Raw genomic sequence first — 72,089 nt, 5'->3', positions numbered from 1 at the left:
TTTCATGCTCAATGTCTAAAGAAAGCTAGATTATTAGCACTTTCAAGTGCCATGAGAATCCATGTATTTTCTCCATGTGTGAGCATCAAAAGCCTTCTCTTACATAATGTTTTAGGCTCACTGAATGATTTTTCATAATTAATGTTGGATTGGATCAAGGATTATGGCTCTTTGAAAATGTTTAGGTGTGGATGAAGGTAATATATTATTTTTTGTATGCAAACAAATTTGTCTTTTTCCTATGTTTTTTTTGCAGATGTCGCACCCTGGTTCATCTAGCAATGACCCGGATTTGGATCGCATGAATGATACATTAGCCTTGTTCGGTAGGGGGGTCAATGCATTTTTTGGAGGTTTTCCTAGTAGGGAAGACTTCATGGGAGAGATGACTAGACACCTTGGCCACTCTCCCATTGTAGACGAGGTGTTCAGCGTCATGTCTGGAACTCCTTTAACGTCTTTGCCTAGCACTACTTCCCAGACTCCAATTGCAGGTACTCCACGTGCAGCACCTGTACATGCATCGACTGAAGCACAAGCGTCAGCCGATGCACGTGCATCTACAGAAGCACGTGCATCCAGCAAGGCAGAGGGTAGTCGACAGAGAGGGAGGAGGGAGAGTCAAAGGGGAGAACGAGGCTTGTGTGGGGGTTGCCTAGGAGGTGGCGAGCAATCACCCTCACCAGTAGATCATGTGGAGGAGCATGTACGCCAGTACTATAGAGTTATAGATATTGGTGGCATCTTCCATGATGATGAAGGAAGGGATGTAATGGCGTACATGAGGAGTGTCGTGCATGCGACGTATAAAGATTTTTTCGTCTACTTCAAAAATCAAAAAAGCGGCTTGTGGCAGGAGGTGTTGAGGGCAGTCCATAGGAGGTACCCAAATCCTGAGGGTTAGCAATTCTCGGATGATTGGGGACGCACAAAAGTGAGGGATTTTCTTCAGAACAAAAGATCCCACCTCATGACACGCGCCAGGGACTCACTGTGGAGGCAGGAGGAGGGGGAGCCAACCACCTATGTGCCACCACATAGAGTGGAAGAAAGCCAAGAAGAAAGCAGCAGAGAAAGTGAAGAGTCACCAGCATGCAGAGGCGCGACGGATCCAAATGGAAACCATGGGATCGTCGCATTACGGATCGACGGGCGGCAGAGAGTCGTGGGAGGCGGAGTTTGTAAGTATATTTGATTTTTAGTTTTTTAAAATTTGTATTTCTTTCAATTCTTTATATAATTTGTTCTAATACATTGTGTCTCATAATTGTTTGTATATATCATGATTGTTTTGCATACTACTATCATTGGTAGGATACCTACTCCTAGAGAGGTAGGTTACCATCGAGGCCATAACCGCACAGCCACATGGCTTCACTTCTATGAGGAGGGTCTCATCACTGAGGACCAATACAACCGGGCTATGAGGATTCGACATCCAGAGGAGGTATGTTTTTCTTACTTTCCTATTAAAAGTATAGCTAATTATAACTTTTTCTCCACCATGTTTACATAAGTAACCTTGTTCTTTTGTGTGTGTAGGTGAACCCGGATGTGGAGCATAGCGAGGAGGGGGATAGCGATGCTAGTAGCCATGGTGGTGCTAGCGAAGATGTTTCTTCTTCAGATTCGTAGAGGAGCACCATACCTCCTCTATGGTCTTGTTTTCTTGTATATGTGTTATCCATCTTTGAGCCTACTGCTTGCGGCCACGCTTTAGGTCGCAAACACTTAAACTCCCCATGTAAATGCTTTTGATCTATAATGAATACATGGACTTTTATTTTCAATTCTCGTGCTTTTAGATCTATTGTCTTTTTCCCAAATGCACAATCTGATGTATGGGAGGGGGAAAAAAAACCATGCTCTCTGGTTTTTTTTTTCCAATTCTGTTTTGCGTGTCTATCCGCGTATCTAAATTGCAGACAATGCGCGTTTATAAGTGCGTCTAAAATGCAGAGTACACACACTCATACATGCGCTAGATAATTCAAATTTAAAAACAAAATTAAATATCTTTTTTTTTAAATGATATTTTTTGTTTTTCGTTCGCATCTATGAGTGCTTGTAAAAGCACGTCTACGGGCATGTCTATATGACCGTCTAATTTGCCACATAGACGTGCTGATAAACACACAGAATAAATTAAATAAATAGCAATTTTGATTTTTTATGTGCTTGTATTCACGCGTGTATATGTGCATCTGTTGCGCGTCTATTTGTGCGTGTAAATTTCTTTATACATGCGATAATAGACGCGACGCTATAAACGCACAAATAGACGGGCGGATAGATGCGCCTATAAGATTTTCTCTATATTCAAAAATCGCATCTAAAAGTGCGTCTAAGAGGCCTTTCTGTTGTAGTGAGGACCCTCTTTTACTAATAATATGGAAGAATACAAGGCCTTGATCGTGAGACTGAATGTAGCACGATGTGGTTGTATCTGCCGATTATTAGTTAAAGGTGACTCACATCTAGTAATAAATTAGCTAAATGGGACCTATAGTGTGCGGGATCCCATCTTACGAGTGTACCATCATGCAAATTTGAATATGTTGGATATCTTTGAGATGGTGACTTGTCAGTTTGTTCCTTGACAGTGGAATCGCTTTGCAAATTCCTTGGCCAATTATGCTTTTGTTAAGAATGTCTTTTTCAATTGTGTTCCAAGGAAGCCTTTGCAATTACCTCCGAATATTAGCCTTGGACTACTTTGGGGTCTTTTGAGTGGCACGTCCCATTTTGGCCACCAATGGTTAGTTTGGGTTATGAGTTAGGTAGCAAGTGAGCACCTTCCTACTTTATCATGAATGCATAGGATTGTGCATCATCATATTCATCAAACACCCCTTGATATTTATGCAAGTGGTTAGCTAATAACCTAGTGTACTTAGTGTAGGGCTTGCAGAGACCCTTATCCTTGGTCGATTTTATGCTTTAGTAGAATTATGATTAGGACCAAGGATTTGTTTTAGCAGTATGCTACTGAGTGGTAGTGAAGTGTATTATTTCTTTAGGCCGAGAGTGTCGTCTTTGTTCTGTTCTAGTGTTTTATTTGTTAAGGCCAAGAGGGCGTGTTTATTGGTTGTGAACTGTTATATTGCTTTAGGCCAAGAGAGTTGTCTTTGTTTTTTTCTAGTGTTTTATTTCTTAAGGCCAAGAGGGCCAGTTTGTTGGTTGTGAATTGTTATATTGCTTTAGGCCAAGAGAGCCATCTTTGTTATGTTCTAGTGTTTTATTTCTTAAGGCCAAGAGGGCCAGTTTGTTGGTTATGAGCTTGTTATAATCCTTTAGGACAAGAGGGTTGTCTTTGTTCTATTCTAGTGTTTATTTCTTAAGGCCAAGAGAGCCAGTTTGTTGGTTATGAACTATTATATTCCTTTAGGCCAAGAGGGCCATATGTTTGTTTGGTGCGAGTGCATTTAGTAGTTTTCTATTTCAGTGATTGCATCAAAGAGGTTGGACGAAGTGCTAGGAGGGATTCTTTGTTGCAGGGATCTTATTGTGGCCATTCGAGGTAGTATCATCACCTTGTCGAGTTTTTTCCCTAAACTAATAATGATATGTGTATGTGGGGGTTATTTTCTTCTTGTTTGTTGGGGACTCACAATCAAGGCATGAAGTCCTAGGGTTTTGTTAAGTATATCTAGGGAAGATTTTAGTAGTTCTCTACCTCTTGTTAAGAAATTATCAGGCATTAAAGATATGTATAAGAAGGTAGTCCTAGTGACTCTGTCCTTCGTGCTTCCTAGGTAGTTGTGCTAGGAGTCCTTGCAAGTGGGCAGTTAGAGAAGCCTGCCAAAATTGAAAAGAAGAGATAGTTTTGAGTATATCTAAATATTAAATTACAAAGGTATATAAAAACGGGTTATAACCCCTTAAAAAGAAAAGAAAAGAAAGAAAAATCTCAAAAGCAGTTGATTATTGCCTTGCAGAGGCTTGTTAGTTTCCTAGGGACAAGTCCCATATGGTACCACGTGAGTGTAAGGGAGGGGGTTACTTAAGGGAATGAATGTACATTTTATAAGGTAAGGTCCCATAAATAGGGGGTAGATTAGGAATATTTTCATATATTTCTTGCACGCAGGTGACGTCTCCTTATTACTACTAGTGAATCCCCCGTGGTAGGTTCTTGGGTATCGAGTCAAGACCTAAGGCCAATGCCTTATTCTCCTTGGATCTCTACGCTCAGGTCCCTCCTTTTTACATCCTCGAGTATGGAGCCTTGAAAGAAAAGTGTGTTAAAAGACAATATCTAATTATCAAGCTATAGGAGTCCTAGTCTAATAGGAGTTCTTGGTCCAATTGTCCTTAGTTAGGTAGGTAGTTTAGGCCACCACTAGGATGACCTCTTTGATGGTTCTTTTAGCTAGTTCGTGTTGGAGTAGTTGGTTAGCAACTTGCTTTAGCTTTCTGTCAGATTATGTCAGGCCTATCCCTTGTGGATCTTCATGCCTTGGTTTTGTCATGGGATAGGGTGAGAGCTGTTATTATGCTTTGTTGAGTATATTTTTTGTGGTAACTTGATACTTGCTATGGTTGTTATTTGTACATATTAGTTTGTGGGATTCGATGGGCTGAGTCACCCTATCCCATGGTCACCAATGAGAGTAGATTTTACGACCATTTTTTATGTAGAAAAGGGCTCGAGAGGTTGTAAAAGATCAAATTTTCATGCAAAATGAAACACTTGTGGATCGATGAGCTGGATTTTTCCTAGATGGAGTTCAATGCCAAAAATCCAACACAAGTCTTGGTTCATCGATTGATGAGTTGGAGTTTTCTTAGATGGAGTTTGATGCTAAGAAGCCAACGCAAGTCTCGGTTCGTCAATCGGAGTCCATTTGAACCACCCCATTTAATCCTCAGAAGGTTTCACATTATAAATTAGCTACAGGATTTGGAAGCCAAAAAGTGTGTGGTGATGCTAGGGTTATAGATTTCGACATCACGAAGCCAGCTGTCTAAACGGATCTCAATTTTAAGCACGTTTGCCCCTGCGAAAGTGAAAAATCCACTTGGCAGGAGGTGTGAACATGCAAAAGTGATCTAGTTTCTTTAAAACCTTGAGTTTAAGCTTGTGGAATGAAGGGGCATGAAGAAAAAAATGTTTTTTTAAAAGGCATTTGTTCAACGCCCTCTCCAATCATTTAAAAAATCCATTTTTCTGATCAACAACCTCATGAGGAGTGCTCTTACTTGTGAGATCTGCATTAAACAAAGAGATCTATTTTTAGTCTTTCTCTCTCCTCCCTCATCTTTCCTCTTGGGGATTGTTCTTATGGATCAATGTAAAAAAGAGGGGGATGGGCTGACATAGACTTTTTTGTCAAACAATGAAGCAGGAGTGGAGAGACATGTGAATCAGAGTTGGATGGATCGTCAGCGGCAGTGGGAGAGTGTCAGTGGGCCTCCAACATCGAAATGCATACATCATAATGAGCGATTTTATGAGAAAAATGTAGATGTTACCATTTATGATGGATTCTTATTTAAAATAGTTACTAATGCTTGTATTTGATTGCCAATCCTCTATTTAATCAGTCATGTTGAAAGAAACATTAAAAAATGATTCATATAATAAATGTATGCAAAACATGCAAAATCCAAGACTATACCATTTTAGGAAAAATATATAATTTTTGGGTTTTTGGTGTGCATTTCTCGTTCCGATGGAATGAAATATGCTAAGAAAATCATTATCTATAAGATTAATGAGTCTCCATCTGAAAATGACAAGTATCCGTAATTTTCTATAAATAGATAGAGAAACGTAAATAAATGATGCCAGGAGGCATATTTCACAGTGGATTCCGTGCCACCGTGGATTCCGTGAGGTTTTACGGTGGATTCTGTAAACTTTGATGACCGGGGCTCATACACAAAGTGGATTCTTTGTGCGAGAAGTTGATGGGGACGCCTGTCCTTTTCGGGCATTTCATTAATTTAGTGTGTACATGGGTGATTCCATAGCGGGTGATTCCGCAAAATGCATATTAAATTAATAAACTTTTATGAGTTTAGAGTGCGCACTCGTAATAAATTAAGGTTAGGATTTATTTCTAACCAGTTGATTTATTTATATAGCTGAAGACTGCTAGGTATTCACTTTTGTCGGTTTAATTGTATTATTTTACTAACGATTGTGAATGCTTCTAATGATATGTAGAGATAGCAGCAGTGGCGAAGGAAAGCATTGGAGGATAGCGAGTATTCGATTTATTGATTATATTTTGATGGGCGCATACCTTAGGCATGGCGCCTATATTTTGTCGCGCCTATTTATTGAAGCGTTGGATATTTATTATTATTTTGTATGCGCATAGGCGCACGATTATGTTATTTATACTTGGACATTGTATTGGGCATGCCAGACTCTTTGGGCACCGTCCATTAGCTTTATTCCTATTTTTGTAAAAGCAAACTCAAAAGCTAAAAGCTTGTTATATTTTTGTAAATTGGGCTATTATTGAGTATGAAGATGAAATATACATAAAATACATGCTTTGTGAAGCGCTCACACAAGGCATGGGGGGGGATTACACCCAATTGGTCTCTTGCTTTTGTCGTTCATGCTTTTTACCTTGTAATTTGTGCAAAAAGTAGAGTTCATTGTTCTTGGGGACCTTCCGGCATTCACTACGCGAGCATACAGCGTCCGATCTGCGCACCAGTGGTATCAGAGCGGAGCTGAGATCAAGAGCTTCCAATCGCTACCCATCTCGTGCGAAGGCGGAGCTCCTGGAACGATCGGGCTCTACGGTCAATCTCGTCGTGAACCGTCGATACAGGCAGACTTCTGGCGATCAAGAACCCCTGTTTTTGTCATTAGATCGCGAAGGACCGGGCTACAGCGACGGAGGACCACTCCAGCTTTAAGCTTCCAATTGTCAGCACGAGGTATCGAAAGACCTCCGAAATTTGCGCGATGGTGCAAAAAACGGCCCCCCCCCACGATCTGCGCCGTTTACTCTACATTAAGCTTAAGCTTAATCAATCAAGCTTAGCCACTTAAGTTTTCAACCCTGCAAGTCACAAACTTCAGGTCACACCCAACAAAATCAAGTTCAGCAAGTATTTTCTGATCAAGTTCTGCAAGTTCCATAAATCGACTGAGTTCTGCAAGTCTGCAACTCTGCAAGTCACATAAGTCTGCAACTCTGCAAGTCAGACTAGTCAACTGGAGTTAGAACTGACTTGTGCTCAAAACTCCTAGAAGGACTGTTCCTGCGCAGAAACTCCGAACTGCAAAGTTGTTCATTGGAAGGTACTCTACCCATACGCAGGTTTGCTGAAGCATTTTCAGCATATGAAGAAGGCTAAATCGCAGATTTTCTGAAGATTGAGAAAGCTATACCCAAAAACACATAAGCCTTGTATTTCCGAACTTGAGCTACGCTCATCCGGCTAACCTGATTTTAAGTGAGAAATGTCTTTTTAGTTTTGCAGGATGACGGAACCACATATGGATGATCTTATGGGCTGAAGGCGACTTACCTGAGCCTACGATGGAGCAAAAGCTGGACTTAATCATGATGCAATTGGAAGAAGAACGAAGGGCTAGGCAAGCATTGCAAGTTCAACTGGCAAATTTACAAAGAGCGTCTACCGACAAAGAAGAACCTCAAGCTAAAGATCTTATTCGACGTACCATTGACGCAACTCTTGAAGCACAAACCATCTGCAAGGAATCAAAGATAAGTAAAAGAAGTTTCAAATTTCGTACTTTCAATGGCATACGAGAAGGAAAAACTGTTCTAGCATTCATTAGTCAGTTTGATGACTATTTCCATGAGGAAACCTATGCAGAAAAAGATAAAATCAAGTGTGTCACTAATCATTTAGTGGACAGAGCATCTCTTTGGTGGACTGTAGTACGCAAGAGCATAGAATGTCCTGATACTTAGGAGAATTTCAAGAAGAAGTTCATGCAGAATTTCCTTCCACCACAATTTCATGAGAAAGCTATTAAGCAATGGGATCTTCCCCAGCAACGGGATCGTGAGCCTATACCTCAGTATACAGAGTGTTTTTGGAATGCATTACTCCAGTTACGCATGCTTGAAGACGTACCAGAAGCGACACATAAGCGCAAGTATATGTCTGGACTCCTTGGGCATTACTACGCTCAAGTTAACATGTTCAAGCCTGCTACTCTTGAAAACGCCATTTCACTAGCTCACGACACTGAAGATAAGCTACGAGGTAGAGACAGACGACCACAGCAATTCCAAGCCAATGGTAACTATGGATCTAAACAATTCAATTTCAATTTTAGAATATTTAATCCAGGTCGTTTCTCTTCATCACCTTTCCGCAAAAATTGGACAAAACCACCTGCATTACCATCCAATCTCAATCAAAACCCTAAGCCTATTCCACATCCAAATCCTAATGTACCTAGACTTCCGGCCATTGCAAATAATGTAACCAAAGCCAAGCCAATAGTATGCTTTAAATGCCACCAGCTTGGACATGTAGCAGCAAATTGTCATTCAAAGAAGCCACCTGCTCATATCAACTACCTTGGAGCAATGGACGAAGACGAACATGAAGATATGCCTGATTTCACTGAAGATGAGGACGATATTACTACTACTTCCGATACTTTACCAGGTATGCCTACTCCACATTCATTATTGACTATGAAATGTTTGGTGCATGGAAAGGAAAATACTATTTTGCATGATGACGGTAGTACTCATGATTTTATTTCAGCAAAATTGGTAAAAGAATTGAAATTACAGACTGTACCTACGCATTATCGCATAAAAGCTGCATTCTTAGGCACTGGGTATAATGGTACACAGGAAGTGCAAGACTTAGAGATTCAAATTGGTCCATACATTGAAAGAAGAAATTTTCTAGTTGTTCCATTAAAGTCGAGTGACATTATTTTAGGTATGCCTTGGCGTCACCAGCATAACCCAGATATAGACTATTCCACACACTCAATGAATATTAATTTTCAAGGAAAATCTATTACATTATATGGTATGCATGCATCTAATGTTTTTCCACTGCTTTCGCATACTCAAGCTAAACGTGCATTACGCAAGAGTAGTAAATCCTATCTCATTTGGGTGAATGAATTGCAAGTAAAAGAAAATCATATGCACCCTAGGCATAAAGAATTTCTTGCATATTTTAAGGACTGTTTTGCCGAAGACCTACCACCTGGTTTATCTCCTTCATGTCCAGAAGACTATAAAATAGATTTGATTCCTGGTACATAACCACCTTGTAAAGCACCATATAGGCATAACCAGATAGAGCAAAAAGAAATTCAAAGTCAAGTTGAGGAATTACTAAATAGAGGATTGATTAGACCTAGTAGTTCTCCATTTGGTGCACCTGTTCTGTTAGTCAAGAAAAAGAATAATACCTATCGTATGTGCATTGACTATCGAGATTTAAATAAGATCACTGTAAAGAATAGGTATCATATTCTTAGAGTTGATGACCTTATGGACAAACTGCAAGGATCTGCTATATTTAGTAAAATAGACCTTAAGTCTGGTTATCATCAGGTGAGACTAGATAAGTCTGACATATTCAAGACTGCATTTAGAACACAGTTTGGTCATTACGAATTTTTAGTCATGCCATTTGAATTGACTAATGCACCTGCTACATTTAGTAGAATGATGAATTGTATATTTTTAAAATATCAGTATTGTGTAATTGTCTTCTTTGATGATATTTTGGTGTTTAGTCAAAATGAGAAAGAACATTATGAGCATTTGTCATTGGTTTTTCAGTTATTGAAAGAAAATCAACTGTATGCAAATCCTGAAAAGAGTGAATTCTTTAAAACAAAAATTGAGTATTTAGGTCATATTGTATCATCTGATGGAATTAAAGTTGATCCTAAGAAAATTGATGCAATATTAAATTGGCCTGTACCTAAAAACGTGCATGAGTTACGCTCATTCCTTGGTCTTGCTAGTTTCTATAGGAAGTTTGTACGTAATTTTTCATTACTTGCTTTACCATTAACCAAACTTCTGAAGAAAGGTATTGTTTATCATTGGTCCGAAAATCAACAAAAATCCTTTGACTTACTGAAACATGCATTAACCCATGCCCCTATTCTACAGTTGTCTGACTTTAATAGACCATTCTTTCTAGTAGTGACCGATGCTAGTGGATCAGGAATAGGAGCTGTACTTATACAAGACAATCATCCTATAGCCTATTCTAGTTGTAAGCTGAAACCCTCTGAACTGAAATATTCCACATATGACAAAGAATTATTAGCTGTTGTACAAGCCTTAAGACAGTGGAAACACTACTTAATGGGTTCAAAATTTATGATAAAGACCGATCAGCAAAGTATTAGACATTTACTTAGCCAACCCCAAATATCTGACCGACATATCAAATGGGCATCCTTTATTCAGAGTTTTCATCCTATCATTCAATATCAACCCAGTAAAGAAAATGTAGTGGCTGATGCATTAAGTAGAAGACCTGCCATTCATAATATTTCTGTTATATCTTTTGATTCTTTGATTGCTATGAAAGATACTTATCATCAGGATATTACTTTTCATGCTGATTGGAATAAATTAGTTCAAAATAACTTGATTCCTGTTGATTCATTGTCATATAATGATGGATTTATGTTTTATGAAAAGAGATTGTGTGTTACAATTCCATTCCGATCTTTTGTTTTGAATGAAATTCATTGTCCCCCATATCAAGGTCATAGAGGTATCATATCTACCTTATGTACGTTAATTGAAGATCTTTATTGGCCGCATATGGATGCTGATGTATCTAACTTTGTTTCTGAATGTTTGATTTGTCAAAGAGTTAAGAGACATCATGGTAAACAGTATGGATTACTTATGTCTTTGTCTATTCCATCTAAACCTTGGGAACAAATTTCTATGGATTTCATTACTGGTTTACCTAATACTAAATCTAACCATGATATGATTTGGACAGTTGTAGATAGATTTAGTAAACAAGCATATTTCATTCCATGTAAGAAAACTTTAACAGCATCACAAGCCGCACAATTGTTTTTAAAAACAGTTTTTACTAACCATGGATTACCAAAAGTTATTATTTCAGATCATGATTCTAGATTTTGTAACAACTTTTGGATTACTCTGTTTGCTAACCTAGGCACAAAGATTGATTTCTCATCTGCATTTTATCCAGAAACTAATGGACAAACAGAAGCCACTAACAACACAATTCTAGATCTTTTACGTGCATATACTATTTCTAAACCACAGACATGGGACACACATTTGTATTTATTACAGTTTGTATATAACAATACACCACACACATCTACAAAGAAAGCACCATTTGAAGTCATTTATGGATACAGATTATCTACACCTGTTGCATCTTTGTCAAATAGAATTCAAAGTGCTGATGATATTACTAGTATGCATAATACTATTTTTGATGAGGTTAAAGATATGATTGCTAAAGCCCAGCAATCATATACCAAAAAAGCCAACAAGAAAAGACAAGCAATGAATTTCAAAGTTGATGACTATGTTTGGTTGAGAATAGAAAAACATAGACTACAAAGTGTAGATAGACACCCAGTTGTGAAATTAGCCCCTAGATTTTATGGACCATTTAGGATCATTCATAAAATTAATGACAATGCATTCAAGTTAGAATTACCCCCTCATTGGAAAATTCACAACACATTTCACATTAGTTTATTGAGACCATTTAGAGGCCAATTACCTGTACACCCTGTTTATGAAAACCCACCTTTGTTAGAGGAAGAGACTGAAATACTTGAACCACAAGCTATCATAGACACTGACTTTATGACCACTAGAACTGGCCGAAGGTATTCTAGATATCTAGTTAAATTTAAGAACCATCCTATAGAGGAAGCACAATGGATGCACGCTAGAGACTTAAATGCTTTTCCCACTCTGTTAGCTCCACATTGAGCTAATAGCAATTGAGGTCAATTGCTATCCCACCCTGGGGGTATGATGCCAGGAGGCATATTTCACGGTGGATTCCGTGCCACGGTGGATTCCGTGAGGTTTTACGGTGGATTCCGTAAACTTTGATGACCGGGGCTCATACAAAAAGTGGATTCTTTGTGCGAGAAGTTGATGGGGACGCCTATCCTTTTCGGGCGTTTCATTAATTTAGTGTGTACATGGGTGATTCCATAGCGGGTGATTCCGCAAAATACATATTAAATTAATAAACGTTTATGAGTTTAGAGTGCGCACTCGTAATAAATTAAGGTTAGGATTTATTTCTAACCAGTTGATTTATTTATATAGCTGAAGACTTGGTGCGCAGATCGGACGCAGGTAGCTCACGTGGTGAATCCTCAAAGGTCCCCAAGAACAAAGTTCTCTACTTTTTAGCACAAAAACCAATGTAAAAGCAAGCACGACATGAGACAAGAGACAAATTGGGTTCAATCTCCCCCATGCCTTGTGTGAGCGCTTCACAAAGCATGTATTTAATGTATATTTCCAATCTTTATGCTCAAAAATAGCCCAATTACAAAAATATACAAGCTTTTAGCTTTTGAGTTTGCTTTCTACCAAAAATAGGAAAATAAAGCTAATGGACGGTGCCCATAGAGTTTGGCACGCCCAATCTCAATGTCCAAATAGAAATAACATATCCAGGCGCATAAGCGCATACAAAATAATAATAAATAATCGATGTCTCTATAGACATAACAAAATATAGGCGTGGTGCCTATCAAAATATAGTCCAAAGGTCGGAAATCCGCTAGACTCCAATGCTTTCCTCCGCCACTGCTGCTATCTCTACACATCAACTGAAGCATTCACAATCGTTAGTAAAATAACACATTTAAACCGACAAAAGTGAATACCTAGCAGTCTTCAGCTACATAAATAAATCAACTGGTTAGAAATAAATCCTAACCTTAATTTATTACGAGTGCGCACTCTAAACTCATAAACGTTTATTAATTTAATATGCATTTTGCGGAATCACCCGCTATGGAATCACCCATGTACACACTAAATTAATGAAACGCCCGAAAAGGACAGGCGTCCCCATCAACTTCTCGCACAAAGAATCCTCTTTGCGTATGAGCCCCGGTCATCTAAGTTTACGGAATCCACCGTAAAACCTCACGGAATCCACCGTGGCACGGAATCCACCGTGGAATATGCCTCCTGGCATCATACCCCCGGGGTGGGATAGCAATTGACCTCAATTGCTATTAGCTCAATGTGGAGCTAACAGAGTGGGGAAAGCATTTAGGTCTCTAGCGTGCATCCATTGTGCTTCCTCTACAGGATGGTTCTTAAATTTTACTAGATATCTAGAATACGTTCGGCCAGTTCTAGTGGTCATGTAATCAGTGTCTATGATGGCTTCTGGTTCAAGGATTTCAGTCTCTTCTTCTAGTAAAGGTGGGTTTTCATAGACAGGGTGGATAGGTAATTGTCCTCTAAATGGTCTCAATAAACTAATATGAAAGGTATTATGAATTTTCCAATGGGATGGCAGTTCTAACTTGAATGCATTGTCATTAATCTTATGAATGATTCTAAATGGTCCGTAGAATCTAGGGGCTAATTTGACAACTGGATGTCTATCTACACTTTGCAGTCTACGCTTTTCTATTCTAAGCCAAACATAATCATCAACTTTGAAATTCATGGCTTGTCTTTTCTTGTTGGCTTGTTTGGTATATGATTGTTGGGCTTTAGCAATCATATCCTTGACCTCATCAAAAATAGTGTTATGCATAACAGCAATATCATCGGCACTTTGTATTCTATTAGACAAAGATGCAACAGGTGTAGATAATCTATGTCCATAAATAACTTCAAAAGGTGCTTTCTTTGTAGATGTGTGCGGTGTATTATTGTAAGCAAACTGTAATAAATGCAAATGAGTATCCCATGTCTGAGGTTTAGAGATAGTGTATGCACGTAAAAGATCTAGAATAGTGCTATTTGTGGCTTCTATTTGTCCATTTGTTTCTGGATGAAATGCAGATGAGAAATCAATCTTTGTGCCTAGATTTGCAAACAGTGTAATCCAGAAGTTATTACAAAATCTAGAATCTCTATCTGAAATAATCACTTTCGGCAATCCATGGTTAGTAAAAACAGTTTTCAAAAATAACTGTGCTGCTTGTGATGCTGTTAAAGTTTTCTTACATGCAATGAAATATGCTTGCTTACTAAATCTATCTACAATTGTCCAAATCATGTCATGGTTAGATTTAGTATTTGGTAAGCCAGTAATGAAATCCATAGATATATGTTCCCAAGGTTTAGTTGGAATAGATAAAGGCATTAATAACCCATACTGTTTACCATGATGTCTCTTTATTCTTTGACAAATCAGACATTCAGAAACAAAATTAGACACATCTGCATCCATATGCGGCCAATAAAAATCTTCAGTTAACATGCGTAATGTAGAAATGATACCTCTATGACCTTGATATGGGGGACAATGAATTTCATTCAAAACAAAAGATCGGAATGGAATAGTAACACACAGTCTCTTTTCAAAGAACATGAATCCATCATTATATGACAATGAATCAACAGGAATGAAGTTATTTTGAACTAATTTTTGCCAATCAGAATGAAAAGTAATATCCTGGTGGTATGTTACATACATGGTAATCAAAGAATCAAAAGATATGATAGAAATGTTATGAATTGCAGGTCTTCTACTCAATGCATCAGCAACTACATTTTCTTTTCCAGGTTGGTATTGAATGATAGGATGGAAACTTTGAATGAATGAAGCCCATTTGATATGACGGTCAGAAATTTGGGGTTGGCTAAGTAGATGTCTAATGCTTTGCTAGTCAGTCTTTATCATGAATTCTGAACCCATTAAATAATGCTTCCATTGTTTCAATGCTTGGACAACTGCTAAGAGTTCCTTGTCATAAGTGGAATATTTGAGCTCAGAGGGTTTCAGCTTAGAACTAGAATATGCTATTGGATGGTTGTCTTGCATTAGCACGGCTCCTATTCCTGATCCGCTAGCATCGGTCACAACTAGAAAGAATGGTCTGTTAAAGTCAGGCAATTGTAGAACAGGGGCATTGGTCAATGCACGTTTAAGTAAATCAAAGGATTTCTGCTGGTTTTCGGTCCATTGATAAACAATGCCTTTCTTAAGAAGTTTGGTCAATGGTAAAGCAAGTAATGAGAAATTACGTACAAACTTCCTATAGAAACTAGCAAGACCAAGGAATGAGCGTAATTCATGTACATTTTTAGGAATAGGCCAATGCAATATTGCGTCAATTTTCTTAGGATCAACTTTTATTCCTTCTTTTGATACAATATGACCTAGATATTCTATTTCTGTCTTAAAGAATTCACTCTTGTCAGGATTTGCAAACAATTGATTTTCTTTCAGTAATTGAAAAACTATTGATAAATGCTCATAATGCTCTTTTTCACTTTGACTGAATACTAAAATATCATCAAAGAAAACAATCACACAGTATTGATATTTTAGAAAAATACGGTTCATCATTCTACTGAAAGTAGCAGGTGCATTAGTTAATCCAAATGGCATAACTAAGAATTCGTAATGGCCAAACTGTGTCCTGAATGCAGTCTTAAATATGTCGGATCTATCTAACCTCACCTGATGATATCCAGATTTAAGGTCAATTTTACTAAATATAGAAGATCCTTGCAGTTTGTCCATAAGGTCATCAACTCTAGGTATAGGATACCTATTCTTTACAGTGATCTTGTTTAATGCTCGGTAGTCAATACACATCCGATAAGTATTATTCTTTTTCTTGACTAAGAGCACAGGTGCACCGAATGGAGAACTGCTAGGTCGAATTAAACCTCTATTTAGTAATTCTTCTACTTGAGTTTTGTGGTTGTGTGCCAGGTATTAGATCAATTTTATGGTCTTCTGGTCGTGATGGAGGTAAACCTGGTGGTAAGTCTTCTGCAAAACAATCCTTAAAATATGCAAGAAATTCCTTATGCTTAGGGTGCATATGAGTTTCTTTTGCGTGCAATTCATTCACCCAAATGAGATATGATTTAGTGTTCTTGCGTAGTGCACGTTTTGCTTGAGTATGCGAAAGCAGTGGAAACATATGAGATGCATGCATACCAAATAATGTAATAGATTTTCCTTGAAAATTTATATTCATTGTGTGTGTGGAATAATCTATATTGGGATTATGTTGGTGTCTCCATGGCATTCCTAGAATAATGTCGCTAGACTGTAATGGGACAACTAAGAAATTTCTTCTTTCAATATATGGACCAATTTGAATTTCTAAATCTTGAACTTCTTGTGTGCCATTGTACCTAGTGCCTAAAAATGCAGCTTTTATGCGATAATGCGTAGGTACTGTATGCAATTTCAATTCTTTTACCAATTTTGCTGAAATAAAGTCATGGGTACTACCGTCATCATGCAATACAGTTCTTTCTTTTCCATGCACCATACATTTCATAGTCAACAATGAATGTAAAGTAGGCATACCTGGTAAAGTGTCGGAAGTAGTAGTAGGATCATCTTCTTCTTCAGTGAAATCCGGCATATCCTCATGCTCGTCTTCGTCCATAGCTCCAAGGTAGTTGATATGTGCTGATGGCTTCTTTGAATGACAATTTGCTGCGAGATGGCCTGGCTGGTGACACTTGTAGCATACGATAGGCTTGGCTTTGGTCACATTATTTGCAATGGCTGGGAGTCTGGGTATATTTGGATTTGCTTGTGGAATAGGTTTAGGATTTGGATTGACAGTGGATGGTAATGCAGGTAGTTTAGGCCAATTCTTCAAGGGTCGCAGGCTTGAACATGTTCACCTCAGCGTAGTAATGTCCAAGAAGTCCAGACATGTACTTCCGCTTATGTGTCGTCTCTGGTACGTCTTCAAGCATGCGTAGCTGTAAAAGTGCATTCCAAAAACGCTCTGTATACTGTGGAATAGGCTCACGGTCGCGTTGTTGAAGTAAATCCCATTGCTTGATTGCCTTCTCATGAAATTGCGGTGGTAGGAAATTTTGCATGAACTTCTTCTTGAAATCTTCCCATGTAGCAGGACATTCTATGCTTTTGCGGACAACAGTCCACCAAAGTGATGCTCTGTCTATAAGATGATTAGTAACACACTTGATTTTATCTTTCTCAGGATAAGTTTCCTCATGGAAATAGTCATCAAACTGGCTAATGAATGATAAAACAGTCTTTCCTTCTCTTATGCCATTGAAAGTGCGAAACTTGAAACTTCGTTTACTTATCTTGGATTCCTTGCGAATGGTTTGTGCTTCAAGAGTGGCGTCGATGGTACGGCGAATCAAATCTTCAGCTTGCGGTTCTTCTTTGTCAGTGGACGCTGCTTGTAGCTTTGTCAATTGCGCTTGCAAGGCTTGCCTAGCTCTTCGCTCTTCTTCCAATTGGAACATGATAAGATCCAACTTTTGCTCCATGGTAGGCTCAGGTAGATCTTCTTCAGCCATAGGATCATCCATATGTGGGGTAGTCATCCTGTAAAACTCAACAAACCTTTCTCACTCAAAATCAGTTAGCGGGATGAGCGTAGCTCAAATTTGGGGTTACAAGGCTATGTATTTTTGGGTATTTTCTTCTTCAATTTTCAGAAATTCTGAAATATTTCTGTCTCTGTTTGCTGAAAGTACTTCAACGAAGTTGCAGATAGGTAAAACAGCTTGCTGCGAACAACTTTCCAGTTCTGAGTTTTTGCAAACGAACAAGTCTTCTAGGAGTTTTAAGCAATAGTCAGTTCTGATTTAGTCTGACTTGCAGAGTTGCAGACTTAACAGACTTGCAGGGTTGTGAACTTGCTGAACTTAGCCGACTTGCAGAACTTGCAGGACTTGATTAGTGTCGACTTACGGAACTTGTCTCTGGAGTGCGTGACCCGGAGTTTGCAGACTTGTCTGCCCAGTAGAACTTGCAGAGTATAGTAGGATTTAAGCTTAATTAGTTAAGCTTAAAGCTTAATAAGCTTAAGTAAGTCAGTAAGTCCGCCGTTTTTCTGATCGTGGGGGGGGGCCGTTTTTTCCTTCGCGCGATTTTCGGGGCTCCACTTCTTGATCACGATGAGAATTTTGAAGCAAATAAGCTTCTCTAATACCCTTAAGCTTTATGATTAAGCTTTTGATTAATAGGATTAAGAGCTTTTCTCACAGTTTCATCACGACTTGTTCATGGAGTTGAGGGAGTGGTCCTCCGCCGACAGAGAGTGGTCCTTCGCGATCTGAGAGTGGAAACAGGGGTTCTTGATCGCCAGAAGTCTGCCTGTATCGACGGTTCGCGACGAGATTGACTGTAGAGGCCGTTTGTTCCTGGAGCTCCGCCTTCGCCCGAGATTGGTAGCGATTGGAAGCCCTTGATCTCTGCTCCGCTCTGATACCACTGGTGCGCAGATCGGACGCAGGTAGCTCACGTGGTGAATCCTCAAAGGTCCCCAAGAACAAAGTTCTCTACTTTTTAGCACAAAAACCAATGTAAAAGCAAGCACGACATGAGACAAGAGACAAATTGGGTTCAATCTCCCCCATGCCTTGTGTGAGCGCTTCACAAAGCATGTATTTAATGTATATTTCCAATCTTTATGCTCAAAAATAGCCCAATTACAAAAATATACAAGCTTTTAGCTTTTGAGTTTGCTTTCTACCAAAAATAGGAAAATAAAGCTAATGGGCGGTGCCCATAGAGTTTGGCACGCCCAATCTCAATGTCCAAATAGAAATAACATATCCAGGCGCATAAGCGCATACAAAATAATAATAAATAATCGATGTCTCTATAGACATAACAAAATATAGGCGTGGCGCCTATCAAAATATAGTCCAAAGGTCGGAAATCCGCTAGACTCCAATGCTTTCCTCCGCCACTACTGCTATCTCTACACATCAACTGAAGCATTCACAATCGTTAGTAAAATAACACATTTAAACCGACAAAAGTGAATACCTAGCAGTCTTCAGCTACATAAATAAATCAACTGGTTAGAAATAAATCCTAACCTTAATTTATTACGAGTGCGCACTCTAAACTTATAAACGTTTATTAATTTAATATGCATTTTGCGGAATCACCCGCTATGGAATCACCCATGTACACACTAAATTAATGAAACGCCCGAAAAGGACAGGCGTCCCCATCAACTTCTCGCACAAAGAATCCTCTTTGCGTATGAGCCCCGGTCATCTAAGTTTACGGAATCCACCGTAAAACCTCACGGAATCCACCGTGGCACGGAATCCACCGTGGAATATGCCTCCTGGCATCAAGACTGCTAGGTATTCACTTCTGTCGGTTTAATTGTATTTTTTTACTAACGATTGTGAATGCTTCAGTTGATGTGTAGAGATAGCAGCAGTGGCGGAGGAAAGCATTGGAGGATAGCGAGTATTCGATTTATTGATTATATTTTGATGGGCGCATACCTTAGGCATGGCGCCTATATTTTGTCACGCCTATTTATTGAAGCGTTGGATATTTATTATTATTTTGTATGCGCATGGGCGCACGATTATGTTATTTATACTTGGACATTGTATTGGGCATGCCAGACTCTTTAGGCACCGTCCATTAGCTTTATTCCTATTTTTGTAAAAGCAAACTAAAAAGCTAAAACCTTGTTATATTTTTGTAAATTGGGCTATTATTGAGCATGAAGATGAAATATACATAAAATGCATGCTTTGTGAAGCGCTCACACAAGGCATGGGGGGAGATTGCACCCAATTGGTCTCTTGCTCTTGTCGTTCATGCTCTTTACCTTGTAATTTGTGCAAAAAGTAGAGTTCATTGTTCTTGGGGACCTTCTGGCATTCACTACGCGAGCATACATCGTCCGATTTGCGCACCAGTAAAAATAAAAAATTTAGGTTTTTTACATCTTAAAAATAAGAAAAAATAAGATTAATATGTGTGATCCTATGATGGAGCTGGAGCATGAGTTTTAGCCTTAGTTTATTCTTATTTCTTTGTTAGAGTGTGTTTTTATGGCTTCCAATAAAGAAAAATACATAAAATCCTAAATGGTAGGGAAAAAGGGGTTGTTGAGTGGTTGAAGTATGTTTGATGTTGATTATTGATGTTGCATATCATATATAGTTTGTAGTTGTTTGAAATTAAAGAGACTAGTTGCACAAGGAAACTCAGTGCCAGCCCTTAGCAATGAGGTACTTATGTAGAAAAGAAAATCATGAAAAGAATTGTCTTCGCACTTTCAAGTTGCTGATTTTCAGTGAATATTTGTTTGAGCATGATGGTTATATTCACCTTTGCATGGATGCATCTCATGGTATCGTATCCTAGATGCATAGCACATGTTTGTATAAGTTATGACCCAACACTGAGAGTGAAGTATCTCAAGCTATAGGGCTAGATATTTAGTTTATTGGAATTTATTTAATGAGGTTTATATATATCATCTCCTAGATTGTTTATCAAAAGATTAGAATTTATTTCAAAAGTGCTCTATGTTCACGGTGCATCTTGGGGCCAATCCTCGAGATGTGTGAGAGGCATAATGGAGCTATAGTGATCAACGGAGGGGTGCTCCCTATATGTGTGCTATGTGGTATATAACACCAAGATGTTTAGGGACCCCCTCTAAGGATTGGGAAGAGAGATATTCATTGGACTATGAAAAACACTACAAATGCAAAGTTTTAGATGCTCCTGCCTGTGAGGGCATGTGGGGTGGTTTTAGGTGAGTAGTAGAGGCTTGGCTAGTGCTTAGAGCTAGTGTCAAGCCCATTCTAAGTCACAACATGTGTACACACATCAAAAGTAGTAATACGTACATATATGAGTTACGTTATCACCTATGCACAATTGCAAGTACATTACTATGCGTTGACATAATTATATTAGATTATGTTAACTTATGTGAATGAGTCATTCACTTAACACACATTATCTTCACACTTATATAAACCACACATTTATTGAATAACTATTTATTTATAGGGACAAAGTAAAATATCCTATATTCATTTTAAAAAATACATGAAATGGGGGTATTACAGAGTAGTTGTTACAAGGATAACAGCCACATGACACGAAAACTTAATAGGTACATTGGATTGACACCTGAGATATTCTATGACTCAACACATTGTGTGTTATATGGATGATACGATACAAGAGTTTCATGGATCATTGCCAATTGGCATGGAGGTCTAAATGGACACACAGGACCAATAAAGTAGAGTATTTTTGAACCATTGACTTCCAACAAATCCATATAATCTAGCACAAAGGAATGAGTCACCATAGCAAAATAGTCAATCTAGAATTATATGCTTCACATAAACCTTGTACAATATCTGCATGTACAAAAAAAAAACCTACATGAATCTCTTTTAACAAAAAATATCTAGATAACTGCATGAGTAGAAGCAACACAAAATAGGGCCAATTTATCTATAAGTTGATAATCAAATGAATAAATTTTGGCATCATAAAACATGGCAGATTTACCTATAAATTGAGCTATAGAATATTTTCTCTACCTTATGTTAAGTGCTACAACGACAATTGATCCTTAAGTAAGAACTAGCATCAAACCCTATTGTAAAGATAGTAGAAAATGGAAAAAGCTGAGAGGAAGAAAGAGAGAGTGTGTGAGTACATGAAAGAGAAATCAAAGAAATGAGCACTTATCCAATCTTGCCCAAATTGATCTCTGTAAAAATACAGTAGTAAGAGTTGGTATTTACATGAAGGTATACTAAAAAAATAGTAGAAAAGAGGAAACATAGAGAGAGTGAGTGAGAGATGACTACTTATGCAATGTCACCAAAATGATCTCTGCAATAAAACAACAAGGGTTAGAACTAACATCATGCTATATTGAAAAGATAGTAGCAAAAAAAACACCAAACAGAGAGAGAGATTAACACATTTGCCTCTTGCTCCAAATAAACTCTATAAGAAAACAATAATTAGAACAACCATCAAATTCTATTGAAAACACAACATAAAAGAGAAACAATACAAAGAGAGAGAGAGAGAGAGAGAGAGAGAGAGAGAGAGATGAGCACCTATGCCTCTTGCCCAAAACAACCTTTGCAATAAAACAACAATAGTAGTAAGAAATGATATCAAACCCTATTGAAAAACTAGCAAACAAGAGTAAATGCAAAGAGAGATGGGCACCTATGCTTTTCCCAAAATCTAGAGTTGCACACAAAGAAGAAAGTGCAGAGGTAAGAAAAACAATCAAAACCCTAATTACTCTCACTAGGGAGCTTCAATCGAGACGAAAATTCATGAGTATAGAGAAGAGAGAGAAAGTGTTTTGTTGCTCAACTTTTGGATCAAACTAATTTCATGAGAGGAAAAAAGAACAAAATTGAAAATTATCCAAAAAAGGGGGGAATATGAGGTGAGAGAAACTCAAATTTTGTGTACTATTCATTCTTCCTTTTTTTAAATCCCCCACTACTGCTTTTTTTAATAAAAAATCCAAGATTTGGAGAGAGAAGATTCACCTTCCATGGATGTCAATATCTAGCCTTCCTATTGGACAATCCAAAAGGCCCACATCTTAAACTAAAGGGCCCATTTGTGAGTTCATTTTCTTTCTAATGGAACCTTATTTAAAATGTCAATCTCGGGGAAGTTACTATATGTATATCCACTACATCACATGCATTCAAGGCCTATCTATAGATATCCTTAGCTATGAATTTTTCATGAATAAAATATAATCTTTTTATATTCAATCTATAAATAACTCATTTATATTACACCATTTTATACGTAAATTTTTTATAAAAATGGTATTTTAAAAATGCCTTATTTTAAACCCATGTGATGCACACATATATTCATGAGCAGCTTACTTGAGATGTCAATGTGAATACATTGTGTACCCGGAAAAGTTAAGGCGGAAAGCAAGAGGAGGAATAGGCAATCAATAGTGTGGGTAAGGAGGTGGATAGAAAACTTTGGTGAGTAGTGAGGCTAATGAGGGAGATCTATGGGTAGAGAGGGTCAACTTAGGAATAACCCTTTTAGTAGTATATTTTTTATATTTATTGGTAAAAACGTTTATGTGTTTATTGTTGTATTATAGAAATGCTCGATTACATTCTTTTCAATAAGAACTTATGTCCTTGGTGATGTTTATTTCATCATGAGATGAGTTAAGATGTAGGTGAAATTGATGGAGGGAGGCTAAGATTCAAGGGAGGGAAAGGGATGTGTTAGTGGAGTAGTCTAGGGAGAGGCATAAGAAGAAGGTTTGATTTGAAATAAAGATTAATAAATTGAATGTATTCCTAATGTTTTTATTAGAAATTAAGGGTTATATGAGATAAGGAATCAGGGATAAGGAAAAGAAGGAAGCATGATACTACATGTGTAGGAGAAGCGCTAGCAAAGTGGGGAGATGAAGAATGTTTCAGCATAGACGGTATAACGCAACAATGATAGTTCTCCATCTTCGTCCTCTTATTCTCGTTATCTCAACCCAATGAAGGGGGAGGGGCTTGGAATGAGGAGGGTGAGGGGAAGAAGGATATGAAGGGGCTTCTTGTAGCAAACCCTTGCCTACCTACATCTTTCTATTCTTCTTCTTCTCGTCGATCATCCTTGTGGTGGCTACCAAAGTTCAGCCATTAGTAATGCCTTTTCCTCCATTTCGTATTTCACTTATTTTCTTTGCTTGAAATCTTCATTGCCTTGTGTCAATGGCAATGGTGGGGATCTCTTGCCCTTGTTTTTTGTAGATGCTACATGGTCATCATGGTGGCTTTCATGATACTCCATGGTAACTAAATAAGCAAAAATACTATGCTAATGTGCTCAAGGACATTTTGTTGTGGGATCATTGCTTTATTATTCTTCTTCTTATACTTTATGTTCATCTTTTTCTTTGTCTTATCCTTCTTTGTTGTTGCTGCAAAGAGGCAGTCAGGCATCATCACTTAGCAGTCCCTCTTCCCTTGATTCTTTCTTTTCTTTGCTAGCACCTGTGTGTGTGTGTGTGTGTGTGTGTGTGTGTGTGTGTGTGTGTGTGTGTGTGTGTGTGTGTGTGTGTGTGTGTGTGTGTGTGTGTGTGTGTGTGTGTGTGTGTGTGTGTGTGTGTGTGTGTAGGCTCTATTATTCATAGCACAACCATTAGATCCACTGGAGGGGGCCAATCCTCTAATTAATCTCTCTCTCTTGCTTTGGGAGGTAAGGGCCATATTTTGATCGATAGCCATAGATGATGGCTTCCAAGTATTTGCCATGGATATTGTCAAGGCCTTGAAGCTATACATGATTCACAACTTTGGAGATTCAACTAATGACCTCTCTCTCTCTCTCTCTTCATTCTCTTGTTCTCTCCCTTGCTCTGATTGGCTGCTTGGAAGTTGGTATGGTATGTCTGTGTAGTGGAAGGGATAGGATGGCAACCATGGAGAGGGAGGAGGCCATGTTACTATTGGAGAAGAAGAGATTGTGGACGAGGAGGAGGAAGAATGAATGAAGGGAAAGAACCACCCTGCTGCTACCATTTTGTTTTGGTTTGACTTCTTCTTCTTCTTCTAGGGATATGGGAGCGGGTGCCAACAAGGATCCATGGCCTGCTCATCTTTTTCTTTGTCATACTCTTCTTTCTTCCTATTCTCAACCGATTTCCTCAAAATCTTCATTTCCCTCCCCCTTTGCTTGTTGTCTTTCCCCTTTTCATGTCTTCTCTAGAGGAGATTATTGCCTATGCAAGGTTGGGAAGTTCAAAAGCATAGGTTTCAATGTAGGAGGACGTTTTCATGGAATTTGGCTCGGGGTGTAAATTTGTCATGCTTGATATTGTTATTTTCACTTCTATTGTGCTGCAGTGGAATGCTACTAGTGATGGTCGATGTGAGGAAGGAGATAATCATAATTAGGAGTGAAACCTTCCTACTAATACCACAGATTCTTGCTCTCTTATCTTTTCTTATCTTTGGATACTCTAATTTCATGCCTAAGATTTGAGCCATGCTCTTTTTTCAACAAGGTTCAGCTCTCAATCTACATCTCAGCATGGAGCATGCCAGCTTCATTTTCGAGGAGACAATGGAGCTTTTGTTGGCATTCAAAGATTGTTTGCTCTTTCTTTGCTTGGATGGCCTCAAATTTCTTGGTGAGGGTGCAATGGTCAGTCCGGGTCCATTTAACCTCTCGAATTAGGCATAGCGCATGAGGCTCTCATATTTGTGGAAAATTTTGATCTTGCCCTGTTGGGTGTTCTCATACTTGTGTTGCTTGAGGATGAGGTCCTTGTTTGTGGCGACAACCTTCTTGGGATGATAATACATGGTGACAAGGGATTTGAGAATAATCTTCTTCTTCTTCAGAAAAAATGTGCATCCTCTGCCTCCAAGCAACCTAAATCGTTTTCTTCTTCTTTTTTCAAATCTGAGAAATGACTTGTTATGGCAAGAGGATGCAAACATTCCTCCCCTTCTTTTTCTTGTTTCCACACAACATTTGATCTCAAGGATATGTCATGCATTCCTCTATCCAAGATCTCAAACATTTGTGCGAACCTTTCTTCAACCTATGATGGAAAATTTTTCTTATTTCCACACAACATTTGATCTCATGGATGTGTCATGCATTCCTCTATTCAAGATCTCAAACATGTGTGCGAACCTTTCTTTAGCCTATGATGGAAAAAACCTAGCCATCTTTCCTTATACATTTAACAAGATATCTCTAGTCGTGTTATGAGCTTCTCTCTACAACACCCTAGTCATTGCCTCCCTTCATAAACAATCTTTGGTATGCAAGGCTTCAGATTGATTATTGCACTCTGATCTACAGAGGGAGATTCCTCCTTCTTTTTCTTCTACTTTCTTCTCCATTACCTTTTCATTCTAGAGCTACATTAGCATTGTGTGTTAATCTCAGTCAAATAGTTATTGAGATTTTTATTATTTTTGATATTTTGATACATTTGCATTCATAAAGCTTTAGCCTTTACATTTCAATTATTTCTAACTTTTTAGAAGTGCATGCAAATACACTTTTGTGTATATCATTTATTTATGATGGATGTGAATGTAGCGCCACACCCCCCCCTCTCCCCCCTCCCCCATGTAGGGTGTATTTTAGTGATTTTGAAGCAATGTAAAAGTTATTCTCCCCATAAAAATTTGGAAATGTGGTGAATGCATCTACATTTTTATGCCTTGTTTTTGTGATTCTCTAGGTGTCACCAACACCATACTTCTATTTTTTATACGAAAAATAATAATCATATTCTTTTAAAAGCTCTAAAATATATCCTACATTAGGAGGACACATCCATCATAAATAAATGATATACATAAAAGAGTGCATACGTGCATTTGCAAAGAACTAGAAAGAATTAAAATGTGAAGGCCAAAGCCTCACAAATACAAATGTATCAAAAAAATAATTCAAAGAAATAATAAAAATATTGAAAGGGTGTTGGTGTCTTTTGGGGAAAACGTGGGGTGGAGTGCACAAGTGGTTTTTGTGTCTCTTCCTCTAACACACTATTAGTGAATTTGGGAACTTTCCACAAGTTTAGGACTCATAGTCAAAACTTTCTCTTTGTTATAGCTCTCACACTATTGCTCCGAATATATTGTTCAATAGCTCAATAGATTTCACTTTTAATAAGATTTCCAATCATGTGTCACATTATAGCTTTGGAAAACTTTAATATGTCTTTTTGGAGTCTCAATATTCTAATCAAATCTCTCTCTCTCTCTCTCTCTCTCTCTCTCTCTCTCTCTCTCCTTTGTGCATAAATATCTCTTTCTCTTTTTCTCTTTTCCTATTGTGCAATGGAGATAGACATGCCTACTGAAGATAATGATGAAGATGAATAATTTATTTATTGTTAAGAGCAAGATGTGTGGTTTCTTTCCAGTTTTGAGATCAATGGATTTTGTGTGCTTTGTCCCTAGTTTTATATTCATTTATTACCGTGGGATGGTTGCCATCATTTTGGTGCGCACCCAGGAATAAAGTTGATCTCAAATTTGAGTTGGGTTGCGAAGGATGCAATCACTACTATGATATTGTGATTTTGATTACAACACATACCACATATATAAAGGTCCTTCCCCATAGGTGTGTGGGAGGTGTGTGGCCAATATTCATTTCCAAGATCCCTCTCTCTCTATCTCTACACCATGAGAAAGTTATTACAAATGGGATCTAAGGGGGGCTTGAACATATTCAAATACACAAGACAAGGGAGGAAAGGTTCTCTTAATCATGCCCCTTTGGAAAGTTACAATGAGCCTTGAGTAATCACCACACCAAAAAAGAAACAAGAGCATGAAGAGGGGCAAGAAACCCAATGCTATTTTTGGTCTACATTTGCACATGGAATTTGAGAGCTAGACAGAGGTAGTTGGAGGCACAAATGCAAGCACTCCAGATATGTTCACAACTATTCTTTTTAGGGGGCAGAACAAAGGCAGATGTTATTCAATGGTCATAGAAGAGGGTGACTAGACTGCATGAGATGAATATGGCATTTGCACAATCTGGATTTTGCACCTTCTACTTTTCTTTATCTTGTTCTTATACATCTTCATCTTCCCATTACAATCAAATGCGATGTAGTCCCCATTACTTTGGCTAAATCTACATAAAGGAGTCACATCAAGATCAAGGGGGAAGAGGACTAAGTCATAAACTCATGTGGCAAAACGTGCTAGATACACCCTCAATAGAAGAAGAATAGGAAGAAAGAAGAAATTTCTTGTCCAAGCACTCCCAAATACTCTTCATATGTCTTCATAACTCTTAGTTGGCATATCACAAGCTAGCAAGCAAGGTTTTCATCCTCACACACGGAAATCCAACTTGATAGAGACATGGAGAGGCTATTGAAGATCTAAGAGAATAAAGAAGAGTAGGAAGAAGTCAGTGAAAAATGTGAGGAATAGGAGGTGAGAGGAGGTACAATAGAATAGCCATATTTTCCCCACAATACTACTTTGGCCAATAGATTTCCCCCTACTACAACTGCTTATCTCAAGGCTCAAAGTCTAATGCAAAAGTGAGAGAAGGTGAAAGCAATTGAAGGAGGACACAAATGCAATGAAACAAAGAAGATGAAGACAAGGAAGGAAAGAAAAGAAAATGAAGCAACAAGATCCGCATAGCATCTCCTCCCTTTCCTTGGTGGCATCTTCTTCCCCACCAACAATCCTCCTTTTGCATCTCCCTTCTCTACACACATGGCTATATCTTATTGTTGATTCTTCTTTTCTTATCCCTAATGCTACATCACGTGCCCTTAACCCTTAAGTTATAATTGAAATATTGAAAATAAATGTTTTACTTAACTACTGTTAGGAAAAAACAAAATGTGTTCCTATGCCCTTTTGGCCATACCTCAATAACCCTCTATAATAACCTAGGATTTGGAATATCTCCCTCTCCTCCTTTATCCTTCCCTTAGTATTGTCCTTTTATACCTATCAATTCCACCTTCCCTTAATTAGTTCATTTCAAGTAGCAACAAACAATCGTAATATATAATTTCTTAAGAGAACATTCTCAAAATAACTAACAAAGTTATTATTTAAGTGTAGATTCGCATACTCTCTTTACCTAAAACCTTAAATGCATACTCTAGATAGTGAACCATTATAAATATTGCCTCCTCCATCTTCTTCCTATTCCCCCTTAATTGTGCCCCCGTCCCCCAAGTCACATAGTGGGAATAGTCCTTGAGGAAATCACTATATGTATATCTACTGCATCATGTGTGCAAGGCCTATTTATAAATATCCCTATTTGTGTATCTTTCTTGAATAAAACACAATCCTTCCCTATTCAATCTGTAAATAAATCTTTTATATTACATCCTTCTACATGTAAAAAAATGTTATTTTAAATATACCTTTGAACCCACGTAATGCACACATATATTCATAAGTGACTACTTCGAGGAATGGTCATCTTCTCGATCATCCTAGAATGAGTGTCCTTTAAGTTACATGATGAACAAAATCATTCTTCTTTTTCTATTGGGATAGAGGATTTTTTCTTGTGATCCCTTGTGAAAGATAGAACCTAACTTTTGAAGACTATACCAGTTTTTAGTGTGGGAGTGATAAATGCATTTCCCTTACTCTGGTGGTCATGCCATTGGAATCCTTATACCCTACCATGGTTAGGCATCCTTGTTGTCATTGGTAATATTGTTTTCTCTAACAAGTTTAGATCTTTTTTATGTTAGATAGTGGTTCTTCTTTCACAAAGTTCGCAAGGACGCTTCACATTTGAGTGTAGGAGAAAATGATGACACTTAAAGAAGCACAAAAACAAGGCATAAAAACACCCATAAAGAAACCATATTTTCATTTTTTATGGAGAAAATAATAATCAGATAGTTGTAAAAGCATTAAAATACACCCTACTGCATGAGGGGGACACATCCATCATAAATAAATAGTATACATAAAAGTGTACATGCATGCATTTGCAATGAGCTAGAAAGAATTAAAATGTGAAGGTCAAAGCCTTACGAATACAAATGCACTTTACAAATAATTCAAAGAAATTAAAATATATCGAATGGGTGTTTGTCTCTTTTGGAACAAATGTGGGGTGGAGTGAAGGAATGGTTTTTGTGCCTCTTCCTCCCCCTTCTCTCAACATTCTCACATTCTTTCTTTATGGTGCAAAACTTCCTCTCTCTCTCTCTCTCTCTCTCTCTCTCTCTCTCTCTCTCTCTCTCTCTCTCTCTCTCTCTCTCTCTCTCTCTCTCTCTCTCTCTCTCTCTCTCTCTCTCTCTCTCTCTCTCGCAAAAAATTCCCTTTCTCCTTTCCTCTTTTCCTATTGTGCAACGGACATGGGCATGTCTACTTAAGATGATGAATTCATTTGTTGTTAAGAGCAAGATTTGTGGTTTCTCTCTAGTTTCAAGATCAATAGCAAAGCTATAAATATAGGTTTTTTGTGCTTTGTCCCTAATTTTGTGTTTATTTATTAACATGGGAGGACTGCCTTCGACAAAGATGATAATGTCATTAGTGCACCTAAGGTTGCCCATCCAACCATTGTTGCTAATGATTATGATAAGTGTGGCAACAAGACTAGTAGTTAGATCAATTGAAGGATTTGTCTCGTTAAGGATGAGATTGAATCTCTAACACTCATTGTATTTGTTTGTAATATTCTAAGAGTCTAAATTTTACATATATTGCCTTGTTTATTTTGACTTACCCTATGAATATATACATGCATTAATTATCAATATATTGATGATGAATCATGTATTATACATATGGATTGACCTATTTGTGAGTTTGAACATTGGTACTAAAACTCAAGTACATGTTTTGGCAAGTTAGGGCTCCTCTCAATCAAGATCTTATTTGTTAAACTCATCTTTATGACCTCACATATATCCGTTAATAGCATATATTCTAGTGATGTGTAAGTATTTCTTTGTTTGTAGCTTTGCAAAATTGTTTACACATTATCCTACAAGTGATATTTGTCTAAATTAATGTCATCATGCACATCTATAAGCATACTTAAAATCACATCAAAGTCTTTCGAAATGAACACATAAATAGATGCAGTTCAGAGTGCATCCATACTTTCATTTTGTTTTAGTGTGCCACCGAAGTCTACTATTTGGTATGCCATGATTTACCATTTGATTGGCATTATTGACAGCTTGTTGGCACTCTATTAGGTCTTGAATTTTAGTCTTGTATGATTGAGTATATGATAAATGCAAGTACTTTACATTGTGCTCTAGTCCTTTGTGTAGTGAACTAAATCACACACACACACACACACACACACACACACACACACACACACATAGTGCATGTGCTTTGCATTTAAGAACTCAATTACAATATACAACCAATATTTCAAAAATTGATTGTGACCTAGAGAGCATGGAAATTTTTCACCATGGATTGGAAAGAGGATATGATTCTCATGTAGTGCACAACCTACGGGTTGAGTGCACATAATATACCATTCATGTAACATAAAAGCTCATATTCTTGGAAAGGGAATCTTAAAATGCATCTATTAAGCAATCTATCAATAGTCTACCTAATTGTCATACTTAGATTGTTTTCTTTGCTCATTTGTAAAGCTAAAGTGTACATGTAAATACTCAAACTTTCAAGTTGCACCAAAACAAGGACAGATATACTTCAATTGCCACTGATAGAAGTATCAATTCACATGTAAGAGAAGGCACCCATTTGCAGAGTGCATAAAATAGGCTTAGAGCCAAGACAAATTGACCTACGCGAGTCAATATAATTGAAAATTAGTACATGTAGCTATGAAATTTGACAAGACGGTTTGTTTCTAAACTTGTACGGGTCAACAAAGTACCCACCTTTTACAAATTGAGGATACTCCATTTACTCTCCAAGGTAAACATAATACGGCACCTTCCAGATTGTCTATCTTCTCCTTTCCTGCTCTTCTCAATATTCTCTCTCCTTAAACAAAGGCTTTCTCTCTCTCTTTGTGATTTGAAAGTCAAAAAAATATGCATTAACTATATACGAAAAATCTTGGGCCTATGCGAGAATGAATCTCCTTCATCTATAATTAGAGCACATGCAAGTCAAGAGACTTGTGCATGGCTTGGCTCTTAGTAACTTGACATGTGTTACTAAGCTATATCACCATACACTACAAAATAACTCTTCACATGCTACAAATTAGATGAACCTCAAATGTATTATTTAATAAGAGATAGGCTAACAAGCCACCTTTACATAATGGAAGACGGTCCACAATCATATGTGAACTTATTTAACCCAACATACATGCGAGTGTAGGTATCTACATCGCAAACATCAAAGAAAAACCAAAACTTAAATCTCCTTTCACTCCAATAAAGAGGCCCCAATTATTTGTGCGACAGCCAAAGCCTAAGATCACTTGGAAAAAGTTGAGAGGAGCTGTGCAATATATATATCATTGATCGACTGCTATGTATAGATGAGTTTGCACTCTTGGACTTCTGTATCAGGTTCTTGTTCAGTTACGCTATGCCCCTCCTTGGTAGCTTGTTCAGTTACATCATGATCATCCTTGGTAGTGACTAGCTTCTTGACGTCATTGACCTGATGTGATAGTTTACTTCCAGTGTTGGTTATTTCGACACTGCTATAATCTATGCCAGAATACATCGAGGAGATTGGATATTGAAACACTTCACCAGATTGGAGGGTAATCTCCATGGTCCCTTGGTAGGGTATTGTGATATTTCCTCTTCGGGTGGTAGCTTGGAGGGAGATCCATTGCCCTGGTGCTAGGGTGCCCGATTGCTCCCAACTGAGGGCGCGAGTCTCCTCAGTGCTTCTTGTGTAGCTTCCTTCCACATTCACTTTCCATCCAAAGTCTGTTTGCACTTCTACAACTTTGGGGATCCCTGCTTTAACACTCACATTGGCATGTAGCTCTATCCCAGAAGTGAGTGTCCATGATGATGATACCTTCACTTCTCGACTTCCAGAGAATGACCAACTTTTGGAAATGGAGCCTGTCATGATGCAGAAATAAACAATGATATAACGTTAGAGATAAATGGAGAAAATCTAAGCCTCTAAGCCCATATTTTTACTACAAACCTAAGCCTCTAAGCCCATTATTTTTACTGCAACTCCCTACAAAAGGGTAGGTAACTAAAGAGTGCCCTACGCACACTCAACTATTTATTATATACAATTAGAATAGGTGGTGCAGCGGACGTCCTTTACTCCCATATTCATAGAGTCTAGTCCCCCCTCACTGATAACCTGCCTCAAGAGTTGCAAGGATATTCAACACAGAGTCATCACCATGAGTATCCTAAACGGTGCTTGGTCAACTAGTTTGCAGCTGCATTATTCAAGTCACTGTATATACCCCCAGGCCCACCCGGTCATAGTTTTCCCGTTCAACAACATTTGACCATAAACCGTGAACAATTTAATTTCCTCAATTATGACAAGTACGTACCTGCATTGTTGGAGTCATTGTATGAATCAAGTGTGACGGGAACAATTGAAGCGTTTTCTAACTCCAAAGTAGGGTAGCTTACATTGATCATGCGGGCATAGGCTATGGACTTTAAAAAATAGAACCCCAAGCAATCAATATCCGATCCATCTCTTCCCATGATACCCACACAAAGCCCAGATGCCACATCGATGGGGTATTCCTGCTTTAAGCTCCAAGATGTCATGTGATGGAAAAATGTGCCTCCTGTCGTGGTAGAGAATCTAATGCCTCCACAACGTGTTCCTGAAAAAGTTACACAATTGTTATTATGATGTAGAATATATAACGCAAACATAAACGTGCATGCATACGTACACGGATGAATGCATAGCTATATGTAGTTCTGAGACATATGTAGATGCATGTACTATATATATATGTGTGTGTGTGTGTACGTGTACATGTAAATAAATGCATGCCCAAGTGAGAAAGGTAGTTTCGAGAATAACAATATATTGCTCTTAAATAGGAAGCCGAATAATGCGGTCCTAATCCTAACGCAGAATGAACTATACATTAAAGGCTTATGCATCAGTTCAGCGCCTTAAAACAAAATAGTCAATCCCACATAGACGAGACTTACGCGATGCCTTAGTAGTTGTCACAACAACCGAATACGACTGTGACAACAACTGTCACAGCACGACTAGTGCGACGACGACGATGGTTCCTAGTGCTATCATATCTACTTATACCAGCATCGTCGATCAGGCATTGCACATGCTTACCTCTACCGTTGCCCCACAAAGACAAACGGCTGATGCGCTCGCCATCCTTGAACTCGTACTCCTGGTAGGAGCTCTTGGTTTGGCCGAACGTGGCTGGGCTGTCGGAGCCCGTCATCCAGATCCGGATGCCTCGCAGCGTCGTCGCGCCTGCCCACACCCCGATCTTCCTCAAGATCTTCCCGTTCCCGCTCTGCTCATAACGAAACGACGACCCACCGCTGCCCCCGATCACATGCACGGGTGTCTGATACACCGGCATTTTCAATACCCACCAGCTACAGCGTCTGCTCGGATGCTTCTAATACCTCCTCCTCCGCCGGCGCTGATCACTGACGTCCCTGCATGCACAGCGCAATCATCGGGCATATAAGTCGATTGACCACCAAAGCATGCAATCGGACAATGTATAACTAAGTACCAATTATATTACGTACTATGCACTGAATTACACTAATGGGGGGCTTCACAAGCTTTGCCTGCGACTTCGATCTACTAGCTGGTTCAATACTAGTGCATGAAAAACATACAACTGACAGGTGTCGTGGTCTTGCACAGGCAGGGGATGTGTATATATAGATGCCGCCGAAGAGCCAAGAGGGCTAATAATGGATATGGATGCCACTGTGGTTGTGTCACATGCGGAAACAAGCAGCAAAAGTCGTTAAGACACCGAACCGTCTCTGGAAGCGGCACACGACATTATTGTTTTTAAATTACTAGTCATTCTCCAGTTCGTTAAAGCGCGGAATTGACGAGGCCCTTATCTAGAATTTCCACATTCAACGCGCTGGAGGGCCCACGACGAAACGCTCTTCCTACGGTGCGACGCTATCTAGCTGTTTTCAAAAACCGCGGTTCGAGCATCCCCTTGTTTTGCAAGCAAGCTGTTCTCATCAGCCCGCGGATTTAAAGAAACCGCTGACTCAATCTAACTCAAAAGTGCCGGAATTGAGTTTAGAACAACTGTCTGTAATAATAAGGGGGGAAATGGCAAGTTCCACTTGCATGCCTGATATACATACCTGATATACGCGTGCAGCATGTTGATTTATCGTGCCAGGAGTCATGATTAACGATGAATGACTCATTGAGATGTTTTTATATTACATACTTACTACACATAGCCACTTTTTTATATAATTTCGAGAAACCATCCTATGCAAGGACAACTTTGTATCCCATCATCTCTTCGGACTCTGGTTCCCTTCACTTCTGTTCCCTCAACGGGATGCAACGACTCGCTTCCCTTCCTCAACTAAATAATTTCCAGCATCGGTTGCGCACACATAAGAAACTCTAAACCATTTTTTATATAGGAAAAAAAAAATACAATTTGTTTACATTTTCAAATAACTAGAAAGAGTTCAATATAAGACGAATCAAACATACTAGATTGTCAATCTAGAAAGATAGTTTCCAATATATTAAGATTTTTCTAGTTGACTGACTATATAGAGTTTTTTTTGGGGGGGTTAACTTACTATATGGGAAGTTTAATTATTGTAACTATCTATATAGTAACTTTGTCAAAAAAGTTACAACATAGTAACTTCATCGAAAAAGTTACCATATAAAAATTATAACATGTAACATCTATGTAGTAACTTTATCATACAACTTAGCATATAGTGACATAATAAAATCTCATAGAATGATATTTTTATATCTTTGAGATAAATAATAATAAAAGAATACTTGATTTAAAAAGTGTTCTAACGGAGTAATTAAAGTGAATAATAGAATTTTTGCCATTGTCTACAATAGAAAACTAACATACTGTAATGTGAAATCCAAATTATCTCGATTCTACTACATGGACATCATCTAAGCTTTAACTTCCAATGATTGTATCTTTGATTATAACTCGTTTTTCATACCACGAGCCGCTCTACTATAGCCTTTCTCATGGTATCTACATTATGCTTTGTACGATTCGTAGTGAAAATGGGACCTCTCTTGATCATGTTGAAAGTGGATTTTAATGGCGTATATAGCTCATCTACCGTAGCAATATCCAAATACTTTAACAAGATTGTTTCTTCATCCACCTCACTCAACACACTATGTAATTCCCCAATAATGATTTTAGTAAAAACAATTTATATTTACATATTTAAGAATACACACATACACTAAATAAACACAACACATATAACGTGAGATGATTGGCATTTATCAAGTGTCTTGGCATAGCTCGTAGCTAGCTGCACATCGGAGTTTTCAATCCCTTGTTAAGTATCATAAAAGGGCTATGTTATCAAAATAAAGACATCCATATTTATCTTAAGAGACACTCAAAATACCTTGGATTTATTATGATTCTCTATTATATCCTTTGAAGCTTTTTTCTTCTTTTCCTTCATTGAGATGTTTCTTAAGAGAATATAACGACAAAAGTATAATTTATTTGTTAATTGTCCTTCGTGATGAGTTAGTTGATGACATTCACCGAGGCAAGCCACTTACACTTAAAGAACTTAGAAACTTATCATCGTAGCTGCATAAAATATATAAGATATCTCACTCATTTTATATGCTTTTAAGACTGGCGCTTTTGCCCATTCTTGCTTTACAATATCCTTGAACGATACTTGATGCAGATCACTCCAAACTAATAGACTATTAAGGGCCAATAGATTCGTCAATGGCAATGTCCTCTCAACCAGTGCACTAATAAATCATCGATAATATCCGATTAATGACAGAAAGCTATGCACTTCTTTAGGAATACATAGCGGACTCATAGTGACGATAACCTTTATCTTTTCAGGATCGGTTTGCAATACCAATCGAGCTAACCACATGGCCCAATAGCAATCCATAGGGCACTCCGAAGACACAATTCCTTGGATTGCGAGCAATGTAGAATTACTTGCACAGCTCAAAACATTTTCTTGGAATGATCAGATGTCTCTTCCTAGTGGTGACTTCCCCTAGATCATTAATAAAAACTTTAAGCTCCTCTGGGAAAATATCACCGAAAGTTTTATCAGCTATACATTGCAAAGAACTTGGCCATTTCATAATCCAAAAGCCATAACACAATATGCAAAGGTACCAAATACAGTAATAAATGTCATTTTCAACTTATCTTCCTCTGCGCTAGCCATTTGGTTATAACCAGTGAAGCAATCAATAAACGAATAGATATCCCTACCTACTAATAACTGATCTAGAATGTGATCAATAATTGGTAGCAAATAATAATCTTTGACCATCTATTTATTGAGCTCCCTAAAATTTACGAAAGGCAAGATTTGATTATTTTTCTTTTTCTTGATAACTACTTACAAACATCACTCCATGTGCTATATAGGAAATATCACACTAACCTTATGCAAATTTTGTAGCTCCTCAAATATTCCATCCCTTAGTTCAAAAGGCTTACATCTCACTTCTTGTCGAATAGGATTGCTACCCTCCTTCATGGGAATAGTAAGCATAGCTAGCCGGCTAGGAGGAATATCGCTCAACTGATCATAGCTCTAGGCAAAAATATCAAGAAATTCTTGGATCAAGGACATGTAGTCCTTTCTCTCTTGTGCCTCATTCAACGTATCGAGATCTAACTCAATCACATCTTCATATCTAATTCTATCTTGAGCTATTAGCTCATTCAGAGTCACTTGGTAGTGGACCTCTCTCTTGATTCATCAATTGACAAAGTCGCATTGCCAAAAGGATCCTCTAATGCATCTAATTCTATCAAAGATAAGAGTACTCTCTCACCTTGATAAGATTCAGGATATGCATATACTATTATGCATCTAGCACCAGTGTAAAAAATCAGACGACCAATGGGTATATCAAGTTGATAGTTAAATTGCAAGATCCATGGCCTTCCTAATAATACTTGATAGCTTGGTTGCCCTACAAACCTAATAGCCCTAAAGTCCAAAATGCATTTCACATTAGCAATAGTCACATGGAATTTGGTAATGCAACCTTATTTATTGTTGCCTTAAACTGTCACCAACCATATGTAGAATTATGGAGGTATCTTTTTGGATTTCCAATCCTAGCCTTTCCATCAATTCTGAACTCATAATGTTGATGGAGAATCAAGTATCCACAATGGCATGATCCACCAATACGGCGTTAATATATGCTGCCACCCTTGGCCAATGCTTTTCAACATGTCAAAACAGTCATATCCCACATGGACTATTCCCAATGTTTCGATGATATACCTAGTGCGAAGGATCTTCTTAAACTCTTTACGGACTCCTAGAGATAACTTGATCAGGTGCAGGAGATTCACATCATGCTTTACCTCGCAAAGAGAATTGGCTAAGTTAAATTCATGGTAATTAGCAATGGTTCTCCTCTCTTGCTATACCATTCTTTCTCTTGGTTGTTGAATAGGCTTAGATGCCTCTTTCTTAGCTTTTTATCTTCTTTGGTAGCTCCTTATTAGAGTCACCTTTGCCATCAATAGCTTTTAGAGGACCGGCTTCCACATCAGGGTTAAGAACTTGCATCCCCTTATCATCTGATTTAGGGTTTCCTCAATAGGTTTTACATTATCCCTATCGCATTCTTTAACCTTCTATCATTTTGTAATGGCTTGTAAATTGGAAGCCTTAATGGTGTTGCCCTATATTAAGAAGAGCAACACTACTCAAGTGCACTTGGATATTGACGTCAAATCCATGTAAAAAGTGCTATAGTTGGACAACAAGTGGAATAGGAATAGAGGTTTGCAATTTGCGATGGTATATGCTTGAGCATTCTCATGGGGCTCTTAATGTGTCACATTCAAAATATGCAGCCAATATTGACCACCTCTCTTAGGGGTAAACTCTCTTCAAAAGGCCATAAAGAATAAGTCGATTATGGTTATGGTCCTGGTTTTAAGCCATGATACCATATTGTATCTCTTCCTTTTAGAGTCATATTGAAAAGCATCATGAGATGTCCTTTGTCTTGAATTCGACAAACATTAGTTTTTGAAACTCTTTGATGTGGAGTTATGCATCTTCCTCTGCTAATCCATTAAAGATGGGTAGAGAGAAACCTAGGGTTCGCAAATCTGATGTTCCTATAGGTATTGCAATGGGTTGCGCCATAATGGCAATCAGATTTGCTATAGGGATTTGTATTGGTGAGACTACATCCCCACTCAAAGTTGGCTAACTTATCGGGATAAGAGACATGCTAAAGCTTCCCCCTTCCCCTAACTGATTTGCTGTGATAATAGGGACAATGAGACCTCTCTTTCTCAAGGATATCAGACTCCTATGCTTAGGAGAATATCTCCTAAGGATCTCAGCTCACTATCTAGCCCTTTCATCTCATTCTTGATGTTGGACCTTGGCTTGATGGTGTCTATCAGGATATAATTGATCTATTTCAATGCTCTTTGGCATATACAGAACAACTGGTCCTTATTAACCAAGATTCAAAAACTACCACTTATCAGCGACTCTTGGCAGATGCACCACCACTTGTTGGGACCAAAATGGGCTCAATACTGGCTCTAGGGCTCTAGATGGGCCTCCTATGCTCACCAAATCACCATCACAGCCTCACTGCTAGGAGCATTTGGAGGCTACACAATGCTCTAAATAAATCACACGTTTGTATCAATTTTTGATACAACAATTTTTCCTATCCCCACTCCAACAAAGGGAGTATCCCACACATACAAGTGACTAACATCTCCTTGCACACACATGCTGAGCACCCCCTAGCCAATCATTGTGGCCCTTACGGCTCTCCTACACCCCCGGGATTGGCCCTAAGATGCACCATCTCAGATATAAAACACAATCGTAACTTTGTCCCTTCTTTTTTTCAAACTGCACATTCCAAGAGATATTTTTGATTCCTCACTTAATCAGTCTCCAAAGAAAATTGTACTATCCTACATCTCAAGGATTCTCACACTCTCATTGTTGGTCAGTATAGTTTTAGCAACCAATTGCAATGCCTCCAAGAGACTTCCTTTTTCTAGTTACCATATATAAGAATGCAAATGCAAGGTGTAATGCTACACAATACTCAAATAAATTAACCACAAATAGTCAACCTGTTGTGTGAAAAATATACTTTCCATGATTCTCTTTCTAACAAAGTGTTGTATTGCTTAGAAATAATAATGGACTAATCTATGCTATTGTCCCTTTAAACTTAAACAAAGTGAATTATATATGTCATGATATGCATGGAAATCGGAATTTAATTGATACTTAAGTTTTCACAACCCCTTTTCCACTACCATTTAGGTATTGCAATCGTACACCAGTTTAAATGAGTATTTTGTGTCCTTTTTTTCCATGTAAAAAATGATAAATACACACTTTCACATAAAGATGGAGGTAGACTAAGGTAAATCTCCATGATCTACCTTCACCATACATCCATACACATATGCCTAATTTATTATAAATTTTTATGCATGAAAATTGAATTTCTCAATCAAAAATTTATTTTTATGATTTCTAAAATTTATTTGAATATTAATTATTAGATTTCTTTATTTTTACATTTATAAATATAGATTTTGATTCAACATTATATTCAATATAACTCCATAAGAACACCATTTAAACTATAAAAATCCATAAATTTATCATTTCTCTACTAAATTTTGTATTGTGAGTTTTACACTTTTGATTTCTATAACGTAAATTGCTGAAATTTACTAATAATTCTATAATTTCAAACATATTCAAGCATATTCAATCATTTCTAATCATTTTTCATAACAAGAATGAAAAATTCATCATAAAATTCAATAAAAGATCACTTACTCTATAATCCACATATGCATTCCATCATATTTTGAAAGCGAGAAGCCTTGACACTCTTTTACAATCGTTGCTAATGCCTCCTTTGCACTTCCTTGTTCCATTCCTTAGATCTTGTTGAAGGGGAGCTACGGAGCTCTGCCCTGAGACCTACGGACCGCTTATTGATCAAGCGTTTCAAGCCGAGCGGCCATGGCTACCTCTCACATAGCTGACGCGCAATGCCTACCTTACGGGTGTAGTGAGCTTACCTTGATGCTCGATCAAGTTCCCTCCTCTCTCTTGCACTCCGGTAGCTCCACGATCCTTGCGGCAAGCTCAAGCAACCTCAAGCCCTCTCCGTCAAGCTCCATCCTCCATAGCCGCGCGAGAGAAGAGAAGAGAAGAGAAGAAGAGAAGATAAAGAGAGAATATGGGGAGCTTCTTCTCCACGATCCCTCACTCTCACACACTCACTCCCTCACTCCCTTACATTCCCTCAATCCCTTACTCAAGCACAAGCAAGAAGGCAAGAAACAAGAGAAGAAGAAGAAGAAGCTTTGCTCACACACAAGAATGAGCTTCTCATTCACTTTTTAACTTTATATACATGCCCTACTTTTTGGGCGGTCATCCCCACTTTTTACATGGCCAGCCATTAGCCTAGGTCCTCTTTTCCTATCTCCCACCGTTCTATCTTATCCCATTCCCAACTAGTGCATACAATTTGCACACAAGTGAGCCTGGCACTCTTTTACAAGGATTCGGGAACACTTTCACAATTAATGGTGCGCTTTTACTCCTTTCTTTTCTCGAGGCGACATTGAGGCCTTTTGGAGAGGTTGTCATTCAAAATTTTCAGGGTCTAACTTCCATCCGGGGCGCCTTTTCCTTCCTTTGTCCTGTGCCCTTTCGGTTATCTCCTTCTTCCATTTTCCCGCTCCTCTACGCTCCATTTTCCCGCTCCTCTGTGCTGCTGCGGTAAACATTGCCCTCTCCTAGCTGAGTGCCAGTCCCATGGCGCTGTGGTGAGGAGTAGTGGGGTAGTTGGGGTTGTTGCTAAGTGGAACTGGTGGGTAGATGACCACAATCAAAAGGTGCTATTGTGAATGAGAGGTGATGGAGTTTGATTAATGATGACCGGGAGAGATTCCAGCGTGCTTTAGACTTCATGAAGATGCTCGGCATTTCTTATGCAGTTGTAGCTCCCATTCTACGACGGCTGATAAACATGGGGATCTCTAATCATTTGGAGAATATGAGGTTCCAAAATCTATGCCAATGGTGGGTCCCTCACTGAGTTTTCCTTTTTCTTGATTTGGTTCAGTCATGGTAGCCATCAATAGGTAGATGGTCGGCTACATCAAGCATGTTGGTCCATCCAACCATCTGAATATGCAAAAGCTCCTAAAGCTGTTGTAGTGGTGTTCTGTCCGACTCAAGGAAAAATATTTGGGCATTAGCGGATGTTGTGGATGATCTTCTTTAGCTGGGTAGCCATTCACTGAGTCACGATCATAGCCTGCAAGAGAAAGTTGTGCACTCCCTAAGGGGTGTGTCTGTCGCACGGTGTGGTGTAAGTGCATGTGTAGTGGAATTGGGAGATGGGTCTAACCTTGGGTAAGCCCTTGGTAATGTCCCACACTTGAGGACCCAATTTGTGTGTTGTTGAAGGTGCAGTGCAAAACTTAGGGTGATAGGTCTAGAAGTCCTACCCTTGATGTGCCCTAAGCGTGAAAGGGGGGGGGGGGGCGGGCTAGGTGTAAACCCTAGGTGTAGTGAGTGTAGTGAGCCCTCATGTTTTTTTTTTCTTTTCTCTTTTTCTTTTTCTTCTCTTTTCTTCCCCCTCCCCCTTTTTTTTGAAGAATTGCATGCAAGGAAGATGTCTTGGCTAATGCCTATCACCTTCAATTGGATTATGAGGCAGTCGCAAGCATTGGGATAGGAATGCGCGACTTTGTAGATATTCTTTAATACCGGCCCAGGCCTTCAGAGGTGTGGATGACAAGAAAGGATGATTGCACGTCGTGAAGCGGGTATCACTCATATCCTCTAAGATTTCTAGGCAAAAGGAGGGAAGCAGAGTTGCCCTCATCATTAATCTAGTCATGGCTCTACTATCTATCCCTAGGTTGATGTCAAAAAAGAGTGGAGGGAGGTGGCTTCCTCGGCTGTGGGTCTCTACATTAGTAGGAACTTGATAAGCCTATGATAATTACAGGTAGTTAAGAAGGCTGGATCTGGGCAAGAAGAAAAATCCACGAGGAAACGGTTGATAGATGGGAGGAGATCCTCTAACCTAAAGACTAGGCATTCCTTTGGGCTCCCGGCATTAACGTTATATATCTTAGGAAAGTCAAAATCCCCATGAATATTTCGATCATAGTCAACTCCATGCCTATGGGGGTAGGGCATATAGATGGGGTCATTGCATTCTTCAGGGAGCGAGCTGCAGAAGGTGGTCCAGGTGTCAAAATTGGTATCCCAAATCCTCCTCTATCACTTCGACTGTGCCGCGTAGCTTTGGACGGCATGTAGATGGGGTCGTTGCATTCTTCAGGGAGCGAGCTACAGAAGGCAGTCCAGGCATCAAAATTGGTATCCCAAATCCTCCTCTGCCACTTCAGCCAAATTGATTCCATCCATTTTAGCTTGCATCCTTGTTGCGGAGTCTAGAATATCAGCCAAATTGATTCCATCCATTGTGTGCACGTCCTCTTTTTTGACTCCCATCATGGTATATACATCCCTTTTTGGGTGCCTCTCCTTCTTGGACACAAGCCCCAGGGCTTTCTCGACAATAGCTGCATTAAGGGGCACTTGCACCCTTCTTTCCTGGTCACAGTCCTTATTGTGATCGTGCCCCAGCTCCTACCTTCATCAAAGTTCCTTAAGAAGTCAGTGCACATGCTGTAATCTACAGCTTGTCTGACCTTTTCCACCTACTTTCGGAGGTTGCATTTATCCACCAACTCCTTCACTGTCGGCTCTTCCAGGATGGCATCGTCTAAATTCATGGTATGTTTGAACGTGAACTAGCTAAATCCACGTGTCTCAACACTGATCCCATACTTTTTCAGCTCCTCTTCAGTGAATATAAGTTTACCCCCCTTTTCTTGTCCTGCCATGGTAGGTGCTTGTCATTACACCATGCCAATATTAGCGTTATGAATTGACTCATCACGAACAAAAACCCAAGAAAGAATGCGTGTCACAATTTGTCGTGCTGCTTCAGAGGTATGAAACTTGGAAATAATTCAAAAGCAACATCTATTTCCTCCTTGCATTCTTCCCTATTTGAATTCAGTTGATCATTTTCATTCATCACTATACCTTGCTACATCACTTGGCTCTCACTTTGCTCCCCCCCCTTTTCCTCAAGTTTTAAAGGAATCCTTCCTAGGTTAGCAAGGGAAGAAGGAGGGTTCACATGGACTTGGTGGGGTGAGTTACTTGGCCAACAGCCAAGTATAAAGGTTAGGATTATATTCAAGCTGGGCATGACGATCAAGTTCACATGGGCGTATGGAAGCTTGGGTGATATAGGTCAAGACATCATGAAAGATGTCCCCAGAGTTGAGGCGGCTAGCAACATGCAATTCCTCTTCTGTAAGGAATTGGTCAATGTAAGGGTGGGCCAACACATGGTCATCTAAGTGTATGTTGCGTGTTATGGCAAAAACCCTAAACAAAAGAGGTGCCACATAGGTAGCGTCGTGTTCAATTGTTTTGATTGCCCTTCTTTGCTTGGCATTGGTCATCATGCGACAACCTTTTTTCTCCCATTGGAGTCGCAAGGCATACCACAATTGTAAGAACGAAGAAGCAGAGCTGGCAAGCTGCGTGAGCTCCTCCAGTTCTTGTTTAGGTGTAGAGCGAGCAGGCTTGTTGTACGAGATAATTAGTCTTTTGAGAACGGCTTGCTTCTTTGAGATTTCTCCATTAGCGATTAATTCGGCGGCAATTTTGGGGAATTTGACAATCATGAATTCGTAGTCTTCCCAATTGCATGGCAACGCACGAACATCGGAAGCAAGGGGTTCATTGAGAAGTCCTAGGTCAAATCTCTCAAAGCTCCTAGCGAATATGGTGAAGGTGTTATCTAACTCCTTGATGCATGTCACTACGTCATCTCTCGAGGTCTCAGCAAGATCCTTGGCAACTGAAAGGAAAGATCATATTTCATACGAAGGCCTAAGACCTGCCTGGTGGTGATGGTGCAATTGGGCTGGACAATGGTGACTCCATTGATAGCGTCAAAGATGGGACTTTGCACTCAAAAGCACTTTGAGATGCTGCAGGGGGCCCTAGTGGCATAGGAGGTGTGCTGCATTCTATCTGAGCCGGCATGGGGGTGCTCAAATCCTCTAACTTGGATAATGCTGGGGCATCTAGCTTTGGACGATAAATGTGTTGGGATTCATTAATCACAACCGGATCTGGTCCAGCTTGCTTTGCAGCCTGTGCTCCATATGTGCAAGCCTCTCTATCTGGAGTGGGGTTGCTTAGAGTTGAGCCTCTTGAATGGCTACTCTTAGGCACCCATATCTAGGGGTTGCCCTCATAGTATCCTTGTTCGTGCAAGAGATCTTTGGGGATCCATCGCGGCATGGTAGTGCACCTATGTTGATAGCATCTAAGCTACCTCTTAGGCTGTGACTGATAGTTTTTGCATTTAGAAGCACGTTTCTGCAGTTTACAAGGAGGTGGCCCTTGTGGTTTTGGCACCCATATGAGTGTGGAATCCTTGGCCTTGTGAATGGCCTTGGTGGGCTTGGTTTTAGCAGTTTGAGCATGGGGTGAGATATCACAGCCCTTCTCCTTAGGCTTGGTCGTAGGCATGGTCGTAGAGGTCTCTATCGGTGGTTTTGCAACTGTAGAAGGATCAAGATAACCCTTGTTGAAAGTAGTCACTATACATACATTGCCTATAGCAAGATGGATGTGATCTAGGTTATAGTCCACATTGCAGTTCGTCTGCTTTTTAAAAGTGCGACCTAGTAGTGACTTATTATCGGCCCCTTTTGTGTTTGGCAACACATAAAAGAAGACTGGTATACTTTCAGACTCGATAGAGACGGCCACTTTGCATTTTCCTAAGAGTGAGTAAGTTTTGACCCCAAATGGGTTGAGTTTAGCGTTTGTGGGCTGTAATTTAGGTTGACCAATGCGTGTCCAATGGTCATGCATCAAGATATTATAGTCGGCACCTTCGTCAATCAAGGCATCAAAAGAATGTGTCCGTTCTACAGTGACCGTGATTCGTAGGTAGGCGGGTGCCACTACTTCTTCATCTTGATATGTCAGCTCAGTAATAGTGGCCATGCAGACATTGATAGGGGCACTTTTTCAACATTGCCTGTTCTACTAATTGTACGTACTCCGAAAGGTCCTAGTCCTCGAAATTTCATTTTCTAGTTTGTGATCCTTCACAAAGTATAGTAGAATGAGATCCCCCTGCTCAAAGTTGCGATGTTTGACATGCTTGTCAAACCAAATCTTTCTTTGTGCCTTCTCACAAATCAGAGCATGGGTGGCTAAGAGTTGAGTCTCCGTGAGACGCTCTAACGCCACTAAGCGGTTGGTCCAAGCCGCTCTTCCCTTCCAACACTCCTGGGCTGCTATCCTTAAGCTAGGGACAAAGAACTCTAAGGGTAGAATGGCCTCCATTCCATAAGTCAGCCTAAAGGGCGTTTGTCCTACAACCGTTTTATAAGCTGTACGATAGCATTAGGGCCAAAAACGCTTCAAAAATGGCACTTGTAAGAAAGTGATTAAGTTGCTAATTAGTTGAGGTTTAGGAAGAATAAAACCTCTAAATTTGGTTGTCCAGATGTGATTAATGAGAGAATATTTGGTTCATTGAAGAGGTCGGCCATTAATTGCCCTCATCTTTTAATCCAGGTCAGGGGTCACCTTTTCGGCCGTTTTTGTCTTGGAACTCGAGAGATTTTGTATTTTCGAGATTTTCGTACGAACTTCGCATTTGTTTGCTCCCGCATTTTCTTTCTACACACTATTCTCTTTTACCATTCCTTTTGTTGCACTTGCTTCCTATCATTGTGAGATTCTTGCTCGGTTCATTAGCTAGAATGTCTAGCAATACTATTTCAAATAACATAGACGCAAGCACACGTAAATACAAGCTATCTATTCAGCTAGATCTGATTTACACATCTTGGAGAAGTATACATCATCGAGTATTGATAGATGAGATTGAAGCCAACAGGTTGTGAACAGAAGGAATGAAGCATATAGATTTGTGGGTGGATGGAAATATTTATCCCAGGGATCCTTCTACAGGTAAACCACCTCCTTTTTTCAATGTCCATGACTATATAAGATATGCTGGAGAAGGTTACAATGGAATTCTTGGCTACTGTATGAGGTTATACTCTGCGTCTTACACATATATAGCTCAAATGCACGAAATGAAAAAAGCACTAGAAACTACACAAACAAATATTTTAGAGTTGACAAGTCAGATTGATATTTTGAAAAATGTTAACAAGTCATTGCAGGATAAGCTAACACGCTTGAGAGAAACTCCTACTAAGTCATTGCAGGATAAGCTAACACGCTTGAGAGAAACTCCAGTGGGATTTAGAGAGAGGAAGAGACCATTAAAAAATATAACCAGCTTGTGTGAGAGAGCAAAGAAAAGGAGACTAAATCTTACAAAGAAATATGTCTCTAACATATTAGGCATAAATATCCGAGAAAATGAGGAAAAAATCAAACTTTTGAAGGAAACCATGAATAAGAAAGATATTTTGAGGATTCTTAAGTCACCCGAAAATGCGGATTTGAGAGGTCCAACTCTCAAAGAGTTAGTGAAGGATTTAAAAGGCACGGTGAAAGCAAATGAAATCGTAGAGACATGTGATACTGTGGGTATAAGTCGAAAAGGTTATCGTGCTATCTCTGGATTATGGTTTAAAAATCTTAAACGCAATAGGGTAACTATATTTGGATTGCTCCGAGCCCTTGCAGTTTCGACTGCAAGAATTGCCATGAATCACAAGATTCCACATGTTTTTGGAGATTACATTCACATTGAAAGGTCTATGTCCTATGAAAAACAAAAAAATAGGCAATTTTTTATTACAATGCGTTTAACAATATATGGGTTGATCTAAAAAAGGTGCAAATTGCAATGGTTCACATGTATAAAATCACAGTAGAAGAAAGTTATGGTGTTCTAAAGTTTGCCTTGAAGTTGGATGAAGCACAGATTCAAAAGGGACAGAAGATGGAAAGAATTAGCATTTGCCTCATGAACATGGCATTGGACCATAGCAATGGTGAGGGCCAAGCTCCATTGCATATGATCCAATTCGAGATGGAGATTTGGTGGATTGGTGCAGCCCAGGTACCAATTGAAAATCATCAAACGTTGAAATGGTTGTTTAACCATACAGGTATTCCAAATATCATTAAGTCTCAAAGTGAAGGCGAAATGTTGGTAGTTGATGGGGTTGGTAAATTTAATGTGGAATGGCATATGAGTGCTGATTTGAAAACTATCAAATGTATGCTTGGAATATGTAATGGTGCAAATGCAAAATATCCTTGCATTTATTGCATGGAAAGTATTGGATCCAAAGATTGGAGTAGTTTGCGACCAGTAAGAAGAGCCCCAAATAGAGACTCTATAGATTTGAGTAAATTTAAAAACATAGAAGAAATCTGGGATCCCATTCTTTCCATCTCTCTTAAGAATGTTCATATTTGTACTTTGCATGCAGAGATTAGAATAATCGATAAGCTTCTCAGGTTGCATCTTGACTACGCATATTCCATTAAGCCATTATCTTTATCAGATGAGTGTATTGATAAATGCGAGGCATTACTATCGAAAATGGGATTTCATGGGGGCCAAGTCCACTTGAGAAAGGATCCAATACTTTCAGGAAAAACAAGAGATATCTTGGCCGATGTCTCTATGGGAGGCTCAAAAGCTAGACGATTCTTAGGAAACCATTCAGGAAGGCAGGTGAATGCGGCTTGGGAGTGTTGGAGAGAGCTATGTGATATCACAACAAATGTTGCAAGCACGCAGGCTTGCGTTTCTTAGAATGGAGGTCTGGATACACCTTGATGTTTTTCTGAGACTCCTCAGGCAACATAAGACAACATATACATATGCGGAAGAGTTCAAAAGATCAATCATAAAGCTTGTTCAGGCGATAAAAGAGGAATGGGGAGAAAAAGATATCACTTTTTATCTGGTAAAGTAAAAATTATTTAATATGGGCTTATTTTGATAGGTTTTTCAATTGGTATAAAATTAGTGTTACTTTGTATTGCAGCATATTCTTCATATTCATGGACCTTACTTTGTGGAGGAGCATGGCCCCTTAGCAACTTATAGTAACCAAGGCATGGAAAAATCCCACTATCAAGCACGCACAAGTTATTTTCGAAGCACAAGGCATGGGGGAGGAGTTACAAAAAGCAATGCTTTGGAGGAGCTATTCAATTGGTTTTTTCGACGACAACTTCAAAGAATGCAGATAAAAGACGGCAATGACACATGAGCAATCGCACTTTTATATATAAGAAAGAATATATACAAAGCTAGTTTTCCAAAACTCTCACATTCTCTTCCTCCTCAGGAATCTTTCCTCTATAACGTAGAAATTTTTTTCTCTTGTAGCCAGCTATAGATTTTACATCAGTTCGGTTTGCAGCCAAGGCGTAGGATGTGAACGCCAAAAAGTATCCTGCTCTAGAAGCAGAGTAACCTGGACCGTAGCCAAAAATCCTAATTGTTGCAGTCTTTTCCAAAAACATTACTTTGTGGGTATTATATTGTAATCCAGAGAAACCTAGAAGCCTTGTAAGAGCTTTAATACAAAGTATGGGCCATGCTGCATCCTCTGAGAAACTACTATGAAGTACTAAAAAGGAATCAGGGTCAATCCTAGCCAAGTAGTGGCCGAGTGCAATGTCTTTGAATGTACTACCAGCAGCTCTCGATCCTTTGCCACGTCCCAAGAAGTTATCTGTATCAGCAATCTCCAACTACAAATAAAACCCATACTGAATGAGCATGAAATGTAAACCTACCAATGTTCAAAATTATCTTACCACTTGATTTTCATCGTACTCCAATTTAACTGGATTCCATAAATTTATTGATGATGATGTCTCATTGGTGTTAATCAATTCTTTAACATATTCAGACTCCTCTCTTCCAAAATTAGAAATCCCAAGTTCGCTTTAAATGCGATTGAAGTCCTCATCAGTAATACTCAACTCTTTCTCAGCTTCTTTGGCCTTTTCAAAACAAAGAGAGAGGGTCTCACCAGCATCAATAAACTTATCGTCTAGAGTTTCTTTATCAAGTTTGAGTATCTCTTCCTTTGATTCATTCTCTGTGTCAATTATCCCATTTGCAGCATCAGAAGCCTTTGCAATAATTGCTAGACAATAATCTTCCCTGAGATTAAAAAGTTTTTGAATATCTGATAGTAAAATGTACTCCTTGTCCTTGAAAGGTATAGATGGTAGAGAAGGAACAGTATGGTGAGAACTCTCATCAGTTGGAGGGTTTGTATCTCCTTGGCTCTCCTCAATGATAGTCTCAGCTTTGAAGTGAGCAACATCCAAATTCTCAGCAAATAGAAGCCCCAAAATCTGCATCTACAACCTCCTCTGTTTCCTTTTCATCTGCCAGATCATCTAACATGCAAAAGCTGGCAGACTTTGCTCCTTCCAACTGTTGCTCCTAAGCTTTCACAGGATATTTGACAAGGGTGAAAACAATAAAAGCAGTAGATTTTATCATCATCTTGCAGTTTTTGGAATGAGTGGAGCACAATATGTCTCTTGAATAAAACCTCTCCAGAGAGTGGGCACCACACTTCTTAGTAAACACTGACTTTTCATTTCCTGTTGACCCAATGGGAACATGGACATATTCAATTGTGCCAACTTCAACAGAAGGACCTGCAAGATTTTCAAACTCCAAAAAGTCCTCCAAAATATATTTTTACAAGATTTCAGAACACTATCAAGGTCCCAATCAGGATTAAATACATTTTTCACAACTCCATAGAATGAGAGATCCATTCCATTCTGAAGGATAAAATCAAGAAGCCTCTTTGATGGAGTGATATCAGTAAGCTCTGATACTCCTTGACCTCTCATTACCGACGTTCGCTTCCTTGGAGATGTACTTGGCATTCTCACACTGGTGGCAGAGCATGGAGAAGAAACAGAATGCACAGGCTCATCACATGTTGATGCCCTTGAGCCTTTTGAAAGCCTTCTTATTTTACCAGTTCCTAGAAAAACCTTGGAGCCTAGGAATTCTGTGGGTTCAGACATGTTTCCAACTTGTGCCGATACGGCGTGATAAGACCGAAACGCTTCAGATGGATGTGCCCCCTCGCGCCGTATCGGTGATTCCAGTAAGAACCTTAACGAAAGAGCCGCAATCGTGATCACCCGAGCTTGGGCACTATGAGCTTAGGAGGCAAGTTGAAGGAAGACTCTGCAGAACCTCCAAAACGACGCGAACAGATGAAAGCAAAGAAGACAAACACTCGCTCTCGCGCTGTATTAGGAGAAGAGATAGAGGTCCACAAAAAACTGAAAAAAGCCGTACGGATTAGGGACACACCCTTATGTAGGCGCGGAATAATGCCACCTGGCACTATCCATTGGGCTTCGACATGTGGCAGTAGCCATTGGCCAACACGTGGCCGATAAATACGTGGCAAGCACATGGATCGGTTGTTAGTCCACACGTAGCATATGCACGATATGCGCAGACACGTGGCACAATCAGCATCAGACACATGTCTGACACGTGTCATGATTGACGTGGGTATATAAGGGGTTATTTTTCCTACGTGTACACTTAACATTTCTCGAGCTCTTTCGCCTTGCTTGCCGATACGGTGCGATCCAAGTCTTGCGTCTTCTGCATTTCTAATCTCTCGTGTTGTATCGGTGGTCTTTTTGTTGAGTCCTTTGCTTCGCTGATCAAAACAAGGTGTGTCGATACGGTGTGAGGACGTTCGTCCGAGGCTTTTGTAACCTCCCCCTCGCATCATATCGGCCTTGTGTCATTTCCAATACAGAGTGAGGGCTTCTCTATGTTGTCTTCGTTTTCTCCATATCGCGCCATATCGGCATTGTCGTCTCCAATACGGAGCGAGGGCATGGTTCCATCATCTTCGCATTCCTCCTATCGCGCCATTTCGGCATTTCTCCTCTTGTAATCTCCAATACGGAGTGAGGGCGCGCTTCCATACTATTCGTATTGTTCATATCGCGCCGTATCGGCATTTCTCTTTTCGTCCCTTCTCGCGCCGTATAAGGCCTGTTGCGTTTACAGATTTTTGCTATTTCAGTTGTTGTCCTTCTGGTTCTTGTATTTGCTTCTCTGGATGGAAAGGACAAAGCAAACTGCAAGAAGAGTGTATCTGGATAGGAAGGACAGTGGGGGTAGAAGAAAGTTACAATTTGATGAATCTGAGGAGGAGCCCTCTTCAAATTTTGCTGAAGCTGGGCCATCACAGGCCCCAGAGCATTTTACCACAGAAATCCCTCCTACACCAGGTGTTGGCCTAACATCTTCCATGGACTTAAAGAATTTCAGTGCAGTGAAAGTTTCTTCTCCTGAAGTTGAGGAAGCAAAGGGTGAGACTTGCCCTGTGAAAGATTCATCCCCTACAATTACACCTGAGCCTACATCTGCTGAAGCCACTGAACCTCCCAAGCCACAAAAGAGAAAGAGGAAGTCCCGGTTCTTCTATATGCAGAGATGTTTCAGTGAGATCAGGAAAGCCCAGAGAGCTACACAGCATGTCATTCCAAAGGCTGCTTTTATAAGAGCCGTTAAAGAGATCTCTGATAGATTGTCTCAAGTGGCAATTGTCTCTGGTCTAAATAAGAAGTGGCAACTCTCAGCCATTCTTGCCCTGCAAGAGGCCGCAGAAGATTTTGTTATTGATTTCATGAACGATGCTTACATTGTTGCCGCCCATGCTCATAGAATCACCCTTATGAATAAGGATTTCAGCATCATCAGCAGAATCAGGTATAGGTTTGATAAAGTGCTGAGGCCCTTGCCTTCCAACGATCAAAAAGCCCTTGAAATCCTTAACATTCCCCCGAAATTGTCCAGGAAAGAGAAAAAGCTTAAGGTTGAGGATGTAACTCACCTTTATTCTACAAGGGGTGCCACCCAGCAGGAGTCTTTCTTGAGTGAAAAAAATCAGGTGGTGTTGGAAACTGAAGACGAAGTTTACAAGAGGAAAGCCGCATCACTTGCTCCCGTCAACAGCGAGAGGATGGGCAAAGTGTATGGGCAGATACTTGTGAATGTTTCTGCAGAACCTGAGGAGGAATATCTTAGTATATCTCCCGAGGACAAGCCCATGTTGGAAAAAAGGGATGTCCAACTATCTGACTCCGTTGTTTTTTGTTGCATAAGGTAAGGCTTATATTTTTTGTTTTTTTTTTGTGTAAGTAAAGTCTTATAGGTTCAAGTATATTTTGGATGTAATTTGTATTGAATAGCTTTTGCTATTGACTGCAGGGCATTGGTCTCCTCTCTCACTCTCGATATCCATAGAACCATATATATTGTTGATCCACTTCTCTCTGTGGAACTATTTGCAAAATCTGGTTCTAATATTTCACCATTTTTTCGTAGCTTCGATAGTGTGACAAATTACCACATCTTTTTCCCTTATGTAGAAATGTATTTTTCTTTTTTTGTAGAGGAAAATTTATATTCATTTGCTTTCACCCTTCTACTCACCTCTTTTATGAATTTGCAGAGGGCATTGGAGTCTCATCTACATTAATTGTCTTACAAGAGAAATTATCTTTATGAACTCTCTCAGCGGTGTTCATGGTCAAGCACGAATGTATGTTGAAAGAAAATTACTTACTTTGATTTTATTTACAAAAAATATTTTGAACTTACAAAGCTTCCTTTTGCAGTGCTGGTAGACTTGTTTCTACATTTTTGGATACTACATATGAGGATCTTGCTGATCCTCAAAGGCCTTATACGTTTCTTCTACAAGAAGTTCCATTGCAAAGCGATGCGCATTCTTGTGGATGGAGAGTTATCTCAAATATTTGCAGAACAGTGGATTCAAAGTTGTTACAAATAGAAGGAGTGAATGTAAGTTAATTTCATTTGATGTTTGTGTAACCCTTATCATGATTTCTTTTCACTAACTTATAACATTTATTCTTACAGTGTAGAGACTATCCTGATTCATATGTTTGGTGGATAAGGGAGAGATGCATTGAGCTGATTCTGGACAAGGCAATCACCCCATATGATCCTGACTTCCCTCTTCCTCCCAAAAATTCAATGGCCAAGGGCACAAGCAAGGGAAAGGGCAAGGGAAAGGGTAAGGACAATGGCAATGGTAAGGGCAAGGGCAAGGGCAAAGGCAATGGGACCAAAGCTGCAGAGTCTTAAAAAAAAGGAATGCCAATGCTTTCTCCTCTGAAATTTGATCCATCCCCTCTTAAGCCCCAAGAAAAGAGACTACCTGTAAAGGTGAAATTCTTTCAACAATCAAAGAAAGGCCCTGTGAGAAAAAATATCTTTGAAGAAATCGATAAAGAATCAAAATAGCAAACATAAGCATACACGAGCCTTATTATTTTGGCTTTGTACATTTATATGAAATTTTTGTACCTCATGGTGTAATGAAAATTTTCACTTATAAATCGAATGTAATGTACATTTTATTTATATACATTCGAAAGGCAACTTGCTTCATGATAGCTTATGAGTTCCTACTAAAAAATATCTTAAGGATAGTCTATGAAGATAAATTCTTGCAAAGTTTTCATTCTCAAGGCTCAAAACTCACAATTGTGGGAGACAAACAACTCGTACAAGAGAAAGAGCGCTCGGCTCTTTTACCAATTGTTATGCCATTCACTTTGAACTTATATCTAGGGGATGTATTGTCTAGCAATTCCAAGGTATCCCTCACATCTTTCAGACTCCAATTGGAAGTAACATTCACATTCTTTACTTCTTCATGCGGCAAAACGTGCACCGCAAGTTTATATGGTGTGCAATTTGTATCGGAATCCAAGGGAACCCAAATACCCAATCTTAGTTTGTATCTCCTGTAATCAAAGCCCAAAGCAAGAGTTTGGCGAGGGATACTGTAAGCCAAAGCCAAGGATTGAGGGCATGCACTGCACCTCAAGATATCACCCTTATGGTCGCACTCTCTAGATTTCCAATGCGTCCCTATAGTGTTGTCCAAATCCTCTTCCAAAAAGTTTCTACTTAGCCAGGATACCTTCGTTCTTTGTAAATATGCTGTTTTGAAGCAAGCCACGAAGATATGGAGGGTTACAAACCATGATAAACGTATTCTTCTTGAGATCCTTCTAGCTGTCATGGACTTTTTAATATCCTGAGATATTTTGAATTTGAAACTCTACACCGTTACCTTGTCAGGAATCTCCCAGTTTAGAGATGAAAGACTTGGCAATGGCAAATCTTCGATATTCCCATACCTATCCGCTTTAGAGGGAACCACATACTGTGCATAATATATAAAAACCTTGCATTCACTAAAAAAAGACACAGTTTGATCGGCATAAATAATGTCTGCCAATACCTTATGAATGGCATGGAAAGTCCCACTTAGGCTTTCCACAGGTTGCCATTCAATACTTGTTGACGGAAAGATATCTACAATGACGAACCGTTTGTTAGAACTTGCATAAATGGAAAAGAATTATATATGTTATTCAACTAATAACTTACAATGTGTTTGTTGGGGAACATGTTCGTTTGGAGGCAAGTGCATATCCTTGGCCATGTAAACATGTTGCACCTTGACAAACCAGCCTTCGGGCATAATTTTGAAGGCAATGATACGCCCCTTCCAGTGATGTTTTATATCATCTCGTTTTCTTCTTTTCACCTTATGAGAGCCCTTGCAAGATGGCAATATGGTAACCCAATCATTTACAGCAAAGGTTTTGGGCTCAAAATTTCCATCTGCTCCCTAGCTATAGACTGTGCAAGAGTGTTTTAAACGAGAAGGGCGCCTGGAGGAAGCCATGAAAAGAATGAAAGCACAGAGAAATAAGCTCAAAGAGGGGTGAATGAACTAAAAAGTAGCGCCAAGAACACAAATGAGTATGTATTGGGCGCCAAAAACAATATTGAAAGATCTCCCGACTTTCAAAAAACTCATTATTAATTTCATCACATCTCTGTCACGTATTTTGTCAGATTTGTAAGTAAATAACGTCTTTGGGACTCCAAAACATGTCAGACTTTAGGGGTTTTGGCTAAAAAAGAAGAGAGAATCACGAAATGGACTCTACTATTTCTAAAAAAGAGGAGACAAGAATACCATATTCTTGCACACGTGGCAAACTCTCTTTGGCCCTTTCCTTAATCCCGTGATTAACAAAAGTGCATTTTTTGAAGCGTTTTTGGCCCTAATGGGCCCACAAGGCTGCCATTAATTTGTTATCCTAGTCACTTCGTGATGTGGATACTATTTAAGTAAGCACGTTGACTAGGATTTTATTCGTGGATTTTTCTTGGCCATTTGCTTGAGGGTAGTAGGGCGAGGATCTTCTATGAATAATTAGGAAGGTCAAGAGCAGGTGGGATATCACTTCATTAATGAAGTGCATGCCCTGATCACTTACTAGTTCAATTGGACAACCAAAACGTGAAAGGACCTGCTCCCACAAGAACTTCACAGTGGTTTTAGCATCGTTCTTCCTAGTGGCTCTTTACTCTACCCATTTCGTCAAGTAATCAGTTGCCACAATGATGTAGCATGCCTGGGAGTACTATGCCGCAGGACTGATAGGTCCAATGAAGTCAATGCCCCATTTTTCAAAGGGCTGTCATGCTATTACGGGGGTCAACTCCATCTTATCCTTGCGCACAGGCACCTTAGTCCTCTGGCACTCATCGCAGTGTTTCACAAATTTAGCAGCATCACTAATTAGGGTGGGCCACCATAGTTGGGATTGTAGCACCTTACGGGCTATTGTATCCCCACTAAAGTGTCCTCCAACTATTCCACCATGCACTTCTCTCAATATATCGTGCATCTTGTTCTCACACACACATCTACGCAACAAACTATCTTGTCCTAGCCTATAGAGTTGGCCGATGATCAGTTGGTATGGCTGGATCTTTAAGATAAGTCTCCTTAGCCTGGCTTTCTCAATAGGTCTCTTAGGTAGACCATTCTCTAGCACTTGAACTACATCATCGGCCCAATATGGCGTCAGATTGGCCCTAAACAAGGCTCTTTTGCTAGACATGCCAAAGACATGAGCGTCCAGTAGGTCGTCAGGTATGCCTTGTCTAGTAGCTTCTCCTGTGGGTATGCGGGACATGTGATCAGCCATGTATTGCTGCTTTCCCTTACGTACAACCATAGAAAAATCAAATTCCAACAAGAGAAGTAACCTTCTAGCAATACGATCTATAGCGCACGGCTTATTCACGAGATAAAGCAAGGCTTGATGGTCAACAAAAAAGACGAAGGGGATGGCCAATAGATAATGCCTAAATTTCTTTAGAGCAAACATCATGGCTAACCCTTCCCTTTCTGTAGTGGAATAGTTCATCTCTGTTTCAGTGAGCTTCCTACTAGCAAAACTCACATGGTAATCTAGGTTATGCTCACCAGGCTTGCATAGAACAGCTCCAATAGCAAACTTAGAGGCATCTATGTGTACATGAAACATTATGCTCCAGTCTGGGGCTCGTAAGATTGGTGCAGTGGTGAGAGCCTTCTTTAACTCTTCATATGCACGCTAGCATTCCTCAGTCCACTCGAATACGATCAGCAGCTTGTACAATGGTCTAGCAATCAGTGTGTAATTTAGTACAAAGTGTCGATAGTATCCCGTATGGCCTAAGAAACACTGAATGCCCTTGTAGTTAATGGGTGGTGGTAGGTCGATAATGACCCTGACTTTTGAGAAGTCAGTGGCAATGCCGTTCCTTGACATTACATGCCCTTGGATACATCCGTGCTTCACCAGAACTGGCACTTTAAGGGGTTCAATGAGAGGTTGTATAACTTACACCGTTCAAAGATAGCTCTCAACTTTTCTAAGTGTTCGGCCCAACTAGAGTGTACGCATAAGTCGTCTACGAACACCTCTAGCTCGCATCTAAGCATGTCCTTGAAGATGGTGCACATTAATCGTTGGAAGGTCACAAGCATATTCATTAGCCCAAAGGGAATAATGATGTAGGCGAATACACCCCACTCCGTGGCGAAGGCAGTCTTGTGCCTATCATCAGGGTGCACTTGCACTTGATTATAGCCAGAGAAGCCATCCAAGAAGCTGTAGGCTTCTTTGCGTCCTACCCTCTCCAACATGTGCTCGGTATACGGTAAGGGGTAGTTGTTCCTCTTTGTAGCGGCATTAACTTTCTTGTCATTCATGCACACTCGAATTTTACCATTCTTTTTCATAATGATCACTATAGGTGATACCCAATCCGTGTGCTCAATCTCATATATAAATCCCACCTTCAGGAGCTTATCGATTTCCTCCTTCACTGCTTGCATAGGCGTGTTTGGGATTCATAGGGTAAGGTCGTTGCTTTGTTGGCACCGCATCTGGAACCATTGGGATATTATGGGCCACAACCCTAGGATCGACTCCTTTAAGTTCCTCCAAGGACCAGGCAAACACGTCGACATACTCTCATAGGAGAGCAACAAGTTTAGCCTCCTCATCCTTGGTCAAGTCGTCAACAATGAACACAGGTCGAGGCTTCTCGCCTTCCCCTGCCAAATTGACTTCCTTGACCTTGGCGGGTCCTTCAATTGGCTCACTGGTTTGCCCTTGTCTCTTTGCTTCTAGCAGAATCACCACTCTATCACCCTTCTTAAACTTTGTGAAGCGTTTGGGGAGATCCTACGGCTTCTTTTTCTTTTCTGATTTTGAGTCCTTAGTTCGCTTCCTGGCCTCCTCCTTTAGCCGTCTGCGCCTTAGGTGGACTGGCAAGTCCCCTTTGGTGCGTCTGACCTTAGAGGATTGGGGTATTTTGGAGTCACTCTCCGTACTGACTTCTGACTCCGATTTAAACTCACACCCCTCGCTTGAGGAAGGAGTTTTGCCAGGGGGCCGTAATTCAGTAGGTGTATCCATCTTAAGCTCCTATGTGCTCCAACCAGGATCTATCGCACTCCATCCTCATGACTCCTCTTTCATTCCAGCCTGCCCTTTCCCCTCTAGGCCTAGAGTCTACCTTGATCTGTTCGATCGCTCTCCCTTCAGTGTCATATTCTATCGTGTCTAACTCTTCTTTACTCTCGTCTCTAATAGAGCGGTAGTCCTTATACTCCTCATCATCAGAGTCTTGCCCCTCTGACTACTCGTCATCCCCCAAGCTTTCCTCTCCAATCTCCTTTTTGTCAGTGACTAAAGCCCAATTGTATAACAGGTTAAGATCGTGAATTTTGGTCCATTTCCACTCAGGCTTAGCCAAAATATCACTTAGGGGTTTTAGATTGGCAGCCATGTTGTCCTTCAGTTTATCGGTCAGGTACTCTATGATTTCCTGAAGCTCAAGCTTGTTGGTGGGGATATGGAACGAGACCGGTTTCCTTGGGTTACGTGAGCTTCCTGCCATCATGCAGAGTGGGATGATGGGCTCCCTTGCTAGCATGCTTGGGGATTTAGAAGCTTGCCTATATAGCTCTTCCTCATCTGAGAATGGTAGGTCAACAGTTGCCAAGACATGCATCCAATCCCGCTCGTCCTCAGGGCAAGGGATGTACTTGGTCAATGGCCCATAGGGTTTACTTGCCTGTGCATCACCTTTTAGCATGGTTGAGATAGCATCAAGGTTAGCTAGGGTAGTCTTCCAGGTATCCATCTCAACCCTTATCACTTCTGTTCTATTCCCCAAGGAGATGAGATTGTTACCCCAATCTTCAATAACTCGCGTATTCCTCATCCGGGGTTGCCTAGCAGTATGTCATAGTCCACTCCCTTCATGACAATGAAGTTCATGGAAGATTTCACCCCTGCGACCTTCACTGGCCAGTTCTTTAGGACCCTGAATGGTCTGATCTTCATTCCGTTGGCCGATGTGACATTGAACCTAGCCGTTTCCATAGGTGGGTTTCCCCAGGCTTGTAGAACTGCGTGGCTCAAGACCTTGATACCAGCGTCTATGTCTACGATTCCATTTCGTGTTACATCCCCTAAGGCTAAGATAGGTAAGACTGCATGCATCTCAGTGCCTTCCCAGAAAGCATTGACGTATAGTGACCTTGGAACTGAGTGTAGCGTTAGGCTTGGAATCTGCATGATTGCATCTTGCTCTTGCAAGTCAACGGCAGTACACTCCTTTTTCCCTCCATCCAATACTTTAATTCTTGCCATAAGAAAGGGTGTTGACGAAGCAGATCTTCTAGGCTCACGGTTACTGGAGTGGTTACTAAAGTGGTGAGGAGATTGCTGGGTGGTTGCCTTTCTCCTTGGTCAGCACTCTTTGGCCATATGTCTTGGTTAGCTTGCTGACATGCTTCTTCCGGGTCTTGCCTTTGTGGCATTTCATGTGGTGTGGGTGCGCTCCTGGATTGGGGTCGCGATGGTGAAACAGGTGTACTCACACTAGAGAGGTCTTCAATTTGGTCTTCCAGTATGGGCTCTACGTCCTTAAGGTGTTCCTGGGCATCCCTGACCCACTCTTTGACTTTGGCTATAGCCTCCACTTGCCATTTGGGGTGGGGGTATTCCCCTACCTTGGCACTCCCTAGTTCTGTTGTCTTAGGAGCTGAGGTCTCTGCCTCTGCATCAGTGACGCTCTTTCCTATCACTAGCATTGTAGCTTTCTCAGTCTTAAGGGTAATCTTTGCGTTTGTTCTCTTTCTCCTCCTCTGGATTTTCTTTCCCAATGAGGCTGCATCCAGGTTACTTGGCCCAGGCAATGAGATGCCTGTTTGTTTTGTCTGTGCTCGCATCATGACATGTAGTGGGATGGGCGTATCCTCACTGCCAAAGGTCTCAACACCGAACAGTCCCAAGGGTGCTAAGGGCACATTGGTAGAAATAGTTGATGGATTCCGTCTAGGACAGTCAAGAAATAGGTATGTGATTCCACACTCGGTGCATCGAAGGTCAGCTTTGTCCTTGTTTGCATGTTTCCTTTCCGGCCAGCATGATGAAATATGGCCTGGATGACCGCAAGTACAGCGTGAGATTGGATCTTGGCTTGGTCCTCCAAAGCCTTTGCCTCTTCCTCTACCTAGCGCCATCACCGGTACTGGTCGTAGTCCATCAGGACTGGATTGTCTTCATCATCATAGGATATGTATGGGTTCACATAAGTCTCCTCTTCACTAGGTTCTTCCACATAGTGAACAGGAACGTCACTCGGTGGATGGGTTACATAGGGCCCTGGTGGTCTGGGTATGCATGTTGGGTTCATCTCTAGCTGATCTTGCATCATTTGGTGCTGGAAGCACCAATTGGGCTCCCCTGCCAAAGAGGTTAGGTGGTGTGTTGCCTAAGTATGGAGGGTTGTATTGCTGCACATATGGGAATCTCCTTGGCAGTCTGCAATGTAATGAGTCATGACCGAACCTACCACAGTTCGATTGGTACTAGAAGCGCCAACTGGGCTCCCCTGCCAAAGAGGCTAGGTGGCGTGTTGCCTAAGTATGGAGGGTTGTATTGCTGCACATATGGGAATCTCCTTGGTAGTCTGCAATGTAATGAGTCATGACCGAACCTACCGCAGTTCGAGCACGGCCTAGATCTAGGATCTTGGCACTCGGTTGGGAGGTGGTTACCGCCACAGTGTATACACTGCACATGTGACCGCACAGGCTTCCTCATTTGGTCTTGCAATTCTGCAAGCTCCATTCTCACCTCAGCCAGCTCCTGGCCTTGGTCAACACTCTTTCCCTTATCCCGTATGCTAGAGTTCTCTCTCTCTCTTGAAACTGTTGGCCACTCTGGAGCTCTCTGACTTGTACTGTCCCGACTGGTGTTCCTCATGCTTCGCTCCCTAAGCTGATCATCCACTCTTATTGCCTCTTCAAAGACTCTAGCTAACACATCTCGGTGTAGAGTGAAGTTACTAGCCAAAGCTTTGTCGAGCTCCTCACTTTGAATTCCATTTATAAATACGGTAGACACCGCCTTCTCGTTAGGTCGCTCATTTGCAGGGATCCCCTTGAAGAAGCTACGCACATGAGTGCCATAGTCCCTTACCTCTCCCTTTTCCCTCTGACTGACATTCATCAACCGGACGATGAGATTTTCAGAGTACCTTGCCGCAGAGAATCTCTTGATAAAGAGGTCCTTAAGATGGGCAAAGTTTGTGTGCTCAGCTGCATCTAGACTAGTGTACCAAATTCTCCCCTTATCACCTAAGCACAGACCAAAAGCTTGAGAGCGTTGTGCAAGGTCCGTGAGACAGTTTTCTTCACACACTTCAAATTTCTCCACAAAGCTATATGGGTCATTGCTAGGTTCATACTTGTCCGTGACCCCTAATCTCGAGAGTAATGCGGTGGCTAAGGCTGTTGCGCTCTGCTCAGCGGGACGTATTGTCCATGAGCTGCTTGGCTATGAGTTCACTCAATGATAAGTCAGCCTCTGCTGCTCGTTCTCTCTCTGCATTTGGCCCTACTTTGACTGCACTAGCCAAGGCTAGCACGGCCTTGTACATGTCTACATCTTGTTGGAGTTTCCTAGCCTTCTCCTCGTGGTTATAGGCAATTATGCTCTCTAGCGCCCTTCTAATCGCCTTTTTTTTCCTCTTCTAGGCTTGTTACCACTTCCTCTACTGGTCTGCCCTAAACTACCATCCTAGTCAACAAGTCGTACTCATTGACTAACTCCTGCACTAAGACTGTGAATTCTCCCAAGTCTAGTCGGTCCTCTCCTTGTCCGCCTTGTGATCCTGACATTGGTCTCACTTCCAGCTCCACAAGGTCGTCGATCAATTTGAGTAGCTCTGGTAGCGTCCGTTCCTCTATGTTGTCGCCTTCTGGATCTTTGTGTCCTCTTAGGGTCCTACTGATGGGACTCTCAGGCACCCAACTATGTTTTGGGATCTTCTCCTAATAGTGGATTCCTTGATGTTATTATATCTCCTGATGAGTTCCTTGTTATTGAAAGCAATTGTCAATCTTATTCACAAGTTGTGCTTCATGATTTCTAGTGCTCAGTGCAAAAACATGCTTTTTCTTTTCTTGTAGTGCACCTTTGGTGATAAAATCAAAAGTGAGGTGCGGATGCAAGCAATGCTCAATGCAAACTCCACTCTTCCCCTCATGTTCGTAGCCTGATATGGCTCTAAGCATAGGTTCTGGCTAATCTAAGGTCTTACTGAAAGTCCATGCTGTGTTCTCTATTTTTCTTCAGGATTGGTTGGTTGGTTATCGAAAGTCAAGTTCTAAATTCGGTCCGCTCAGTGTCTAACTATTTGGGGTGAATCCCCGGTTATCTTGTCTGGTCTCTGGCTTCTAAGGGCTAAATTGGGTTTCCAGAGGGGTCAGAGATATAAACAGGGTGGCCAGAACTGTCAGGCAGGTTCAAAAACCCTCTATTTTAAGTTCTGGTGAAGTGGTCCGATTCTGGGAATTGGAGGGGCTAGTCCGATTCTGGGAATGAGACAGGCTGGTCCGATTTTCACACTAGGAAAAGTGGTCCGATTATCGTAGTTGATCCGATTTTGAGACTCGGACAGGGTGGTCAGATTTTACTTTGGTCTGATTTTCCTAGTTGGACAGGGGGGTTCGACTACTGCAATGGGTCGAGTGGTCCGATTTTGGCACTGGGCCGGATTCTAGGACTAGGTACGTGGTCTGATTTTGAGACTAGGTCTGATTCTCGCAGTGGTCTGATTCTTAGAATCGGATTGGACAGGGTGGTCCGATTCTAGCAGTCAGATGATCCAACTCCAAGACTACTCGCACAATGGCCTGCGCGTTGCGCATGATGCCTCAAGCTCAACGCCTACTCCATGGAATCATCCCGTGCCTTCCAAATAGGTGCAAAACAATACAAGGAAATGCCAGGCATACCTGGAATCACTGTGGCGCTCAAATCAATCGGCACTCCAAAGATCTCCCTGCAGCTCTCTCTCTCTCTCTCTCCCTGGCTCTCAAGCTCACTCTCTCTTCTCACAAGGAAGAATGTCAAATGTGGTCTTTCTTGGTTCCCTAGGCCTCTTATTGCCCCATTCCAGCCTACTGTAATCTCAGAAGCTAATCCCTCACACTCTTCCAACCAGAAATTTGAATCTGTGCCCCTATTTCCCTGTTTCCAGCAGCAGCAGAATCCTTTCTGTTTTCCTTCTTTTTCCTATCCTAATCTTAACCTTATGCAACAAAAATCAAAACCAGAGATGGAGATGGATGGTCCTACTCTAGCATTCAACAACAAATCAAAATACTTACTTGCTCCAAGGATTAAAACCTCCTAAATCTCCTAACTATCTCGAGCACCGGTTCGGGCTATAAACCCTACTGCTCGATTCGATGCACGCGGCGCTCAAGGCTCGATTTCGTTGGTCCCGACAATGGAACCAAGATGAAGGGGAGCTACGGAGCTCTACCCCAAGACCTATGGACCGCTTATTGATCAAGTGTTTCAAGCCGAGCGGCCATGGCTACCTCTCACATAGCCGACGTGCAATGCCTACCTTAACGGATATAGTGAGCTTACCTTGATGCTGGATCGAGTTCCGTCATCTCTCTTGCACTCCGGTAGCTCCACGATCCTTGCGGCAAGCTCAAGAAACCTCAAGCCCTCTCAGTCAAGCTCCATCCTGCATAGCCGTGCGAGAGAAGAGAAGAGAAGAGAAGAAGAGAAGATGAAGAGAGAACATGGGGAGCTTCTTCGCCACGATCCCCCACTCTCACACACTCACTCCCTCAATCCCTCACTCAAGCACAAGCAAGAAGGCAAGAAACAAGAGAAGAAGAAGAAGAAGCTTTGCCCACACACAAGAATGAGCTTCTCATTCACTTTTCACATTTATATACATGGCCTACTTTTTGGGCGGTCATCCCCACTTTTTACATGGCCGACCATTGGCCTAGGTTCTCTTTTCCTATTTCCCACCATTCTAACTTATCCCATTCCCAACTAGTGCATACAATTTGCACACGAGTGAGCCTGGCACTCTTTTACAAGGAGTCGGGAGCACTTTCACAATTAATGGTGCGCTTTTACTCCTTTCTTTTCTCGAGGCGACATTGAGGCCTTCTGGAGAGGTCGTCATTCAAAATTTTCAGGGTCTGACTTCCATCTGAGGTGCCTTTTCCTTTCGTTGTCCTGTGCCCTTTCAGTTATCTCGTTCCATTTTTCCGCTCCTCTACCCCATTTTCCCGCTCCTCTATGCTGCGGTAAACACTTGTCATGAACAGGTACCCATTTCCTCTCATCCTCTTTGCTCATGTGAATAACAATTATGGCAAGAGAGAAATATTGAAATCTGAACTTTTCATACAATGCATCAAATCACGCACAGTCTGGAGCAATCGGTGAAGAATTGCAACATCTCCTAGGCCCAGTAGGAGAAGGCATGATTTCAATAGGTGCAAAAACTAAAATTTTAAGGGAAAAATGGGGTGCTGAAAAAATATTTCGCCCCCTTCCCCCTTCATTGAGTTTAAGCTTTCTTAACTTATAACTTGCAAGAAATTGGTCTACTCATTCATGTTCACACTAACCCACAAGTGATTTTAAGCTGAATGGAGGGGAAAACGACCCTAGATTTGCAATCTAACTAGACGAGTAGCTTTTTGGCATCAAAATGTAATAGCATATCCTCCGTCACTTGCTTTTTGACTTCTGAATCAGGTGGCTAGTTCATAACACCAAACCTTGTAGCCATTACATGGGGGGACCAAATGGACTCTGATTGATGAACACATACTTGTATTGGATTCTTAGCATCGAAATGCACCTAGGAAAACTCCAGCTCCTTGATATGTGATCAATATATTTTTTGCCAAAATTGTCTCTTTTATGGATCTTGGGCCACTTTTGCACTCTAAAATTTATCTCTCAATATGATTTTGGTATGCTTTGCCCTACATTTGTCTTTCTGATTCGAGAACATTATTTTAGCACATTTGTATCATAACCCTTCAGCATGCATTTCCCTTATATTATTATTAGTTAGGTATTTTCTTTGAGTAGCATTAGCCCAAGTTTTGTCAAAACAGGCAGCATAAACAATAGGCTGGCACACTCACTACATCATTGACTACATTATTTTTTGACATCAAGTGACATGTTGACTACATTGATTACATCATTTGCTGCATTAGTTCTTAGGTCTTCTATGTTCTTGATCAAAACATTATCCCTAGCTATGGAATTTTTGTGTACATGAGTACTTTCCATTTTGCATTATCTTTCCGATTGAGGTAGCTCTACTCTTCCATGTGCATCCAAACAACCATGGAATGGTTGAAGTGGTTGAGATACTTCAACATACCCATAACAATGATCATGCTAAATTGGTTGCTCATACGATTTCTCCTCATGGTTATACCAATGCTCATGCTACTCATGCCCATGATAATGTTCATACGGCTCATACCCATGATAATGCTCATGCTACTGCTTATAATCATACTAGTGATAATACACATGGTGTTCATGGTCCTTATGTTGACTACACCTAATTTCATCCTCAACCCAAAGAATTGCTTCAAAATGGTCAATATAGCTCAACATTTCATCCAACATAGCAATGTTCCTATAGCATCTCTATTTACCTAAATCTCTACCTATGATAAAAAATTTCACATACATGAACCATGAAGCTTCTCAGGTGAAAGAAACATTCTGGATTTATCACAAGATATAACTTTACGAGATGTAGGATTGTTTAGAGTAGAGGTGATGTGCATACATCTACTACTATCATGTACTTTAGAACTCTATGGAAGATGTATTGTCCCATTGCAACAAAAGCATTCCCGGCACATGTTGTATCAATTGCCTCTACCTTCACTTTGGTTACTTTTCCATTGAATTGGAAAATACATTGAAGTAATAGTATGGAGACAAGGCACCTTGTTTGCACATGTTGTGAAGGATATGGCCATACTTGAACATAGACCCATAACAAAAATATGGATGTCTATATGGGCAATAGTAAGAAATATCTATTAACAAAGTCTTTATGCGTGTTGGGGATTTAAATCCTTTTGTGTCTAGCCACCTACATTTACTTTTACTTACTACTTACACACTTGTACATTGTAGGTGGTGGCCACCCATCAATGTCCCTTTATTCTTTATTCTGTACATGAGAATAGAATAAGGGAAGTTAGGTCACACCTTGTGATCATTGGAGTTCCCACATATTGTCTTGCTCTGTCTTGCTTGAACCTCTATAGCTCTTGCTTCTACTCATGCTTCCACTGTTGCTCCACTTTTCAATTGTTATCACTTGGTGCACAAATCCGATGTTGTATGCGTATGTAGCGAGCATCGGAAGGTCCCCAAGAACAAAGAACTCTACTTTAAGCTCAAAATTCAAGAGAATAATTTATTCATCTCCAAGCTCAAAAATAGCCCAATTTTTACAATTAGCATGCTTTAGCCCAAAAGTCAGGCAGTGCCCAAATACAATGTCCAATAATGAATATTTAAATCGTGTGCCCATGCGCATATAAAATAATAGATATATGTCAAGCGCTTTAATAAATAAGTGCGCCAAAATAAATATTAGCGCCATGCCTAAGACGCGTGCCCATCAAAAATGATAATTTCTTCTAAATAACTTGAATACACGCTATCGCCCAGTAACACCATATTGGGGAATATGGGAATTTCCCATAAGTTTGGGACAGGTGCTCAAATCTTTGGATTTGTCATAACTTGAACATTATAACTCCAAATTGAGTGCTCTATAGCTCAATAGATTCCATTTTTCAAAAGCTTTCCAATGATAGGTCATATCATATGGTTTTGAGAAACTTATGGGTATGCTATCTAAGTGCCACCTTTTTAGTATTTAAAAAAAGAAAATTGGGAGATTCCCAAACTCGCTAATATTGTGTTCAGTGCTTCCCAGTGCCACCGCCGCCTGCTCTACACATCAACTAAAGCATTCACAATTGTTAGAAAATAATAAAATAAAACCGACAAAAGTGAATACCTAGCAGTCTTCAGCTACAAGATTAATAAATAGGTCGTAACTTTGTCCTAACCTTAATTTAATACGAGTGCACACTCTAAACTCATAACTGTCCATTGATTTAAATATGTATTTTTCGGAATCACCCACTTGCACATTAAATTAACGTGACGCCCGAAAAGGACATGCGTCCCCATCAACTTTTCGCACAAAGAATCCACCTTGTGTACGAGCCCCACCAAATAAATATAATTTTATGGAATCCACTGCAAAACCTCACAGAATTCACCATGGAATATGCCTCCTGGCATCATCACTAGATTGAGAATTTTGGTAGCTTCTTCAACATTGCATTCAACCCAAGAAGAAGAGCTTGCTTGAAGCTTTCATGGCAACCACACAATGAGATATGCATCAGTCTAATTGAGCTTCAACTTACTTCAGCTTGCTCCAAAGTTCTTTGAGGTCTTCTAGAGGAGTATTTGAGCATTTTCAGGTTCTCTATTACAACACACATAGTCAATAACATCCTCTAGCCCCGTAGGAATAGTCCATGCTATTTGTGCCTATGTTTTCTAGCCCTATCTTGCTTCACACTAATCATATACAACTCTATCCTTGGTCTTTAATGATTCAGCACACTCTTGGGCATTGCTCCTTACATTGAAGGCTTGGTTTTGAGTATCGTTTCAAGTGCATATGTTCAGCCATTGATAGTTAGAAAACACTATATTAGGAAATTTGGGAGTTCTCATATAGTTTAGCAATTCCCAATATAGTTAATATTTGGCCACATGATCAAATCTTGTCCCCTTACTTGAAAGTGGAGTCTACCCTAATTACTATATAGGTTGCATTTCCAAGTCCCACTTTGAAGCATGGGTTAAGATTTAGCCACATGTAGATGAGCTGCTTTCTGGCATAAAATCTATTAATGTGGCCTCCGTCACTTGCTTTTCGACTTCCAGATTAGGTAGCTGCTTCATACCACCAAACCTTGCAGCCATTAAACAGAGGGTCAAATGGACTCTGATCGATGAACATATACTTGTGTTGTATTCCTAGAATCAAAATGCACCTAGGAAAACTCTAGCTCCTTGATTCGTGAGATCGACATATTTTTTGCCAAAATTGTCTCTTTTATGGATATTGTGCCACTTTTGCACTCTAAAATTTAGCTCTCAATATGATTTTTGTATGCTTCGCCTTGCATTGGTCTTTCTAATTTGAGAACATTGTCTTAGCACATTTGTATCATAACTGTTGAGCATGCATTTCCCTTATATTATCATTAGTAAGGTGCTTTCTTTCAGTGGCACTAGCCCACGTTTTGTCACAAGAGACTGCATATACAATAGGCTAGTGCACTCACTACATCATTGATTGCATTATCTTCTGACATCAAATGACACACTGACTACATCATTGTTTGCAACATTTACTGCAGTAGTCCTTAGGTCTTCTATGTTCTTGATCAAAACATTATCCCTAGGTATGGAATTTTTGTGTACATGAGTACTTTCCATTTTTCATTATCTTTCCAATTGAGCTAGCTCTACTCTTCCATGTGCATCCAAACGACCATGGAATTGTTGAAGTGGTTGAGATACTTCAACGTACCCATAACAATGATCATGCTAAATTGGTTGCTCATATGATTGCTCCTCATGGTTATACCAATGCTCATGCTGCTCATGCCCATGATAATGTTTGTACTACTTATACCCATGATAATGCTCATGCTACTTCTTATAATCATACTAGTGATAATACACATGTTGTTCATGGTCCTTATATTGACTACACCTACTCTCATCCTCAGCCCAAAGAATCACTTCAAAATGGTCAATATAGCTAAACATTTCATCCAACATAGCAATGATCCTATAGCATCTTTATTTACCTGAATCTCTACCTATGATAAAACATTTCACAGACATGAACCATAAAGCTTCTTAGGTGAAAGAAACTTTCTTGATTTATCACAAAATCTATCTTTACGAGATGTAGGATTGTTTAGAGTAGAGGTGATGTGCATACATCTACTATTATCATTTACTTTATAACTCTCTATTCTAGAAGATGTATAGTCTCATTGCAACAAAAGCATTCCCAACACATGTTGTATCAATTGTCTCTACCTTCACTTTGGTTACTTTGCCATTGAATTGGAAAATACATTGAAGTAATAGTATGGAGACAAGGCACCTTGTGTGCACATCTTGTGAAGGCTATGGCCATACTTGAACATAGACCCATAACAAAAATATGGATGTCTATATGGGCAATAGTAAGAAATATCTATTAACATAGTCTTCATGTGTGTTGGGGATTTAAAGCCTCTTGTGCCTAGCCGCCTACTTTTACTTGTACTTACTACTCACACACTTGTACATTGTAGGTGGTGGTCACCCATCACCTTCCCTTTATTCTTTATTCTCTACATGAGAATAGAATAAGGGAAGGTGGGTCATACATTGTGATCATTGGAGTCCCCACATATTGCCTTGCTCTCTCTTGCTTAAACCTCCATAGCTCTTGCTTCTCTCTTGTGTCTACTCATGCTTCCATTCTTGCTCCACCTTTCAATTGGTATTAGTAGATTGAGAATTCTAGTAGCTTCTTCAACATGGCATTTAGCCTAGGAAGAAGAGCTTGCTTGAAGCTTTCATGGCAGCCACACAATGAGATGTACATAAGTCCAATTGAGCTTCAACTTACTTTTGCTTGCTCCAAAGTTATTTCAGGTCTTCTAGAGGAGTATTTGAGCATTTTCAAGTTCTCTATTGCGGCACACATGGTCAGTAATATCCTCTATCCCTATAGGAATAGTCCGTGCTATTTGCGCCTATGTTTTCTAGCCCTATCCTACTTCACATTAATCATCTACAACTCTAGCCTTGGTCTCTAATGCTTCAGCTCACCCTTGCACATTGCTATTGGCATTGAAGACTTGGTTTTGAGTATCATTTTAGGTGCATATGCTCAGCCATTGATAGTTAAATTATACGGTAGGTCTGTTATAATACACTTGAGGAGGCATGTATTTGAATGCTTCTATCTCATGTAATTATTATGGGACAAGTTTGTTACTTGTAGATATCGATTGGGAAACCTTCTTGGATCTATTAGAGCTCAAATAGCTTGACATTTGAAGGGTTTATTGTTGTAGCAAAGGTTGGATAGTAAGCATTTACAATGGATGTCTATATATTGAATGCCTACATGCTATTTGGTTATGCTACATGGTTATCTTGATGCTTCACATTCATGATTAAGATATGCTCATGTTGAGCTCTACATATTGGATTTGAGATTAGTTTCATTTGGATAGTGGCTATTTGCTTCAATGATTTCCACTTACAAGATTGAAGAATTATTGAAGGTTTATGCTCCATATATGATGTACTTTGGATACCCAAATACTATGAGATCTATGCATTGAGCTTCTTTTGCTACTTTGGATACTCCAAATTCAATCTAGTGGAAATACTTGGTATTTTTAATGTAGATTGTGGTTCATTTAAGTCAATGGGAGACTCTCTTATGCTTTATTGGATTATGCATATATTATCACTATAGAGGTTTGTGATTATGGGATGATTTGCCATTGATTTTGGGCACTTTCTATTGCTTATTGTTCATGGGTTGTCAATTACATGGCTGATGCATTTATATCAAATGTGAATATCATCCACTTCTCCCATACCTTGTACGAACATAGCAACCTTCTACTAGGGTACATTTACATACTAGCTAAATATTCTTTCCACACACTTGTCTTTTGCAATCGGCTTACATATATTCTTGAAATATTCTACAAAGTAGCCATCCTGATTAAACTTTACTTTCAATCCCTACTCAACCATTTTTCCAAAAGAACCAAATTCTTGTGATGTTAGGCACATGCAACACATCAACCAAATACTTAGCTTTTCTATCCTACATATAGATCCTAAAATTTTGTGACAAATCTTTACTCCTCATGCTCCTCAATCCAAGCATGAGCTTCCATAAAATTGAATACCTCTCTATTCTAGTTGAGAGGGAAGAAATGGTGGGATGTGAGGTAGAAGCTATAGGGTGCAAAAGGGTTAAGAGAGAGAAGAATACAAGAGAGTTATGTGGATATAAAATCAATGGTATCATTATTATTTTTTATCTTCACTTATATATGAACGTACTGTGTGTACATATACAAGGGGTACCCATCCACTATACAAGGGGTACATATACAAGGGGTACCCACCCACTATAGGCCATTGGACTTTATCCCAACTCTACATCTAAGCCAATGTCAATATACCTTTCCTACACCTAACCTAGAGAAACACAAAGGCATAGTGACATACATACACATGCACACACACCAAATCCTTCTTCTTTTCATGTGAAGATGCATTCCTACATGCACTCAAACACAAAGGCATACTCACACATAGTGCTAGGATTGTAATCATGTGATATGAAACACTAGTTCTCCCAAGTTATTTTTAT

The 72,089-nt window shown here is 39.9% G+C and overlaps 1 protein-coding gene across 1 annotated transcript; it reads right to left on the bottom strand.

Moving 5' to 3' along the window:
• Positions 1 to 31,651: 31,651 nt before the first annotated feature.
• Positions 31,652 to 34,379, bottom strand: LOC148034783 (uncharacterized). The gene is made up of 4 exons (XM_087680564.1): positions 34,160 to 34,379; positions 33,726 to 34,063; positions 32,956 to 33,240; positions 31,652 to 32,497 (listed from the first exon to the last, which is right to left on the bottom strand). The coding sequence occupies exons 2-4, from the start codon at positions 33,982 to 33,984 to the stop codon at positions 31,944 to 31,946; spliced, it is 1,098 nt and encodes a 365-aa protein (XP_087536690.1). The 5' UTR covers positions 33,985 to 34,063; positions 34,160 to 34,379; the 3' UTR covers positions 31,652 to 31,943.
• Positions 34,380 to 72,089: the final 37,710 nt, after the last annotated feature.

This window comes from Lygodium microphyllum, chromosome 6, assembly GCF_053477565.2.
Source record: "Lygodium microphyllum isolate KBCC chromosome 6, Lygodium_microphyllum_v1.1.10, whole genome shotgun sequence".
NCBI classification, from domain to species: domain Eukaryota; kingdom Viridiplantae; phylum Streptophyta; class Polypodiopsida; order Schizaeales; family Lygodiaceae; genus Lygodium; species Lygodium microphyllum.
This window is presented reverse-complemented; position numbering and strand designations above follow the sequence as displayed.

What these genes read in the sequence shown, in the direction of transcription:
- LOC148034783 (XM_087680564.1), bottom strand. Translation starts at nt 33,984, where the DNA reads ATGCCGGTGTATCAGACACCCGTGCATGTGATCGGGGGCAGCGGTGGG. An exon ending in TTTGTGGGGCAACGGTAGAG is followed by an intron (nt 33,241 to 33,725) that starts GTAAGCATGTGC and finishes TAACTTTTTCAG; the next exon opens with GAACACGTTGTGGAGGCATT. An exon ending in CAATGACTCCAACAATGCAG is followed by an intron (nt 32,498 to 32,955) that starts GTACGTACTTGT and finishes GCATCATGACAG; the next exon opens with GCTCCATTTCCAAAAGTTGG.